This window comes from Mus caroli, unplaced genomic scaffold, assembly GCF_978045245.1.
Source record: "Mus caroli unplaced genomic scaffold, Mus_caroli_1 scaffold_19, whole genome shotgun sequence".
Classification (NCBI taxonomy): domain Eukaryota; kingdom Metazoa; phylum Chordata; class Mammalia; order Rodentia; family Muridae; genus Mus; species Mus caroli.
The window spans coordinates 21,383,156-21,455,244 of NW_028227274.1; the positions used below are offsets into that span (position 1 = coordinate 21,383,156).

General features: G+C 45.2%; 1 protein-coding gene across 1 annotated transcript; it reads right to left on the reverse strand.

Moving 5' to 3' along the window:
- Positions 1–24,974: 24,974 nt before the first annotated feature.
- Positions 24,975–42,069, reverse strand: Ino80c (INO80 complex subunit C). The gene is made up of 5 exons (XM_021150627.3): positions 41,780–42,069; positions 34,332–34,442; positions 33,070–33,181; positions 32,144–32,211; positions 24,975–27,081 (listed from the first exon to the last, which is right to left on the reverse strand). Exons 1-5 carry the CDS (start codon positions 41,930–41,932, stop codon positions 26,950–26,952), a joined length of 576 nt encoding a protein of 191 aa, XP_021006286.1. The 5' UTR covers positions 41,933–42,069; the 3' UTR covers positions 24,975–26,949.
- Between the last annotated feature and the right edge of the window lie 30,020 nt (positions 42,070–72,089).

The following is a 72,089-nucleotide window of genomic DNA, read 5'->3' on the forward strand; positions in this document are numbered from 1 at the left end:
TGGCGACTGGGATTAAAAAGAAAGCCCAGTTTTTGGGTTCTTGAACCTCAAATTAATGCTTTTCATTCAAGTTAGGGGAGTGCTCAGCCAATGTCTTGGCATTACTTCCTTCCCACCCCCACTCTCTCTCTCTCTTCTTGTGATTGTTTGCAGCTTGTGGGCTCCATCTGTTCCTGAGGACGCCAAGCCTTTCACGTTTCTCTGCTTATCTACCTGCAGACTCACTAAAATTCAGATCTTCCAAGTCTACTCCTGACCCCGTGCAATCTGTGTTGCTCTTTGCTGCAAAGCTTTTCAACTCTAGACTTTTCCATGTGGTTTTTCAAAAATCTCATTTCTTTATTGATATTTCTACTACTCGAGTCATTTTCATAATATTTTTCCTTAAATTCTTTAAACGTGGTTTTCTTTCATTTTTTTAAAAAACATATTTCAAATAGCAGCTTTCAAATGTTTGCTGAATCCAACATCTGGACTGGACCACTCAAAAGGCGGTTTCCATGGGCTTTCCCCGGGAAGGTCACAGTTTGCTGCCTCTTGTATAGTTCATGAGTTTTTCATTAAAATGTGAATATCTTCAGAAACATAGAGAATCAAGTCTGAATTCTGTTTTCCTTTTTTCCTCTGAGAATCTTACTTATTATTGCTGTGTTTGTGTGTAGTTTTTCAAGTCATTTTTATGTGTCTGAGTATTTTGCCTGCATGCATGCATGTTTACCCTGTATGTACCCAGTGCCTATGAATGCCAGAAAGGGCATCAGATCCCCTGGGATAGAAGTCACGGGCAGCTGTGAGCCACCACATGGGTGCTGGGAATCTAACCTAGGTCCTGTGGAAGAACAAGAGCCCTTAATAACTGTTCTAGCTGTGAAGCGAGACCACAACCAAGGTAACGCTTACAAAGGAAAACATTTCATTGGAGGCTTGCTTACTGTTTTACAGGCTTAGTCAATTACAAACCAGGGAGCATGGCACCAGAGCCAGAGCTTAGAGCTACAGCTTGATCATTAGGCCAAAAGAGACAGAGAGAACATATGCCTGACATCTGACATGGGTTTTGAAGCACACGCACACACAACACAGTTCCTCCAACATCATACCTCCTACTCCTTCTAAGTCTATCCAAGAGTTCCACTTCCTGGTGACTAAGATCTCAAATATCTGAGCCTATGGGGGTCGTTCCTACTCAAACCACCACACGGGAGTAGGAAACTGGCTTCTGGGGCAGGGGTCACTTAGAAAATTCTGTTGCTGGTGGGTCTTTGCTCAAATTAGGGGACAAATTAAAATTTGAGTCATTTTCAATTCTGACTCAATGCTCCTTTAACAACAAATGTTCCTTTGGGTCATTGCTGTGTATGCTCACAGGCTGCTAGACAGCCAGGCATGTATGAAATGTTGATCAAGCCCCATCATTCTGTAACCTCAATTCCAGGATCTTCCTGGGAAATTTCTGTCCAGCCCAGTATCGCTCATCTCAACCTGGACTGCAACATCAGGCCAGATTTGTGAGATTTTTCCCACTTGTTGTGGGCTCTGGGTTTCCCTACCTCCAATCTAACTAAAGTGAAGGCCATTTCTACCCTGACTGAAAACACACTGATGGGTGAGCTCAGAGGGCACAGCCAAGGCCAGGGAAAGTGCCACAAAGCCCCCAGTGTCACCTGGGCTCACAGGCGGTTCTGCTCGTTCATTTGTTTGTTTGACTGAGTTTCTTACTTTATTTTTTTTCCAGCTTTTAGGAAGTTTCTTTTCCTTCCACCTTTTTTACCTTTTTCCCCTTTGCTCAGGTGTCTGCAGAGCAGCTCAGGACCACTCATCGGTGGCTCCAACCCACTCAGTGGCCTGCGCTGTGGGAGCTGCTGACCAGTCCTCAGTGACCAGCTGGGCAATCCAGTCTTCACTTGGGGACTGCTGGATGGACACAGAGGGCACCTGCACACCCTCAGACCAGGCCGCCACCCCAGGCCTAAGCAGCAATGAACTCAGGAGCTGGTGCGGTCCATTCACCCCCCTTGGTCACAGCCTTCACAGCAGCAGCCTGCTCCTACTTCTCTATCTCCCCTGGGTCTCTGACTAAGTAAAGATCAGACATAACTTCCATGGTGCTCATGGAGGTATTGCCACACATGTGGAATACTTCTCAGGCCAGCATCCACCACATCTGACTCATGCAGTGAGCAGCCCTTGCTGTTGCATGGGATGGCAAGGTCCATGTAGCACAGAGCATGGTTTGTGTTACACAGAACAGTGGTGGGCAGGTTGACACAAGAGGCCTCTGTGAGGGGCTGGTGGTCAGCCCTGGGATCGGTCACCACTAGTGGCTCCTTGAAGGCTGCTTAGATCTGGTTAGTGAAGCAATGAGAATGGCTCCAATGACAGCTGCAAGCTTCCTTATGGGTTAGTACAGTGTTCCTGGAGGAGATGATGATCACATCACATCATGAGTTCTCAATGGCAACAATAGCTCGAGCGGAAAACAAGAGTTTCTCCCAAGTCCTCTTCATAGCATGATGTAGATACCGTCGCTCTTTCTCCTGTAGATGGGCTGCTCTATCTGAGTGTCAAGGTGGGTGCCATCTAAGTGGGTTCCCATGGCAAGGAATCTGAGGACAAAGTCCTCATTCATCTGCAGGACGACCAGGGCTCCAGACATTGTGTAAGTTTCCCTTTAAGTTATGATGGGCATCAAGAACAACTCCATACGGACCCATTCCTAGGCAGTGTGGAAACCCTGACCAAGTTTCTTCCTTTGTTGTCCATTCTTTTTGTGTTGAGAGAGGAGGCTCTGTCAACTACTTCACTTTCATAAAAATTGCTTCAGCTACATGTATTCCCAAAGAAAACCAGTGATTTTAGAGCACTTGGGTATGAAGGAGTAGGAAAAATCAAGGTTAAATTTAGCAAAACAGCAATGGCGTGACTGACATTTTGCCCTCAGAAACCAAAAGCATTCTTCAATAGGCATTATGAGCTTACAATGAAGATCTGAATCTTTGATTTGAAAAACCTACTTGTTCAAACAGCAAGAGTTTCACATTTTCCCAGCAGGAAATTATTTCAAGTATTTAATTTAGCAACAAGCATATACATTAACGAGAGCCCAGATTACAGAATTCCCAATTTAATTTTGACTTTGTTACCAAAGTGGATGATAAATGTTCCCCTGTCATCCTGTGGGAGACAAGGCCTTTTGAGGTGGTGATTTACGTATTTTCCATCCTCACCAAAACAGGAGAGCTGCTGAGCTCAATGTGAAGCTCTCAGCCTGACCACTTCCCTTGGGTCCTTCCCAGCCCATGGCTTCTTGCCTGGGCGTTCATTCTGCAGCTGATACAACATGGGAGGAGGATCAGGAGGACATCCATGCCTGTTCTAGGACCCTCAAGCAAGAGAAAGAGGAAAGCTCTCCTCCTGGAAGTACCACACACTTTGCCTCTCTGTCCTCTTCCACTTGCAATAGTCCTTGCTTGTTTGTCCTACAGATTCTGAAGTTTAGGCCAGAGCCTCTCCATCTCTTGGAAGGGCTCCATGGCTCATCTCTGACTTTCCAAGAGACATTTAGTAGTCTGCTTACCTCTGTCCCCATCTTGATGATTCTCAGTCCTGGTACTTTGTGTTCTCACCTGCCCTTCTTAGCCTGGGAGACACTGTTTCTCCCATGTCACTCCTCCAATCAACACCTACATAGCTCCCTACAGGATACCCAAACTAACCAAGGTTCTGCCGGCTCCTCATTATCTGATCTATCCTTATCCATCTACTTCCCAACTGGAGGAGTGAGGGGAAGAGCAGGAGACAAGGCATTTAGACCTGTTTGACTGTCAAGAATTCACTACTAACTATATGCCATTGTCTGTAGGAACAGAAACAACTGGGTTTTTTAAGTTTAAAAGTAGTTATAATTAAGGCTATTCCACTGGGGCCAACAATAAGCCTCACTACCACTTACCCCAAGTTGTAGACCATCTAGCAAAACTCTCAATACCAATCAAAGCTCCAACCTTCTGAGCTGTTGCTCAGCGTTGTCTAAGAGACTCCTAAAATAATATAGGCTATCATTTGGTTGCCTCTAAGAGTTTGAAGGTAGATTCCAATTGCGAAAACAACATTTATATCAGATTTAAGACCTAGAGGATCTGAGCTGGATCTGACCTGAAACTTTCTTCCTAAAGACTAGCTGTTCTAATACTGGCAGGTACTCTGCAAGCTTTCAGGGAAAGGCAGCAACCAGAGGTCCTACCCTGCAGGCTTAGATTTTGTAAAACCTATTTTAAATAAGGATTTTTAAAATGCTTTAACCTAGCCCACCACCCACCAGAGGTAGTAGAAAAGAAAGGTTAATAGAGCAATGGAGGATGTTGACCTGCTTAGAAATAGGGGGTTTGTTTGTTTGTTTGTTTGTTTGTTTGTTTTGGAGCAAATCTAAGTTGTGTTGTCAGGATATCATCAGTTTACACAAATCTGCGGCAGCAGGCTGATCCACTTGTAAACACCATTTATGAATCAGCAATGGCAGGTCGATCCAGAAGAAACTTTGAGGCTCTGCCAATCAGTCTGAAGAAGCAGCAAGAAGCTCTGAAACACCACAAAGCCAAAACACCACCAGAAGATTTGTTGTTGTTGTTGTTGTTGTTTTTGTTCTTTGGTGCATCTTTCTCCATGAAGCCATGACAAATGATGGTCAGCAAAGAATAGTAAGACGTACAAATACCACACAGTGTCATCAGCAAAGAAAGACCAAGGATGACCATCAAAAAAAATGGTAAGGCATACCAATACCACACAATATCGTCCACTGTCTGTTGGGTTATATTTATACCCTTTTAAAACATTACATGTTCTCTCAAGTGTCTGATCTACCAAAACATCACATGTCATTTTTTCCAGGCTGTCCCAAAACAACACATGTCTGTTCTCAGCAAAACATCCTCTCATGTGTCTGTTTCTGAAAAAATATTTTCTCATAAGACAGTTTCAAAAAAAAATCACATCATACAACTGACTTTCCAAAACAAACTCCAAAATTTTCACTTCACTACCCAGCTGGAATGCCTAAGAACTACAATGGAATGATATGGCATGACATGAGCCACACTGGAACTCAGGTCTTAAGGGTAACCAACAGCTCTCTAGTTAGACTTAAGACTCAGTCAACAGGAGCCAAACCATGCTGGTACTGGAAAGCTAGCTAACTACCTGGGGCTAGTGAAGCCATGGGTCTCAGAGGAGACTCAACTGCCACTTCGCTAAACTAGCACAATCCCTAACTTTGTTCTAAATATCTCCCTACCCTTATATTCACAGATTGTGTAGCTCTCACCCATCATCAAAAAACCTTCTCTTTGCAACAGAAGGAGACCATTACCAAAAACCGCAACCAGTCAAAATACAGAGAACAGTGGTTACGGGGTGCCCAGCCACAACTGATACACCACAGTGCAACTCCTGTTCCTAACACTCACGTAACATGGCAGAAGAGGAGGAGGAAAGATTGTAAGCATCAGATGACCAGACAATTTGCTATGAGATTGCCTCCTAGAAATGACGTGGAAGCTCACGTATGATACTGCAACACTATGGCAGTCTAAACAAGACCCAAAGAAATATCACAGAAAGAGGAAATCTCACTAGCCCCTACTCATAGCCAAAGAACTACAGGCAACTACGGAATGCTGGGAGCAGGAGAAATACTCCTTCTTGGGGATGGACCCCTAACTGGTTATCCAACCAAATGGTCAACCCTGAAAATACACTCATCAGGTAATACTAAACGGACTGAGTGTGTGTGTGTGTGTGTGTATGTGTAAGTATGCTAACAATAACAAAGAAAAGGAGAACATGATTTTGAAAGACAGTGAGACATGGAATGCGTTGGAGGAAGGAAAGGGAAGGGGAAATGACAAAATCATATTTTAAGTTTTAAAATAAATAACTGAATATTTATGCTCATTTTCACAGTAGTAAATATGTCTGGTAGTGAGTGGCATTCTCAAGGTCATAACATTGTAAGTTGAAAAAGTACAAAACAAACAAACAGACAAACAAACAAAAGCCGGGTGTGGTGGCGCACGCCTTTAATCCAGCCCTTGGGAGGCAGAGGCAGGCAGATTTCTGAGTTCAAGGCCAGCCTGGTCTACAGAGTGCGTTCCAGAACAGCCAGGGCTAGCTACACAGGGAAACCCTGTCTCGAAAAACCAAAAAGAAAAAGTACAAAATAAAATCAGTTTTCTGTGAAAAAAGCTACAAAAACAGTTGCAATAAATACATTTCCAAAGTGGGAGTGGGAGTGATTCAGAGTCAGCTGACCCAGGGTGTGGACATAGCGTGAGCTCAGAGAGGCTGCACCGCTGCTCCAGTGTTTGCAGCTTAGTTCCACAGAGCAAGGACGACTCTCCCATTACTGTTTCTTCCCAAGCATGGCCTGCTTGTGGGCTGAACTGTGTCACCCAAAAGCAACTGAAGTCCTAATCTCTAGATTATGCTTCCATCTGGAAAAGGGATTTTTACAGAAGTAATTACTTGATGTGAACTCATTAGGGTGGGTCTTAATCCACTGACTGGCACGGTAGAAAGAGAGAGGCAGGATGATTCAAAGACAAAGACACAGAGAGCAGACGCTACGTGAAAACGGAGCAGAAATGCTTGAAGCTGATGGAAGCCAGGGTACCCTAGGGCTTCCCGGAATCCTAGAGCAGCATGAAATATAGCAGCAAGGACATGCTGGGTCACCCTAGCGCTGGGTGACATCCTTACAGCAGCATCTTGCACATAGCAGCTATAACCAGGATACGAACATTTACACAGTCAAGTGCAAAGCATTCTCCACACAACAGCCCTTCCAATCCCCCCACTTTACAGCCAAGCATGTCCCTTCCCCTGCCTCCATAGCCCGCAGGAGCTTCTCATCTGTTCTCCGTTCCTATAACCTTCTCACATAGAATGTTATGTGCGTGTGACGATATGGTATGTAACCTTTGAGGACTTGGGTTTTTTTTTCCCCCACTAAGAATAAGTCTCAGGTGACTCACTAGGTGACCGCGCATAGTCAGTTCTCTTTCTACTTGAGTGCTATCCCTTGGCATGCATGTGTTCAACCACCTTCCAGTTAAAAGGCATTGCCCTGTTTCAAGTTTGTGGCCATTACACACAAAGATGCTATGAAAATTCACCTGTAGGTTTTATATAAAGACAAACTTTCATTTCTCTAGTATAAATCCTATGGATACGATGGCTAGGTTGTATGCTATTTGCAAATTAACTTAAAGGACCGACCTCTAATCATTTTATTTTTAACTATAACCCCCCTACCCCTCCCTGCCATCTTTTGCCCTGAATACCTTTAAGGTTCACTGATGTAGGCAACAGATCTGAGGCCAGTTCTCCACAACACACACAAAATCCTCAACACCCACAACTTTGATTATGATGAGAGGCCAGACCTGAACATGTGACCTGCAGACAGAGCTGCCCCTCAGGTATGAGAAAATCATACTACTTCCAAAGGTGAAGTAACACCAGAATAAGATAAGCCTCACTACCACAGGGACGCTGAGCACAGCTTTCCTGACGTCTACGCTGTCCAAGCAGAGCTGCGTTCTGAGCGTAGCTCGCCAGCGAAGCTTCCAGGCGCCCACCAGTCCCAGGGGAAGCCTTCATTTTACAAATGAACAGAAAGACTCCAGTTAGAAACATCCACACAGCCCCGGATGTGGGGGAACCAAGACAGGTCTGTATTTCATGTTGGAAAGTGAAAACCAAATAAATAAAATTCCCTGTCACGGCCACAGGCCAGCTCCACTGTGGGGGTGACATCGGAAACGTGCCTGGGTTCTGCAGAAGCTTATGGACCAAAATCAGAGCCCTATGTACTCAGCTGGCCAGAACCTGGCCAGAGACGGCTAGTGCTATTACCTAAATTCATCTCTTACTTTCTTCTTATATTGCTCTCCTTCATCTTGGGCATTCGTCTGGCATCTGTACTTACTAGGTGCCTTCTGGAAGAAACAATTTGATTATGTTGAAAAATAATGCTTTGGCCTGACTTAAAATGGAAACATTTATACCATTCCCACTGATGCCAGATGGTGTCAGTCCAACTACTGCGCTGCTGTTTCAGACACATGTGGAATTGAGAAAACTTCACCAACAAGCCCAGATGAGCCAAGCACACACACACACACACACACACACACACACACACACACACTGCGGCAGGACTCAATTTAGAACTGCCATGGCAACCGCTCTGAGGTACATCTAGCAGGGCGTTTGCAGAAATGTTTAACTGGATGTGGTATCAGCATCTCATCAGTCCTGGACTGAATAAAAAGGAAAAAGTGAGCCGGGTACCACAGGTCATTTCTTTCTGCTTCCAGGCTGTGGGTGCAATGTGACCAGCTGGCTCTCCCTCATCCCACCATGCTTTCCTGGATGGGATGGATGGGTTGTATCCCCTCAAACTGTTAGCCAAAACAAAGTCTTCCTTCCTTCCTTCCTTCCTTCCTTCCTTCCTTCCTTCCTTCCTTCCTTCCTTCCTTCCTTCCTTCCTCCCTCCCTCCCTCCCTCCCTCCCTCCCTCCCTTCCTTCCTTCTTTTCTTTTTCTTCCTTCCTTCCTTTTTTTCTTAATTCAGCTTTGTCACGTGTTTTAGCCTCAGCAATGGGAAAGGCTATTGATATGCATACTCTTTCCCTCTGCCACCTGGCCCTGCCGTAAAGTCCATGAGCATCCATCTGTGTGATGGTGTGATGGCTCTGACTGTTAGAATTCCTGGAAATGGCTCAGAAACTGCTGTGTGTAAGTGTCTGTGTCCCCTCTCATCCCAGGGTTTTGTAACCTGAAGTCCTCTATGATCAGACCTCCATGGCTTTGTTTCCCACATCTATTCCCGATCTGTTTTTCTCCTGACTGCCCTTCCCTTTCTTCATACTCTTCTTCCAACACTAGGCCAGATCCACAAAACTACTTAGTTTTAATCTGTCCTTTGCCTGGAAGCCTCAGTCTCCACAGAGGATATATGCAAGACAGGGAAAATAAGGACAGTAAGCTACCATGTTCAGCAGAATCTTGTAACTCCTCGACCCAAAGGCTCACAACTCAGGGCAACTGGAGAGGTGGCTTAGGCCAGGGTGCAGTCTTCAGCCTCCAAGTGGCTGTGTTGAAGTGGTTAAACCTGTAAGGCAATGGCCTTGTGAAAGGTGGTTGGCCCCTATAGGCTCATATATTTGAATACTTGGTCAGAGGTTGGTGGAACTGTGTGGCATTGTTGGAGGAGGTGTGTCTATGGAGATGGACTTTGAAGTTTCAAAAAGCAGAGCTATTCCCAGTATCTCTTTCTTTCTGCCTTGTACTTGTGGATCAAGATGTAAGCTCCTGTCTCCCAAGTAATCTCTCTCTCTCTCTCTCTCCAACATGATGTGTCATAGCTAGGTTCCTCATCAGAGACTGAGTCAATGGTTTTATCCAATTTTGGATTTCCAGCCTCATAAACTGTGGCCTAAATAAGCTGCTTTCACTATAAAGCACCCAGCTTCAGGAGTTTTATTATATCAAAGGAAAAGTAACTGCACTAACGCTATTGAATCAGGACTCCACCCTTATGGCATTATGAAGACTTCTTATATGTATTCTTTCCAAATGTATTATGATCTTAGGCTTCAACATAAGAGTTTTGGGTGGACATAAGCCTGTAGCAGGTTCCCAGGACGTGGTTTCCATTGCTATCATTGGAAAAGGCAGGACCAGTGATATCTTAGACTCTGGTCTGATCACAGTTTGCTTATGGAACATGTTGAGTGACAGCCACTGACTGCTCTAGGGGGAGGCTAGGACAATGAAGGGAGCAGAGCACCTTGCCTTAGCAAAAGTCCTGCTGAAGATGTGACATCATGTGACACAAAACACTCTGAGCTCATGTGTCTGACTTCAATCCTGAGAATTGGACAGAAAAGAAAAAGGAGGGGTCAGCTTCTGGTGCCTTAAGTCCTCATACTGGTCTGCATGCATCCTTCCCTCTCACAGCCTTACAATGAATGGGGTTAACATGGCGAACACTGCATGAAACCCCAAACATTAGCTCTTCCTCCCCTTCACTGCTTAGTCACATGGTAAGAAATTTTGGCCCAATGTGTTTCTTTTGTCATGTGCTGCCCCACCCAGGGTCCAAAGCAATAGGGCCAATCCATCACAGATTGGCACCTCCAAAGCTACAAGCCAAAATAACCTTTTTCGTTTTGTAAATTTACAATCCCAGGTGTTTGTTATAGTAACAGAAATCTGACCAACACAAACCTTAATTCAAAACCAGACAAAGACATTACAAGAAAAGAAAACCACAAACCAAGATTCCTCATGGATACAGACACAAAAATTCTTAACAAAATAATATCACATTTTTGGAGCATATTTTTTAAGAGACAATACAGCATGGAGCAGTGGATCTGCTCCCAGGAATGCAAGGTTGTTTTATTATTTCAACTCCAATCAGTTAGAATAATCCATCATGGTATCAGAATTAATGAGAAAATAACCGTACAACCATCTCAGTGACATGAGGACAACATTCAACAGAATATAACGCTTCACTGTGATACAGATTCTCAGCACAGTAGGAAGAGTGCATGTCCTCAGCCTGACACAAGGAGTTTTAAAAACGCCTTCCAACCCTGCCAGCTGATACCATACAATACAGAGATTTCTTCTGAAGATGGACAGTGCAGCAAGAGTGTCTGCTCTGAATAGGACTGTCCACAATTCCTGGAAACCAGAGTTCACAGGAACAACAACAACAATAGCAAAACCCAAAACAGCAAAGAAAAACAAAGAAGGTAAACTAAAAGCTAAAAATGGAAAGAGCTCAAATGAAGCTTTGAGTGATCTTCCAGCATGTCTGGATACAAGAGCATTTTATAAACATTAACTGTATTTCTAGGTACCAATAATAAATAACTGAAAAATAAAATTACTACAAATTTCATTTGACTACAAAGGTAGAGTGACTACTCAACAGTTGGTTAATATTCACAATGCCCTCCCACATATGCCTATCACACACATACAGACAAAATACACATATACACACACACATATACACACACATACACATACAGACATACACATACAGACACATACATACACACACACACATACACACATATATACATACACACACATGGATACACATACACACACATATACACATAGACATACACACATACACACAGACATACACATACACACACATACACATAGAGACATACACATACACACACATGCACACATACACACACAGACACACACAGACACACAGAGGCATACACATACACACACACATACACACACATACATGTACACATCAACCATCTACCCCCATACACTTTCAGTTCCTGTGAATCAAATTCCATGATCAGAAGAGGGATAAAGGTAGCTTACAGAAGAGAACAAAGCATTCTTAGGCCATCTATCTGATAAGAGTCTAGGATCCAGAATATTGAAAGATCTATCTAACTCCACAGCAAAAATTGACACCAACTTAATAGCAAATAGCCATAAGATGCACATACACTTCTCCCAATAATCACATGAAAAGAGGCTCAGCACCATTAGTACAACACAAAGAGCAGTGAGGTAACACCTCACACCATGAAGCAGAAACATGAGCGAGAGCTGTTGAGTATAGGAAGGAACTGGAACCTTTGCACATTGCTGGTGGGGTGTGACATTGCTGAGGAGATGGCTCAGGAAAGTGGGTGCCATGAAATCATGAGCCTAGAGTTAGACACCCAGAACCCAGGTGAAACAAAAAACAAGACAAAATAAACAGACTGAAAACCAACTAGGAGTGGTGGTAGAGGTGTGTAACCCCAACCCTGGAAAAGGCAGGGATAGATCCCGCCTTTCCCATTCAGGGTGCTCTGGCCAGCCTACCTTACCTGGTGAGTTCCAGGCTAGTGAGAGACCTTGTGTCAAACACAAGATGGACAGAATCTGAGAAATGACACCACACACACACACACACACACACACACACACACACAGAGAGAGAGAGAGAGAGAGAGAGAGAGAGAGAGAGAGAGAGAGAGAGAGAGAGAGAGAGAGAGAAAGAACACCAAATTCCCCAAAGCTGATGAACTGTGTCCCTGCAGACAGTTCCCTTATTTCCGTCTATTTGGTAACTAATGAGTTAACAGGTCCCCAAATTGAGTGCTGCGGTTTCTGAGTTGTTTTTATTTCACCAGGCTTCTGGGTGTCTAACTCAAGGCTAGGGATTGCCTGGCACACACTTTCCTGAGCCACCTCCTCAGCCCTCACAAGTCGAAGTTAGTTGCTCTGATTTTTCCATGGCCCCTTAACTAAGCACAGCTATGCAGACATAGGCAAAGACGCCTGGCTGGTCTGCTTTTGTGTACTGGCTCATACAGAGGAGCAGGTCACAAGCTAGATAGCAAAGCAAATGAAGGCAGCAAGAGGCCAGCAAAGGGCAGAGCAGGAGCCCAGGACACCGTGTGAAGCTTAGGAGACAAGAGAGCTGGAGAGATGCAAGGTAAAACGACACTGCAGCTGCTGCAGCACTGGGCGTTTGGAGCTGAACCAAGCATGCCGAGCTTCATGGTGTGTCTCCATCTTTCAAAGGTGTGCTTGCCTGCTTGCTTCTTTCTTCCGTGACTTCAGTTATATTGTGTGTGATGTGCCACAAATAGGCAACTCAAGACTGTGGTGCTGAACTTTGGTGTACACACCTGTAATTTGAGACAGAGATGGGGGTTGGGAATCAGGAGTTCAAGGTCATCCCTTGGCTACATAGCAGGTTCATGGACAGCCTAGGCTACATAAGAGTATGTCTCAAAATAATAAACAAAAGGTTCAGAGCTGGAGAGATGGCTCAGTGGGTAATAACACCGGCTCCTCATTCAGAGGACCTGGGGACAATTTCTAGCACCTGCATGCTGGCTCCTAACAGTCATCAGCCCGGTTCCTGGAGATCCCATGTGCTTACTCTTCTAGGACACAAAAGCAAGCAGAACAAAGAGCTTACATGTGATCTGTGATAGAGCACTTGCCTAGCAGAAATTCAAAGTTCCCTGCCAGACCAGCATTTCACAAGCTGTGTAGGGTGGCACAGGCCTGTGATTCCAGCACACAAGAGATGGAAACAGGAAGATCGGAAGTTCAAAGTCTGCAACAGAGCAAATTCATGGCTAGCCTGGAATCATGAGACCTGTTTCAAAACATAAATAATAAAAATTAAATAAACAAAAGTCTTTGAAAGGACTCTAATGTTATACTTGAGGCATTTCTCCTGGAGAGCAGGAAAACTTCTTTAAATATCCCCCTTGGTTAACCTCCTCTCCTTCTCTAACCCTCTCTCTCCCAGTGGAGCACCAGTAGCACACTGAATGAAAATCAGAGTGATTTTCACAATTCAGAGTGAAACTCACACGTCACTGAAGGGAAAGGATGGACCAGATTCTGCAGATAGGGGCTTAAGTTTGTCACCACTGCAAACAACTACTTCCTTTCAGTCTCTCCTGCATAGAATGGACTGGGATGAGCGGGTATTCAGAATCCTCCCCAAAACATCTCTTAATGGCGTTCTGCAATATACCATTTCTTAAGGCAGAAGCCACGTTGACAAGTCCTATCTAGTAACGTATTGTCTTTTGAGTCAAAAACAAGTTAAGCCAGGATTTTCAAGTGCATGTTAATAGTCCTGTGGGTGGTCTAATAGATATCTGAGAGACTGATAAGGAACAGAGAGTAGAGGAGTGCTTGCTCAGTAAGCAGGGACTCCTTCCCATTCCTGAGATCTGGACTGCCATGTTAAGATTCGCTGATGGCTAAACTTTACAGGGTTCAGGATCACGTAGGTGACATCTGCTCGTGTCTTTGAGAGTAGTTCTGGAGAGGTCTAACAGACATCCTAAAAATGAACAGCACATTTTGATGAATTGGACTCCTGGACTGAATAAAAAGGAGAAAAGTGAGCCAAACACTTGAATTCTTCTCTCTCTGCTTCCTGCCTCTGGATGCAAGGTGGCCAGCTGCCTAACGATCCTAACACCGTGCCATGCCACCAACCTGTCCTGCCATGATGGACTGTACCCTCGAACTGTGAACCAAAAGAAATCTTCCCTTCAGTCACTTTTATGGGGTTGTTTGTCATCATAAGAAGAAAAGCAAACAATACAAAGAATAAGGCTTCCCTTCCCAGCACTTCATCTTCCCTGATGGAGATGTTGCAACTCCACAGCCGGTGGAGGTGAGGATGGCTTTAGGCGGTCTTTATTTTTTATGTAAGTTATAAAACAGTTCAGGTTTTCAGACTAGATAAAAAAGTCCTCTACATATTTCCCATAACCCCAATACCTAAGTTCCCCTATTGCTGCCATCTGACCCTTAGTATAGAGTATTTGTTAGAAATAATAAACTGATATCTATACATTATTAACTAAGGTTCATAGTTGGTTCAGATTTCCTTGGTCTATACCTAATTTGCTATTTCCATCCCTTGATCCTGGTACGATCTCATACCACATTCAGTTGCCAGGCTCCTGGGAGTCTTCTTGGCTAGCACATCTTTTTTTTTTTTTTTTCTAGTCCTCTCTATTTCTGATGACCTTGCCAGTTTTAAGGAGTACTCATTAAGCATTTTATGGAATGCCCCTTTAGAAGGATTTGTCTGATGTTCTCGTGATTGTTCTGGAGTTACTGGGTTTGGGAGGAGGACCACAAGAGGTGCGGACATACCATCCTCATGTCTGATCAAGGGCACAGGCTTTCAAGGTGACTTTGTACTGAGGGTGGCATTATGTTGCTTTCTGGATTCAGCAATGGAGAAAAGGAGAGAAACTTAACTAAACAGGATCTACCTGCCTCATCTGTCTCTCAGGAAGCTCCATCGACATTCACCACTGAATGAAGGTGACTGGTTCACAGGAGGGAGGATGTACCTGTCCCCCCCATCCCCCCCACCCCGACTCACCCGGCATTTAGTGAGTAGATAGATGCCCAGGAAGGGTACTGACTGGGTGTCAAGGAAAAAAGCCTCCGAGTTCTGGGGATGGTGGCAGTGGCAGCAGTTCAGGTGGGTCATTCATCATTGTGGGCATTTGCTTAGGAAGTACACGTTATGTTCAGAATGAGGCCTCTTTAGCAGAGCATCCTACTTCAGTTTTTGGTTTTGTTTTTATAACATACTAGACAACTGTTCTATCGCTGAGTCACCCCGACTCAAGCAGAGCATCCTAAATACATTAAGACACAGCCTGACATGTATATGACACACACCAGAGCAGCAGCAGAAACATCCTGCAATTTGAACCAGGGATTGAGGGCTGCAGGCCTGGGAATGACCCAGTGCAGCGTTGGAAAGGATTCAACACAGCGCATGCGCAGAAGTCTGCAAGTCCTGTAACACTGCCGTCCACGGGGCCAACTAGATTTCGCCAGTGGGCGAAGGGATGGAGAGAGCACTTTTCCAGTCTCTTCTTGCGGATCCTCAAGCACTCTGCCTTTCATGCAGGCCAGAGTTCTTGGGGGTTGGGGGTTGCTCCCACATGGAAAGTCCCAAGGCCGTTGCAGGATGTCCTCCACAGAGTCCCATCCTGTCCTTATCACAGCTGCAGGCAGCCTGGGCCACATTCCTGTCTCCTGAGTCACTGGTGTGGCCTGGGCCCTCGCTCTGGAAACCAGGCCACTGCCTGCTCAGTCTTTGCCTTGTCTTTTCTCCTCCATATGTGTCACAAACTTTTTTTAAATTGCTGTAGGAAATGATTATCATTCAGGGAAAGTGTTCTGCTCTTATCTTTTCTGTGTCCTCAAAAATCTAGCCTAGTCCATCCCTATGTCTGATTATAGCATGACAATATACTTCTTTCTTTCTTCATTCCCCTGAATATTCCAACACCATTTTTGATGAAGAGAGTCTACTCTGGTTGGCTCAGTCCAGTTGCCACCATCTTTCTGGATACTTCTGACCTACATGTTTATCCGTGTCTTCTTGAGCACCCCTCTTCCATGGTCTACCACTGTTACATCTTTCCTTGCTCCCTTTTGAGATAAGGTTGAGACTCATTATGGGAGTCAGGCTGGCTTAAATTTGCTGTATGTTCAGGTTAGCCTTAAACTCATAATTCTCCTGCCTCAGTGTCCCAAGGGATTACACACGTGTGTCACCATGCCAAGCTACCTTGACCACCATTTAAATTCTCATTTGGCAGGATGTCTTGCCATTCCTCATGGATGGATAAAGAAATGAAGTGGAGCTGCATAATGATGGTCAATGATAGCTCAGCAGAGAAAGGCACCTGCTGCATATCATATGCATGAAGAACAGAGAACCCAGCACCTTTGTGAAAGGCCAGGTGTGGCTCTGTGCACCTGCAATCCCATCCATCCCTGTAGGGTTACAGACAGGAAGATCAATGGGGTTCGCTAGCCACTAGCCTAGCTCCAGGTTCAATAAGGCATGCTGCTTCAAGGTCTTTTATGATGGAGAACGATAGAGCAGGATCGCTTGATGTCCATCTCTGGCCTTCCTACACCCCCACATGCACCCCCCCCCCCCCACACACACACAGGAGCGCATGTGCGTGCACACAAGTGCCCTCACCAAAGAGAGAGGGGGAGGAGGGAGGGAAAGAAAGAAGATAGGAGATAGATACATAGACACATAGATGTAGGGGGAGATTCCCTAATTGTTTGGACAAATAAAGATGACAGAAGCTCACCATTGGCTGAAGATGTAGATGCAGGTTTTCTGGGTCCCAGGAGGAAGAGGAGGAGAAGAGATTGAGTAAGGGTTTTTCAGACAGGCTATGGTGCAGAGAAGACAGACACCATGCAGGCTTGGGAGGCTATTAGACCCGGTGGTGGCCTCCCATACTGGATAAATTCTAATATAGAATAGCTGATGAGTTTAGGACAATAGATTCTGAGCCCAGCAGTTGTGTCATTTGGCTGATTTTAAAATATTAAGATTGTCTGGTGTTTTCCACTCACAACTATTCAGGTGGGCAAGAAAGAGGGCATAACCTTGGAGCCGTCATTGGCAGTCCAGCCGTGGGGAGGATGCCCAATGTAGAGCAATCGCCTCTCCTGGCATTTATGGGAAAAGCGTTAGCTAGTCTTGGGGGCTGACTAGCTGGTGGGTAGCTGCTGATTCCAGAGCCTAGCTGGACGAAGCAGACATTTTTTAAAACTATATGCAGCACATAGATACATAATAAATAGACAGTGCTATCAAATATCTAAACCAAATGATTTTGAACTTGTATCAACCAAAAAAATTGAGATCAGGTAGACTATAATCTCTTAAATAAAACTATAATCGTATCATGTCAAATTTCAAATTATATAATATGTCAAATTATATGATATAATTATAAATTATATTATGAATATATAGCTAGGACTACATACTGTTTCAATTACTTGATCCTAGAGAAGTAACAAGATGGTAGTGGGTTTAGAAAATGTATGGCAAGAAGACCTAAAATTCTAAAATTGCAAGTATCCTCTTTACGGTCATGGGCAGTTTTACCCTGGTGAGTAGTGCTACTCAGCGCCCCCTTGGGTTATCCTTGCAAGACTCACCCTTTAAGTTACATTTATTCATTGTGTGTGTGTGTGTGTGAGAGAGAGAGAGAGAGAGAGAGAGAGAGAGAGAGAGACAGACAGACAGACAGACAGACAGACAGACAGACAGACAGACAGAGCACAGCTGCAGGAGTCAATTCTCTCCCTCTACCACATAGAACAAGAGACACAGATCATAAGACCTTTATGATCAACAAGTACCTTTAGCCCCTGAACCATCTTTCTGCCCACTCCCATTGAAACTCTCCCTGTCTTCCTAGCTTATTAATACTTATTGGTTACTATTATGCACTCTAGGCTGGACTGGAACTCACTATGTAGCCAAGGCTGACCCTGAACTTCTGATCCTCCTGTCTCTACTTTCTAAGTGCACCACTGGGCCTGATTCTATGTGGTTCTGGGGATTGAGCCTGGGTTTTGTGTGTGCTAAGCAAAGCAAGCATTCTGTTATTCAAGTTATAGCCCACCCCCATGTGGGTTTTTCTTTGATCGCTTCTTTCAATTTTTTTTTTTTTTTTTGAGACAGTGTCTAGACTGGTCTCAAACCAGTATATAGCTGAGGCTAACCTTGAACTCTACATTCCAAGTGCTGAGATTACCGGCATGTATCACTACCACTGGGAGACCTTTCAGAGCTCTACAGGGTCTACAGGGGATCAGGCTCCCAGAGCAATGGGTCTCAGCCTGGTGAGGAAGACAGCTGTGGAGCAGGGATACATGGGAGGATGGCAGGGCCAGCGAAGGGGCATGACAGTTTTCCAAAAGAGGCAACTGCTGAACTGAAGGCTGAAGGATAATTGGCTGCTCCAGGAAACAGGGACAGAGTAGGAGTTGTCATGGTGTGAGAAAAGGCTTACAACACCGGGTACAACTTATTTCAGGAGATACTAGAGCAGAGATGTCAGTGGGACTTAAGTGTTCTCTCATACCCAGAACTGTGAATCGAAGTAGTGAAGCTTCCATCAGGATCTGCTCTTCAGAAGTGGTGAGGATGCTGGGGTGGGGAGCCAGCATCTCCCACAACTCTCCATTCCCAGAGGCCTCCACACAGGCTTGGGCCACCTTGAGTCCCAAAGACTGTTTCCTTCTTGGTTAATAATGAAGCAAGAATGTCGTTCTATAAGTACTGATGAGACAGTATGCGACCTGCTCACAAAAGTTACCAACACACCTTTAATCCCAACACTCGAGAGGTTGGAGCACCAGGTAGATCTTTGTGAATTCGAGGCCAGCCTGGTCTACAAAGTTAGTTCCAGGATAGCCATGGCTACACAAAGAGACCCTGTCTCAACAAGCAGAAAGAAAGAGAGGGAGGGAGGGAGGGAGGGAGGGAGGGAGGGAGGGAGGGAGGGAGGGAGGGAGGGAGAGAGAAGAAGAAGAAGAAGAAGAAGAAGAAGAAGAAGAAGAAGAAGAAGAAGAAGAAGAAGAAGAAGAAGAAGAAGAAGAAGAAGAAGAAAGAAAAAAGTAATGAAAAGAGAAAGAAAGAAAAAGAAAAGGGGAAAAGGCAACCAGGTTGTCACCTAGTACAGAACGGGGCTTGGTTCATCCTTGGAAAAGGGGCTGCATTACCAAGAGATACCGGGAACTTGCAACAGTACCGTATTCTGTACAAGCTCATCTTCTGGCTCTCACAGATCTAGCTTACTCTGATTGTGTGTGTTAGTGCATATAAGTAGAGGATCTAGCTTACTCTGATTGTGTGTGTTAGTGCATATAAGTAGAGGCTTTTTTTATGCCTACCCATGCTCCCAAGTAATGACTCAGACCCTTTATATTTATTATAACCTTCTGGCACTATAGCTGGGCAGATTCTGAACTATTCTAACCCAACAATGCTGGCCTTAGCCTACTGCCCAGCCACCTGACCCACTACCTGCCATCTTGGTCTTGTTCTGGCAACTCCTCCTTCACTTGTGTTCCAGTGGTGACTCCTGACCTGAGACATCCCACCTGAGACGTCCTCCCTCTCTCTGGGCTCCAAAGTCCCACCTTTTCCTCTTCTGCCCAGCTATAGGCTATTTATCCCTTTATTTTAACCAATCAGAAAGTGATAGAGCACAAGGTTTTACAAAATACAGAGTCAGGAGATGCCTCATAATAATGACAATGCCAAAAGTCTGGACTACGACCAGATATCTCTGGGTACAGGAATCGAGATTTGAAATCACAGTGCACAAAAACATCCCCTCCCCCAAAGTGTGTGCTGGGGCACATGTAGTGTGTGTGCATTTGGATGTGTGCACAGACACATGTAGTGTGTGTGTGTGTGTGGAGGGCAGAGTTTGATGTCAGGTGTCTTCCTCTATCACTCTGAACCTGGGGAGCTCCCCAGGTCTGCTAGGCTGGTCAGCCTGAAAGCCCCAGGGATCCCCCTGTCTCCACCTCCCCAGCAGTAAGAGTAAGCGCTACTCTTTGAATGGATGCTAAAGTTCAAACGCAGGCCCTCCAGCACTTTTTACCGACTGAGCCATCTCCCAGCCCTCCCCCCATTACTCTGATTTGAAAGCAAAACAAGACCTAGCCTTTCTGGAATGAAAATAAGCTCACTGCTTACTGTTCCCAGCTCTGTCCTGCCAGGCTCATCAGCCCAAGTTCAGTTCTATTAGATTCAATGACTCCTAAAGGAACAAAGCAACCATTTAAAGAAACATCACAACTGGCAGAGACATCAAATATCTTCCCTCTTGCAATTGGTTGTTTTACTCAGAAATTTCCAAAGCACATAAGCTTGTGAGACTCACTGTGCAATCTTGTAATGCCAGTGAAAAGTGGGCTTAATTAAAGCGTCTGCCCAGTGTTCCCTTCCAAGAAAGTGTGCTGGTCAGGGTTCCTTGGGGAATCAGCAGGGAGGACATGTACTTCTGTAAGGTGTGGCCTTCATTCGTTTTCTCTTGTAGGCCTTCAGTAGGTTTGAAGCCCATCTGTATGTTGGTGGGCAACAAACTTTACTCAAGCCCCCTGGTTAAAACATTAATTTATAAGCCAGGCATGGTGGTGCACTCCTTTAATCCCAGCACTTGGGAGGCAGAGGCAGGCGGATTTCTGAGTTCGAGGCCAGCCTGGTCTACAGAGCGAGTTCCAGGACAGCCAGAGCTATACAGAGAAATCCTGTCTCAAAAAAACAAAACAAAACAAACAAACAACAAAAAAAGAACAAAACATTAATTTATTCTCAAAAGTACCCCTTCAGCAGTATGTGGACACATGTGGCCGAATTCCTGGACACCATCACAGAATCTGATGAGGGATGGCACCTTGCGGGATGATTTGGACTCGTTGGCCCATGCAGAGTCCCTGTCTCCTCCTCAGCCTTTTCAGGGAGCTGCAGGTCAGTCTTCTTCAGAAGAAATGGGCTGAGTTGTCCTGCGCACAGACATGGCGGCCTGGCTCGTAATCCTCACTGCCCCCGGGAGCTGTGCTGTTAGCCTTGAACTTCAAGTTCTCAAGGTGTGAGGAGAGCACATTGCAGGATTGCTGTGAGGAGACACACGGTGAGGAGAACAGATCTTCTCCAAGGAGGGGCCACTGCACTATCAGGAATGGCAGAAACCCTCTGACTGAGGGACAGAGAGGGCAGGCCCACGTCCTCATGGATGAGGTGGACTTACGAAGTGAAGCCGTAGAAAAAAGATGCCACGCCAAGTATGTGAGTCCGAGTTCCGAGAGAAAGTATCATCAGTCTTTTCACCTTGAGCTAAATTGTGTTTCTCTCCTCATCTTTCCAAATACTCAAAGTCTCCTTCTTTGCCACCCTCCACCCCAAACAATCCACTCCCTCCCCAGGAGTCACGTGTGAGCCCCTAGGCATGAACCATTCCATATTTTCTTACTTTTTTTTTTAAAGTATACAATGGCATTCAGGATGATCTGCTGCTGCTGCTCTATCAGAACGCTGGGTAAGTTATAAACACACATTCACTGCAGTCCTGGTTCTGGAGGCTGGAGGTATAAGAGCATCGGCACCTGGAGAGGGGACCGCCATGCTGTCTGGAACCAAGGCGGGAGGGAAGTGGTGAGGAGCAGCAGTCCCCCAGGACCCGAAACACACCCTCCCTCCCTCCCTCATTCCCAGAGGCTTCAGGCAGGCTCAGACAATGCTTCCTGTGAGGATGACCCTATGTCCCTGAGACTGCTTCCTACACAGAAAGGCATAGGAGTGCAACAGGGTTCAGATCCTCTATAAAATATATCAGACAGTCAAGCAAGAAGTGTGGACAACTGTGCATATGAAATCTTTTGTGGCATCATTTTTTTTTCAAGGTCTGGTGTTTTCTTTGACAAGACCAGATGGTCTCCTCTTTATCTCCAGTGACCAGTTTCCTCCCCAGTTATTAGGGGAGACATCAGTCACAGAGGTCCCAACTGGAGAGCTGCAAAAGCCCTTCAGTATTCCACACTGCGCAACCCTAGGCCATGCTGGCCATGTGCACAATGGAAAGAGCCAAGACGCCAAGTCACCAGGCTGGTGGATGTGACTCATCTTCCTGAGCCCAGGGAAGAGAGCTGTGTTTGGTGTACACCATGCACCTGTCAACAGCCAGCATCCTGTAGGCCAGGAAAACACTGGCTCTTCCAGGAAGGGCTTTGTCTGCAGTTGGAACAGAGGCCACTGAGTCATGGAAGAAGCCCAGGTGGATCCAGGAGTCCTGTTTACAGTAGGAAGGAGTCCCTGGCTCCACCCTACCTAGTCACCAGCACAAGCAGACAACTGGCCCTCAGTTTTGTTTGCTTTTAAGGGTTTATGGCCTGCTATCCATGGGGAACAGAACAAGGTAGGATACACAAGGAACACCAAACACAGAAAGAACTAAGGATGCCTGTGAAGACCAGCAAGAGCTTTTGCTGGGATCCTTGATTTTGACTCTGCAGGAGCTTGCCCATCAGAGTCTCTGCTCTTTACCCACCATGCCTCCCTCCCTCCCAGGTTGTTACAGATTCTTCTTCCCCCTCCCCCTTCCTCCTTTTCCTTTTCCCTCTTTCTTTCTTGAGACAGGGACTCATGTAGCCCAGGCTGGCTTCAAACTCACTACACAGTTACATAGTTGAGGCTAACTTTAAACTTCTGAGTTTCCTGTCTCTATCTCCCGAATACTGGGACTATAGACACGTGTCCCCATGAATGGTTTTCTGTAGCACTAGGAACTGAATCCAGGGCTTTGATCCTGCTAGGCAAACACTGCCAACCAAGCTACATACATTTGTTTACCTAGCTACTTAATCTATACCTTCCTTCAACCCATAAAAAAGAACTGGTTTGTTAAAACACACAGACTAAAAGGTGGGGTACATGTCTAAGATAAGCAGAAAGAACAGCTGACAGAAACCAGAGATAAGCACAAGGAGATCTGTCTCGAATGTTCAGTTGCCACCCATCAGCTGCAAAGTTTCCATCCAAGAGGAATGAGAAAGAGTCAAACAGGAGGTTCTGATCGGGGGAGAGGGGAGACCCACCTTTCTAACTCAGACCATGGGAGGTGGGAGATCCCAGCCAGACTTCAAGGGGCTGAATGGAATGTTCAGAGTCTTTCCAGTTTAAACTGAATCCTGTTTGTTGAGTCTATCGGGATGTACATTTTATGGAGGATTAATAATTTAAAGACTGAACTAGAGACTGGCCTAGACTACCTGGTTGGTCACTAGTAGAAGTGGAACGACATGTAGCTTAAGCCCAGCTCTGAGTGCTGAGCCAAAAGGCTCACCTTGTGGGGCAGGAGGAGAGCCTGGGATATGTTTCTGCAACAGACACAATAGGTTGGCTAGTTTTATGTCAACTTGATACAAGCTAGAGTTATCTGAAAGGAGGGATGCTCAATTGAGTTCCATAAGATCCACTGTAAGGTATTTTCTTAATTAGCAATTGAAGGGGGTCACCCAGCCCATTCCAGGTGGTACCATTCTGGGGCTGATGGTCCTGGGTTCTATAAAAAGACAGGCTGAGCAAGCCATGGGGAGCAAGTCACTCACCAGCACCTCTGTGGTTTCTCTATCAGCTCCTGTCTCCAGGTTCCTGTTTCCTTTCTACCCCAAGTTGCTTTGGTCATGGTCACCATAGCAACAGTAACCCTAATGTCTTAGTTAGGGTTTCTAAGGCTATAACAAAACATCATGACCAGAGAGCAAGTTGGAGAAAAAAGGGTTTATTTGTCTTATAATTATTTATTATTATTGAAGGGAGTCAGGACAGGAACTCAAATAGGGCAGGATCCTGAAGGCAGGAGCAGATGCAGAAGCCTTGGAGGGATGCTGCTTACTGGCTTGCTTCTCATAGCTTATACAGCCTGTCTTCTTATAGAACCCAGGACCACTGTCCCAGGAATGACACCACCTGCCATGGGCTGGGCCCTCCCCAGTTGATCACTAATTAAGAAAATGTCTTACAGCTGGATCTTATAGAGGCATTTCCTCAGCTGAGGCTCCTTCCTCTCTGATATCTATAGCTTGTGTCTAGGACACAAAATCAGCCAGTACACCTCATGATATCAGTGTCTTTGTAGGGCCATGTCCTCTCTCCTGCCTCCTCAATAAGGCCTAAGGCCAGCTTACATTCAGTGACAGCAGTTCCCCACACTCCAACAGCTTGCCTGTGCTCAGTGCTTCAAAGATGTAGTTTACCCTGGTGTTTGCATGGTGAATGCTGGAGACTGTGGCTAGAGTTTTGCAGTGTGGAATATTACAAGGACTATTTGCAGCAAGCCAGTCCAGGCCTCGGTGACTCTTATCTCTCATGAAAACAAACGGGAAGAAACTGCTAGCTAGAGATAATGATGTGTTTCTGGTCTTTCTAAAGAAAAAGCCCCTTCCTCCGAGACGACGCCAGACTCTGGGAGTGATGCTCAAAATGTACCAGCTTGTTTCTGTCATCCTCCTTTCTCGGCTGCCTGGGAAGTTCTTCAGAGACAGACAGCTGGACTTGTGCTGACAGATTCCAGACTTTCTCCATGTCAAGAATATGACTGATTGATATCCCCATTCCACAAAAGGCCGAACTGGAAGCTTGGTCCCCAGATGGTGGCTCACTTGAGGGGTGACCAGATCGTGAGTGTGCTGACTTTTGCAGGTGATTCTGTCACAGCAACAGAAAGCTGACCAACCGAGTTTTCTGACTCCAGGACAGCACAGCAAAGGTGACGCCCATTCAGAGCATTGAGAGGAATTTCACTGCCTGTGCTTTCTTCCTAACCTACTGAGAAGCCTCAGACACTGAGGAATTCCTCTACTCACCTGCTAGTAATAAAATACCAGACAGGCATGGTGGTGCATGTCTTGGGAGGCAGAGGCAGGAGGATTTCTGAGTTTGAGGCCAGCCTGGTCTACAGAGTGAGTTCCAGGACAGCCAGGGCTGTCTCAAAAAACAAAAAAAACACCCCAACAAAACATGTCCTTGTTAAGTTTATTACAGAGATATTCAAACACATACAGAGTAGACTGGTGTGAGGAGCGTCTTAGCACACAATAGCTGACTCATGGCCAATACTGTTTCAACGCTATTTCCATTCATTTCCTCCCTCCCATTTCATCCTAAAACAAATCCCAGATATCATATCACTCTGTCCATAAATGTTTCAGCCTTTGTCTCTAAAATATGAACCGTTTCCTTAACAGTATACCAGCACTCTGACTAAAAATATTCATAAATACCTTCACACATCAAAATCTATCAAGTTTATAATTGTCTCATAAATAGTTTAAGGTTTTTTTTTTTTTTTTTTGGTTTTTCGAGACAGGGTTTCTCTGTGTAGCCCTGGCTGTCCTGGCACTCACTTTGTAGACCAGGCTGGCCTCGAACTCAGAAATCCGCCTGCCTCTGCCTCCCGAGTGCTGGGATTAAAGGCGTGCTCCACCACGCCCGGCTAATTTAAGGTTTTTGTTTGAACCAGGATTCAAATAAGGCTCATGCGTTCTCTCAGATGAGAGCATTATTGGAAATGGACTTGACTGTAGGAAGCCATCATTGTGATGCCTCTGTAGGCCACCTAGTCCTATTTGATGATGAGTCAAGTCCTGTGATCTTGTCCCAAGAGGCATGGCTTCAGAAAAATGCTATCTGGTGGGAAATATTTTGGCCCTCTGTACAGTGCCATCAACAGTTACAAAGCACATTTGAAGTCTAGGTGGATACATGCTTTAACTTGGGAGACATGGTGTACTGATCTGAATGTAAAAAATGTTGGAGCAGTTGGTGCCTGGGGTGGGTGGCAGTTTTGGAAGGTTGTTGTGTGGTAGAGCCTCTCTGAAGGAAGTGGGTCACTGGAGCAGGCCTTGAGGTGTTACAGTCCAGCCTTACTTCTTGTCTGTTCTGTGTCATGGCCGTGGATGGAGTGTGGCCAGCTGCATCACGCACCTGCTGACTCCCCACAGCAGTGGGCATGTATTCCTTCTTATTGGGCATTTGGCCACTGCAAGGAAAGTAACTACAGTGACAAGGAGCCCTTCCTCACCCCAGCTCTGCAAGTTGCATCTCTAACATTCCGGTCACTTTAAGGTACACCTCGAGGCTCCACTCTTACAGGGAAGACATGCAGCAGGTATCAGAATAACTCACTTCAGAGCAGCCTTGATATCAGTGTGGTCTTAAGAAAAAAATACAATTTTTAAAAAATTATATTATTTCTATATGTATGAGAGTTTGCCTGCGTGTATGTATGTACTCCCCTGGTGAAGTCAGAAGAGGGTATTGGATGCCCTGGAACTGGCATTAGAGATAGCTGTGCTGGGAACCAAGCCTGAGTCCCCTGCAAAAGCAATGAGTGGTCTTAAAGGCTTAGCCTCCAAAATCTGTTTTCTTCTGCCTAGCTAAATACTTTTCCTTTTAAGAGCTTAATTTCTCTTTTGGCTCCTGGAAGCCAATATCACGATTCACCACGCGGCAGACACAAATAAATCACCTGCAGGCAGGCCACGATGGGTAAAGGCATTCAACAGTGCGGTGGAGAACCCACAGAGGCTTCCGATCCCAAGGAAGGTCAGCACACTTGTTAGGCTCCAGAACAAGCCAGGCCGTGGGCCTTCATTGCTCAGTCTTTGAAAATGGTGGGTGAGCGTTCACAACTTGCAAACAAGATTCAGGGACTTGCTTGAGTTAATTTAAGTGCATAATTTTACTGCATTTTCTTATCAAACAATTTTTACTTGAGGCAACAACTGAAGTATGATTTAATTCAACTAGGAAGGTTGTACTTGGAGGGGAAGAAAGCAAACTGAAAAATCCTCCTAGTAAAGCCAGACACTCTTTCCAAAGCCCAGAGCTGACATTTTCAGATTGACAGCAGAAATGTTTGTTTCCAGGAAACAAAGTCACAAGTGCAGTCAGTCTGCTTTAGAGGTCATTTCCACTCCGTCTCCACTTCTGAGGCTCAGGGGACAATGCTTGTGGCCTTCCTCAGGGCCAGGTAGCCTGTGACCACATCCGAAGGCAGCCTGCGAATGTAGGAGAATTCCTCAACCGTGCTGAACCGCAGCTTGCTCTGAGGGTCTGTGTAGTTGGCCTGGGTGAGAAACAGGAAGAGGGAAGGACAGAAAGTTGCTGGTGGGGATATTTTAAGTACAAACTTTAATCTTTTTCTACGTGAAGTAAAATACATCTTCATTATGTTTCACTGTCACCAGGAACGCTAAGCAAAGACTCATTTATCTCTCCAGGCACCAAGGGACAGTCTGGAGGAAGAGGGGACAGCCCCATCAGACCCTGGGACAATGCTTATTAGTGACCACATGTCCCTGCCTTCTAACTCTACCTCTGCAGATACTCCTGGCTGGTCAGAGTGCTGAGAATAAGTGACGGCTGAACGCTCAGCCCAAGGTGGACAATGTCGCACCCTTTCCAAGGCTCAAGGACAGGAGCAGAGAGATATAAGAGAAAGGGGGGTTGGCTAGGGGGGATAGGAGATAGGAGACAAGGGAGTGGGGAGGGTAGGAAGGAATCCTGTCAGATACTTCTCCTGTGAATTATGTTTCATTTGATGATAGCAATACAAGGAAAGGCATGACTTGAAAACCAGTAAAAAAAAAAAAAAAAAGGCTGTTTTGGTGAGCAGCGGCTATACAGTGGTCAGGTTAGCTACCTGGCAGGGGCAAGTCACCCTCAGGTTCTCAGCAGGATGCAGGCACATGAATTTGGCTTGGATTATCTGGCTCCATATATAAACCCATGAACCAGCCTCAGTGTGGCTCCATATGAAGAAGCCTCATTCCTACCACCAAACTGCACTGAGCTGGCCACCCAACTTCACACCTCACTACCAAGAAAACGGCTGTAAAAACAATTTAGAATACAGAGATCTTGTGGCACAGACAAAATGGTCACCAACAAGAGCTAGACCAGAGTGGACCCAAGAGTCAACAGGCAGCACTCTGAATAGAGAGGAGTGCTCTGTATAGAAAGGAGCATGTCAAATACTATCCCTGCGCCAGATAAGCAAAGACCATCCCACCCTCCTCTGGATTCTGTCCCTTGAGACTGGAGGAAAACACAGGCTGCCTGGCAGAGGGACACTGTCCCAACTTTAGGATGACAGGCACGTTTCACAGTTCCCCATATCCTCTGGAGCCACAAGATTCATCACTGCTTTGTAAAGAGGGTTCCATGCAGATGTGACACCCACCCCCACGCCTTCCTCTTATGCCCAAGGAAGATGAACTATACTGTTATCTAAAAAATAGAATGAGAACATTACATAGAGGACGAAAGAACCCTTTACCAACATCTTCTACCTCAAAGTCTTTTCTTTACCCTGAGAAAGCCACTGTTAGGTGGGGACCCTTCCAGACTTTTAAAATTTATACCCTTACTAAACAAACCAAGCAGAGAAATTACCCAGTGAGTGTGTGTACATGTGTCTTTATGTACCACCACTGTACACACTACACCGTCTGGCATCTCCCACTCAGGAATGGACCCTGGAACGCCATTCATGTTGTTACACATGGATCTGGGAGCTCATGGCATAGCAGCAGGCCTTCAGGGGACCCCAACACTCCACTAACAGTCGCTCAGAAACATTTCTAAGTTCCTTGCACATCCTTTTTCTCCAGGGAGCTGTAGAAAAGGCAAACTGCCAGGTCATAAGGGTTTGGCTTTATTTTGATTTTCTTAAGAAAGTGTCAAACTGTCATTTAAGGGAGGTGTGCCAATGTTCTTTCTACCTGCAAGCCAGTGTAAGAACACACAATTCCTTTATGTCCAGGATGAAATGTACAAGCTAGCACCCTCAGTCCTCTCATCTGATGGCCATTCCAGCTCCCAGTGAGGCTGAACCCCTGCCTGCTCATCTGCATTTCCTCTGGCACTGCCTAGCTCTTCCTTGCTTCTTTTAAGAACTGTCTGTCGGTGGTTGGTAGTAAGGTTCATCATATGTTCTGAAGACCTTAAATCTTTTTTTTTTTTTTTTTTTTTGGTTTTTTGAGACAGGGTTTCTCTGTATAGCCCTGGCTGTCCTGGAACTCACTTCGTAGACCAGGCTGGCCTTGAACTCAGAAATCTGCCTACCTCTGCCTCCCAAGTGCTGGGATTAAAGGCGTGAGTCACCACACCTGGCTGAAGACCTTAAATCTTACATGCAGCTTGAAGTAATATTTTTCAAAACGATGATCTGCCTCTTCAAAGGTGAAAGCCACTGTGCTAACTGCTGGCCATGGCTGAGGAGAAAGTGGATACACCAGGGGGCTAGCTTCCACATCTGCTCAGAAACCATGAGATCCAGCTGCTCAAAATGACAAAGGCAAGATTCCCATTTCAGGACAAAACAGTAGCTGGGGCCCCAGCACTTTCCTGCCTCAGGTAACCACTGAAGTGAGTGAGGCAGGCAGTGCAGGAGAATAGAGGCAGCAGAGGACCAGTGACCTCAGTGAACGCAGCACTCACAGATGCAGTTCAGGAAGTCATTCTATTAAAAAGCCGTGGGGTCAGATTGCCAGATGGACATAAGCCACAACCCACGGAGGAAAAGCCAGAAGTAGAATAAACAAACAATTCTTTAAATTTTTATTTCACTATAAACTAACTAAAGCAAGAACTAAAAATAGTCTATTTTGTGTTACCATACAAGTAAACATGACAACCTAGCACACAAGAATGCGCAGAAAAGAGCTGAATTAGTACAAGAGCTTCACATTCAAGGCAAGCAGCGCAGTGCTGACTATAAACTCAGACTCTGGTAAGATGGGCATTAGGACCGTGAGGACAGCCATTCAGCTCTTTAATAAATCCAGTGGGCCAGGTACCCTTAGGAGGAAATGTGACACAGCTCAACCACAGAGCATCCTATAAAGAATCAGACCGGCAGCCAGCTGTGGTGGCTTGTGCCTTTAATCCCAGCACTTCTGAGGCTGAGGCAGGGGAATCATATGAGCTCAGGAGTTCCAAGACCAGCTAGAGAAGCACAAGACAACTACCCATCTCAAAACAACACAAGGAAAACCTGAGACAAAGTTGTCAAAAGCAAGGAAATGTTGAGAATCTGCCACAGTCAAGGCTGGTCTAAAGAGCTATGACAACTAATTATGACATGGTGTCCTAGACAGGATAGGACACTGGGCTTGGCCAAAAGCTAAGGACATTTATTCCTCCACCCCACCAACTCTCTCCTATTTGCAACCTGCCCTTCTCTCCCACCCCACCCCCACCTATGTTGATGGTACTAGGGATCAAACCACACTGTGCATTGAGACAAAGCTTTATCACTGGGCTCTGTGTGGTCCCAAACTAAGCAAAGTGAAATAAACTGGAAACAACGCCATCCTTACTGGTTCTCTAATCAGAACAAATGCACCATAGTCGTTTACAGAATGAGCTAAATCTGGAGTCTGTGAGAACTCCCCCAGAATAGCCTCTCAGTTTCACTGTAAGCTAAAACCGCTCCAAAGTGTTTAAAGTGTCCAGTTAGACTGACAGAAGACCAAAGCAAGGGACAAAGGCACACAGAGGGAACAGAGAAAACAGCTACAGGGAGGTAGATTAAACTCACACTAATGGCCACTGGAAATGTGAACCTGGTAAAGCTAGCATCTGGAGTCAGACTGTCAGATGGGTACAAAGCAAGACCCTCTCTACAAGAAACTCATTCTAAATACAAAAATCAGACTAAGAGAAACAAACAAACACCCACTGCATGGCAGATATGACATGCAAACTTGCACAAAAAGAAAGCTGGAACAGTCTTCTAGTTTATTCTGTGGTGCTATTCAAAAAATACTTTGGGTGCTTTATAAAGAAATGAGACTTATGGGGCTGGGGATGGCTCAGTGGTTAGGAGCACCTGCTGGATACCCAGCTCCAGGATGTCCTCAGAGGGTACGAGGCACACACACACAGTGCACATACACACATGTAGGCTAAACACTTCCACATATCAAGTGTGTATACATGTGTGTACACTTTTTTTTTTAAAGAAGAAAAGAGGCTTAGTAACTCTCAATGTTGGCATCCTGGTGAAGGCCCCACCTGGCTGCATTTCAACATGGTGTGAAGAGAACAGGCCAAGCACAGGGAAGGCATGTATATACAGAAAGAAGAGGAAAAAAAGAGGCTTTTCTCATGGCAGCCCTCTCCCACAGAAACAGGTCCATTCCTATGGGATCTGACCCATATGTGACCCATTTTTAAGAAACATCATTAATTCACCAGGCCTACCTCTCTAGGCTCAACACCACCATACAGAGGCCAAGTTCACAGCGAGTTAGCACTTAAGAGAACAAACACCTTGACCCAAGCATGTATTTCTATGAATTCAGACAGAAGCACACCCAGAACAATGAAATGGGCCAGGAGCTGAGAGAGGAGATTAAGTGAATCTCCTAGAGTTAACAGCTACAATTCATTTGGCAAGTTTGTGACAGACAGGAGAGTCAGTTATCCTCATTAAACTGCAAAGCATAAGTGATACCCAGGGTGAACTGTAGATGCAGTATGCTTTGTTGTTTCTGTAGTTAGCAGAAAAGGCCACATTTCAAACCTCCTAGAGATGGAGAAGGATGAGAAGGTGAGCTGGAGTTTCTCTACAGTTCTGCACCAGAGTGGAAGCAGGCTCTCCAGGCCTGAGAATCAGCTTCTGCCGAGATCCCACACCTCCAGCTCTGCTCCAGAGGTGTGAAGAGGCCGCTGGGGGCAGGGGACAGCACAGGACCAGATCCATACAGTACTACGTGGACAGATGCTGGCTACACACACTGCTTCATTTGGGGAAAGGCTTATAAGTGTGTGCTTGTTCTCATTTAAAGATCCATTCTATGGTGTTGGGCACGCTAGGCAGGTGCTCTACCACTGAGCTATAGCTCAGAATATTTGTTTTTAAACTACCACCAATTGTATATGAGTATTTTAAAACCTCAAGAGTAAAACAGAAAGGTGGTTCATTCATGTTGTCGCGTACAGTTAACTATCACAGGGAAAAAAGTAAAAATTCTGTGTCTTGCTTACTGGATCAATGGCCCCTCCAGGTTACCCACATAGACACTCAGGTCACAGCATGAACTCCAGGCAGAGCCGTCTGTCTAGAGAGACATAACTGAAATCTATTTAATGCTAATATAGACAGATGTAATTATACTCACAAGAAGGCCTGAAATATCAGAATACTTCTTAGCTGGCTTGAAGGATGGAGGAGCATCAATACTAAAGTCTAAAAGAAAGAAAAGAAAAAGATCACCAAGTAACCTTCTAAATATCCCAACTCCCCCTCCTTTACTCTAAGCTAACACATGACAGCAGTCCTGAAATATTCCTTTGTGATTACACACTTAAAGAGAGACGGCTCAAAAGCCAGCCCAGCATGTCTAAGTGTGGGCCTCAGCTGGGGTCCTGCCTTGCTACCAGAGACACGTTCCTCCAGTGGAACGGCCAGGTTCATCTACCCGCAGGCTACTTCACAGGCTCCAGCTGAGTGGGACAGGCAATGAAGAAAGGCCACACAGCCACCAGCTGGATCCACACACCCAGACTCAAGCAGTCCACACCCAGATGACTAACTTTGTCACCCTCTGAGTCACCCCCATGAGGTGGAGAGGTCTTGGAACCTAAAGTTTCCAATGCAGTTGAGCAGACCAATGGATTCTGCCCAGGCCAGGACATCCTACAGTGGGAGGAGAGAGTGAGAGAGTGGCTGGTACCTGCACACTGGAGACTCTCCAGTTCTCACATTAGGTGGGCTATGTTGTTTGTGAAAACAAACTTAAAGAGTAGACTTTAAAATGGGAAGCTTAATAGAAGCATCAACATTATCTCAGCGGGACCTACTTCTCCAGACTGAAATTTTAAATAATGACACTAAAACCCACACACCCGTGACAAACAAACAGCCTCAACACCGACTCAGTGGAAAGGGAATGCATGCAGAGTATCCCTGGATGGGTGCCACTGTGCGGTTCTCAGGCTAAGAATATTTCCCTGAAGTAACACAAACACGAGCAAATAACGTAGGCTTGTTGTAAGGAAGTTCCTGTCTGCATTACAAACACATGGAAGGCTCTAGACAGCTCACAGTTAGGATCGTTCAGTTGCCATGGTAACGCCCTTTCAGCAGCGAGGATCTGTTTGAGGTTCTTCCAGGTTCTGTTCTTCTTGCCAGCTACAGCGCCGCCATGGCCAGAGTGCTTGAATTAAAGGAGGATTTGAAGAGAAGTCAGTGGAAGACGCGCCTGGAGAACCGTGACGCCCTGCCCCTGCCCTTTAGGGTTGTCAGGCACCTCTCGGTCCATCAGTAACTATCTGTACCTCACCTACACTTAAATCTTTGTTTGAAAGAACATAGTTTTTAGCCATGCATGGTGGATGTCCCTACAATCCCAGCACTCAGGAGGTGGAAGCAGAAGAGTCGGGAGTTTGAGGCCAGCCTGGGCTATAGGTGACCTTTATCAAAAACCAAAAAAACAAAAGATGAAAATAAACAAGCAAACAAAAAGGACCTAGTTTGGGGGCTCTACAAACCCACAAGTTTGCTGGTGATGGGACAGAAGTAAATGCTATTTTTCAGCATGCACACAGGAAAAATTCTTTATGTGGTCCAATCATCTAGTTGAATTCACTTATGATCTCATTCCTTTAAAATAAGTTTACCACACAGTTGGATTTAATCTCGAGGCTACATCTCTAAACCCCCTTGGAGGGTGTGTCACTGAGCCTCATAATCACCAGTGGTCCTGGAAAGCTCAAATAAGCTTCAATCATGGTGTGGCAAGCCTTCTGGAAATTTCTTTCTGTGCTATAAAGATTAAAAGCATGAAGTGGAAAAGACTACTAACATATTTGCAGACCCTGGCTACAGTGCATTGCCAAAACTCATTAATAAAAACAATAAACCTTTAAAGTTATAATTTGTAACTGGCTACTTACTATAACCTTCATGAATCAAAGGGATATAAAGGATTATGAGGACTGCTCCTATTTTAGTTGTATATTTCAAGCGTCTTTTAAAATTATTTAAAGCCAGTAAAAAAGCACAGGGAGACAATCATGGAAAAGATGCCTCCTCAAAGTTCTGTCCTCTGGGGGATTCTGGAAGAGCCTGCTACACTGAGAGACCACAAAGGGCCTTTCCTGTCCAGTCCCAGATCCCTCTTCCGCCAACTGCCACTCTCTCCCCCCAACCCCCACTCCCAACCCCCCCGCTACCGTCTCCAACAGCCCACAGGAGAAGGTGGCAAATGGAGTGAGGAAGAGGATACTCCAGAGCCACCTCAGGTCCAGCTAGATCAGAAGCTAAGGTACAGCACCCTGTATTGATATACCACCTCATATGCTTACCACAAAGTTGGGATCCTTAAATGGCAACGGCTTGGCAGCTTTTTCCACAGGCCCCGAGTTTAACTCCGAGGACGCCATTTTACTCTCATTCATGGCTTCAATGCTGACACCCTTAAAACAGGGGGAAAAAATCTTTGAAGCCAAATGGGCTCCCCACTTCTGCTCTCCAGCAGACAGACATGCACAGGGCTCCAGCAGGCAGAGCCCCTGCCCTGGAGGCCAGGGGAAACTCTGTGAGAACAGAGGCCACTGCACACACAAGCAGGCCTCCCAGTTGCCATATGCCCTGGTCTCTGTGTCAAACTCAGGCATCTGTCCTATTCCAGCTGTCTCATTTACAACTGCTACAAAGGAGGTGCAACTATGCCCCCCTTACAGAAAACGGAGGGTCAGGGCCCACAGCAACACAACACACAACTTTTCAATGGAAATTATTCCATGACACCACATGATATAAAGTCCTTATATCGTGATGATCTTGTCAACTATGTCTTGAAATACAAAGGCTAGCCTTAAGAGTCTGGACATCAAGGGTCTAATTTGGACAGAAAACCCAGGCAGAGCTGGTCTGAGGACTGCAGGACATGGGATTCTGAGAAGAGGGAGCTGAAGGGACATGGGTCAGCAGGGTGCCGCTGGAATGCACTGTCCTGTCAAGAAGCTGATGTGCTTTAAAACAACCCTTTAGGTTAACAGCCCAGGGAGAAAATAAGCAGAAGAAAGAAAGAAAGGTTGTCTCATTATAAATCAATTCCAAAACAAACGTTTTAGGAACAGAGGCACTGCCTTCACAGAGCCAAAGGCATGTCAGATGTGGATTGCATGTGTTTCTCCATAGTGACACTGGTACAAGGAAACCCCCTTCCAAGACAGTGCACTCCTGCCATTCCAGAACACTCTGCTGTCCCTCTCTGGCCAAGCCCTTCCAGCTCCAAGGGCAACAACTCTTCTGATTCTTTTACATCACTTTCATCTCTTCCAGAACTTCTTACAAGTGAAATCTGATGGAGTGGCTCGTACGTGGCCTCTTTAGGTCAGAATGAAGCTTTGAAGGCCTCACATGGCTTAGTAGTTAGTTCGTCAACTTCCCTATTTCTCAGCAGACTAGAATTCACTACATGGATATGTTAAAACCTATTTATCCATTTTTCTGCTGAATGTTTGTTTATTTTCAGTTATAAATAGAGCTGCTATTCACACACACAGACAAATGGAAATAAATAAAGCCGTTGGCTAGTTTTTATTGTCAATTTGATACATGTCACCTGGGAATGAAACAATGACATTGAAGAACTGGATGACTGACAAGAAACTAGTCTCCTTTAATCTCGGTGCTTGGAAGACAGAGGCAGACAAATCACTGTGAGTTTGAACAAGTGAGCTATCTAGGGAGGTCCTGACTCAAACACAACAACCCCCAGAGAAAGAAAGCAAACGACAATTGTCATGCTTTCATTTCTGTTGGGATTGTACCTAGGAGTGAAGTGACCGTGTTCCTGAGAAAGAGTATAGTTAACTTTATAAGGGTGTGTGTGTGGTGTGTATGTGTGTGTGCTGTGTGTGTATGGTGTGTGTGTGAGTATGTGTGGCATATGTGTGGGGGTGGGGTATGCGTGTGCCTTCTCCATGGGATCTGTGACAGGAACAGAAAGGGAGGACGGGGCTGTTCACTGTCACAGTGGTTCTCAGAAGGTCTCTCTCCAAGCTCCTTCCCAGACTCGTCTCCAGGGTCTGCCTGGGCCTGGACACCTCTTCTTCATTCACACCACTCTCCAGTGTAGATGGAGAGCCGTCATCCTCAGTCACTCCAGTCTTCCCAGGATTATGCAAAATCTTAAGCCTTGAGAAACTCGAACTGAAATCTAGCTTGCATTTCTTTTTTATGTATTTCTGGATGTGTGTCAGCTGCACATGTATTGCTGAATTACCACCTCCACTCACAGTGCCGCCTCACTGGCCCTGAAATCTCTGTTTTATGAGGCTGTGATCCAGGGCAAAAGAAGAAAAGAAGCTGCTAATTAGAAGCAACTAGAGCTCTCAGGAGACCAGCCAGGACTGGGAGGAAAGAGGTCACCTGGGACAAACAAGATGAACTGCCAGGGAAGCAAAGAGATGCTAAAAGGAAAAGAAACCATGCCTCTGACTGTGTGTGGCAAGAACGCTGCAGACAGCGTGTGGCCAACTCTGCGCTCCATCCTCCAGGGACAACGCAGTCACTGAGCTGTGGGCAGGAGGACAGTCCTCGGAGGACCCTGTGAAAAGCACCAAGCCACTGTGGACCTGGCAGTCATACCGTCTAGTAGGGAGAGGCCACCCCACCAAAGCAAGTGCTTCTGCTGACAGTAATGAGGGCCAGGGTGGCCAGAAGCCTGCTGCTCCTGCAACAGCTTATGGAAGAGTGGAGAAGGGAATGTTGGCCCGAGGGTGGGGCACTCGTATCACAGAAAAGCTACACTTCTCCAACGGTAGAGGCTTCAATGCCACCTCTAGCCAGACAAACCCCAAAGAGGTCATACCGGTTTCAGCTTGCCTTTCCTCCTCAACCCCACTCCCATGTTACTCCACCCTTGTTCCTTTCATTCACAGTCTCTGTGAGAATCTGGTGTCAGTGATGAGTCAGGATGACAGGAAGACCTTTAGTCAGAGAGAAAGTCAAGTCTGTGACGCTCTGCTGCAATAAATAGGATATAAGATGATCTACTGTTTCCATATGTGAAAGGACCAGTAACACTGAGAGACTTCAGAAGATGGAATATCCAGCCGCGAGACATGAAAGGCCCCATGGAGAAATGAGGAAGCACTGCCTAGCGCTAAGGGCTATGCCCTCTTCACATTACTAAAGGAGATGGTGTAAGTCCCAGGGTAGAGAAACAGGCCTTACTGTAACACACTGGAGTCAGCACCCCACCCATTTCTGCTAAACTGTAGAATCCAAACAAATGGCTTCTGCCAACAGCAGCCTCATGACTGGGACTCAGACTTCAGGACAACCTTGTCTTCCTTCTGTGGTGTTTTTAAAAGAAAGAGGACATTGTTTTGTTTGTTTGTTTGTTTGTTTTTAGCACTTAAGACTCAAAGTAATTTCTAATAGCAATCTGGACTAAGAAGCCCAGCCTGGGTTACATAGTGAATTTACAGTCAGGCTGGGCTATATAGACTGTCTCTAAAAGGGGGTGAAGTAGAGAAAGAAAGAAATTAACTTAGTCTAGGTGTGGTAGTACATACATGTAATACCAGGAATTTGGAGGCTGAGGCAGAAAGACTGCCATAAAACCAGTCTGGACTATACTGTGATTTGCAGGCCAGCAATATCTACATAGCAAGAAACTCCTGTCTCAAACAAAACAAAACAAAATATAGCCCACAAATGTAGAAGAATGCAAATCGATCCATTCTTTTTTTTTTTTTTTTTTGGTTTTTCGAGGCAGGGTTTCTCTGTGTAGCCCGGGCTGTCCTGGAACTCACTTTGTAGACCAGGCTGACCTTGAACCCAGAAATCCGCCTTGCCTCAGCCTCCCGAGTGCTTGGATTAAAGGCGTGTCCCCAACACGCCTGGCACAAATCATTCCATTCTTATCTCCTTGTACAAAGCTCAAGTCCAAGTGAATCAAGGACCTCCACAAAAAACCAGAGACACTGAAACGCATAGAGGAGAAAGTGGGGAAGAGCCTCGAAGATATGGGCACAGGGGAAAAATTCCTGAAGAGAACACCAATGGTTTATGTTGTAAGATCAAGAATCAACAAATGGGACCTCATAAAATTGAAAAGCTTCTGTAAGGCAAAGGACACTGTCAATAAGACAAAAAGGCCACCAACAGATTGGGAAAAGGTCTTTACCAATCCTAAATCAGATAGGGGACTGATATCCAATATATACAAAGAACTCAAAAAGTTAGACTCCAGAGAACCAAATAACACTATTAAAAAATGTGATACAGAGCTTAACAAAGAATTCTCAACTGAGGAATACCGAACGGCTGAGAAGCACCTAAAAATGTTCAACATCCTTAATGATCAAGGAAATGCAAATCAAAACAACCCTGAGATTCCACCTCACACCAGTCAGAATTGCTAAGATCAAAAACTCAGGTAACAGCAAATGCTGGCAAGGATGTGGAGAAAGAGGAACACACTCCTCCATTGCTGGTGGGATTGCAAGCTTGTACAACCACTCTGGAAATCAGTTTGATGGTTCCTCAGAAAATTGGACATAGTACTGCTGAGGACCCAGCAATACCACTCCTGGGATATACCCAGAAGATGCTCCAACATGTAATAAGGACACATACTCCACTATGTTCATAGCAGCCTTATTTATAATAGCCAGAAGCTGTAAAGAACCCAGATGTCCCTCAACAGAGGAATGGATACAGAAAATGTGGTACATTTACACAATAGCGTACAACTCAGCTATTAAAAGCAATGAATTCATGAAATTCTTAGGCAAATGGATGGATATGGAGGATATCATCCTGAGTGAGGTAACCCAATCACAAAAGAACACACATGATATGCACTCACTGATAAGTGGATATTAGCCCAGAAGCTCGGAATACCCAAGATACAATTTACAAACCACATGAAACTCAAGAAGGAAGACCAAAGTGTTGATACTTTGATCCTTCTTAGAAGGGTGAACAACATACCCATGGAAGGAATTATAGAGACAAAGTGTGGAGCAGAGACTGAAGGAACTGCCACCCACAAATTGCCCCACCTGGGGATCCATCTCATATACAATCTCCAAACCCAGACACTATTGCGGATGCCAGCATGTACTTGTTGACAGGAGCCTGATATAGCTGTCTCCTGAGAGGCTCTGCCAGTGGCTGACAAATACAGAAGTGGATGCTCACAGCCATCCATTGGACAGAGCATAGGGTCCCCAATGAAGGAGCTAGAGAAAGTATCCAAGGAGCTGTAGGGGTTTGCAGCCCTATAGGAGGAACAACAATATGAACTAACCAATATCCACAGAGCTCCCAGAGACTAAACCACTAACCAAAGAGTACACATGGTACGACTCATGGCTCCACTGCATATATAGCAGAGGGTGATCTAGTTGATCATCAATGGGAGGAGAGACCCTTGGTCCTGTGAAGGCTCTGTGCCCCAGTATAGGGGAATGCCAGGACCAGAAGCGGGAGTGGGTGGGTTGATGAGCAGGGGAGGGGGTTTTCGGAGGGGAAACCAGGAAAGGGGATAACATTTGAAATGTAAATAAAGAAAATATCTAATTTTTTAAAAAATTGTCTTTAATCTCAGCACTGGGAGGCAAAGACAGGTGGATCTCTGAGAGTTCGAGGCTAGCCTGGTCTACATACCACTCGTTCCAGGTCCAGCAGGGACTACACTGTTGAGAGTTTATATCAAAAAACAAAAGCAAAAACAAACAAAAATACCTAAAAAGAACAAAATTCATCATAATGCAGTGACTATCTTGCTTGGACTGGTCACAAGTGAACATTAAATCACATTAGGGACAGACTACAGGAGAATACACAGGATGTACCTCATAAAGACGCCAATCAAGAGTATACCGGGCCAGGCGTGGTGGCGCACGCCTTTAATCCCAGCACTCGGGAGGCAGAGGCAGGCGGATTTCTGAGTTCGAGGCCAGCCTGGTCTACAGAGTGAGTTCCAGGACAGCCAAGGCTACACAGAGAAACCCTGTCTCGAAAAAGAAAAAAAAAAAAAGAGTATACCAGGAGGCTGATAGTGCACACCCGTAATCTCAACATCCAGGAGCCGCAAACAGAAGGATCAGAAATGTGGGGCCAACTTGTGATGCAGACTATGTTCTAAACCAGTCTGAGAAACATCAAGAGATCCTGTTTCAAAACAAACAACCCAGGTACACACCTTTAATCCCAGCACTTGGGAAGCAGAGGCAATCTCTTGAGTTTGAAGCCAGCCTGGTCTACAGAGTGAGTTCCAGGACAGCCAGGACTACAAAGAGACCCTATTTCAAACTGATAGGTTATTTCTCCACCGCCGCCGGTGAAATGAGCCAATTTAAACCAGATTAGATTATGTTAAAGTCTGCTCTTCAGCGGGCAAGTTCACTGGCCTGAAGGATTGAGGCCAGGGGATTCTCCATGGAGAAAGGGGTTGGGGTAGAGGGGAGGAGAGAGGAAGAGAAGAAGAAAGGGTGTGACCACAATGTCTGGATTATATAGGGAAGAGCCTCTGGGGGTAGGGGGAGCCCCTTGTGCTGGGAAGTTCAGAATTGAGGATAGGGTATGCCAGGTAGGATGCTGGGAGAACCTGGAAGCCAGGGTTGCTTTTGTATTTAAAATATGCACCTCAGTCCCTTGTCCCCAGGTCTGAAACCAGGCAAAAACCACCCCCAAAAGGTGTGTACATACAGAAGAAATTGGGCATGGTAGTTCATTCTATTAATCCAGTACTAGGAAGACCAAGCCAAGATTATGAGTTCAAGACCAGCCTGCTTTACATTTTTCTTGTGGCAGAGGAACAAGAAGCACTGTTTTACAAGAGGCAATTACATTAGTATTTGACTGGAGACAAGAATATGTTCTGCATGATTCCGTTTAAACATTTTAAAGCAAAGCTAATTGAGATAAGAGATACTGGAAGAGTAGTTACGTCTGGCAGGGAGGATTGAGCATAATGACAGAACTGCAAGGCTGTGGCATGGGAACAAGATAAGATAAACAGGAAGTTTCTGGAACTCTCTTATCTGGAGACTATCCACGGTTTGGAAGTTCCAATTGCCAAGTGTCCCTGGGCAAAAGCACCATACAAGCTGAGGAGCTTCCTCAGAAAGTGCCAAGAACCTAACCAAGCCGATGCTGGGCTCCGCCAGCACTCTTGTCATTGACCTCGACCTCTTTGTGTGCTTATCGAGACAGGGCTCTCTTTGTCGCCTTGGTGTTCTGCAGCTCGCTCTGTAGAGCAGGCTGGCCTCGAACTTGCAGAGTTACCTTCTAAGTACTGGGATTAAGGACATACAGCAATCTCTTAACCTCCAGATTTAACACATGTAAGAAGAATGAAGGCAACCACTGGTATCAACCATCTTTATATTCCTCCATGTTGTACACTGGGAAGATCCCTCAGACCCCACCGGGTGTCTACGAGATGCGCTATGGATGACCCGCAAACTTCTCATGCAGAAAGATACAGAAAACAAGTCCTGTCGGAACTGGGAGGTCCTGCTAAACCGATTATAACCTCCTACATTACTATATGACGCGGGTGACTTTTTAACCAAAACCATAGGTTCAACCTATGACTCAAATATACTAATTTCCAGCAATATTTAGGATGTTGCTCGGAGAGCACGGAAACCTCCCCTGCCCCCCCCCCCCCCAATACAGGCACTGCGCACGCGCCTCATCCTCTGCCCCTCCCCGCGCAAGCGTTCTCGGCGCCTCTCGGGCCTGAGCATGCGCTCTTGTTCCCGGACGGTGCGGACAGTACCTGAGCAAAGCCGGAGGCGGATAGCTTTTTCTTCTTACTAGCACCATATCCCCCTCCGCTGCTGTTGTGAGAAGGGCTAGCTGGCCTCTTCTTGCTGTTCCTAGCTACGGCGGGGGTAGAAGTGGCAGCCACGATGGGAATTTGAGCCGCCATTCTGCCCGCAGTCGGCCAGCGGATCCCTGCCCCCACCCCTTCCAAGGCGAGTCCGAGAACTTCCGGCTCGATGTTACTTCCGTGTTGATGCTCGGAAACTCCGCGAACCTCTAGGAGCTTAACAGAGTCCTCCGCTCTTAGGAGGCGGGGCTCGGAAGTGTTCCTTCCGGGTCGGAAGGCACCCGCCTGGTGACTGCTGCTGGCTTTGTGAACCTTGACCTGGGGCACGCGCCTGGAGGGTCCCAGTGAGCATCCGGTCTTTTAGTAACTTCATTCTTTTTCTTGTTTTTTAGACAGGGTCTCTGGATGACCTGCAGCTCGCTATGTAGACGAGGCTGACCTCAAACTCATGTTGCCCGAGTTATCTTTGAATTCTAAACCCTCTGTCCTCCACCTTCCAAATGCCAGGATTACAGACAGGTGCCACAACCCATCTCAATGTTTGTAAGAATAAAGAAGGTTAAATATCAGTCCACGAACAGATTGCTGAGCTATTTGCTAGGGTTTGCTTCGTACCTGGGTTGAAGTTTACATATCAGTACTGCACAATACACTAGGAAGGTAGGGTGCATTTCAGTCTTATAGGAGTCCAAGATCGCTTGTTGCTATGTAACTAATTTTCCTCTTCCACTCTCCTCACCAAGTGCATGCCAGCAGATGAAATTTTACTTATAGTTGTCAGGGAGATCATATCGAAACCAAGTCATGAATTCAACGCCCTATACCTTGGGGGGTTGTTTTGTTTTTTGTTTGCATCTCTTCAGAGACTTGACACAATTATCTAACTTAATGGTTTCTTTTCTTTTTTGTTTTGTTTTTCGAGACAGTGTTTCTCTGTGTAGCCCTGGCTGTGCTGGAACTCACTCTGTAGACCAGGCTGGCCTTGAACTCAGAAATCCACTTGCCTCTGCCTCCCGAGTGCTGGGATTAAAGGCATGCACCACCACTAACTAGGTGATGTATGTCTTGGCTAGGATATAATATCTCTGTAAGGTGACAGTTGTGTCTTTCGACTGGGGATAAATATATGTGTCCCCTGTCACAGTCATTTGCAAGTCATTGATGCATTATAATTATGTTTGGGTACAGTAAACAAAACAAAAAAGGAGCGAATCCTCACAATTTAGTAGTTAAAGCAGCTATGTGAATCTGGATATTTGTAACAGGCTGGAGACTGAAGATGCAGAGACAAAAGAACAATGAAGGAAAAAGGGACTGAGCAGTATTGTTACTGACACCCTTCTGGCATCGAAACGTTTCACATGCCAGATCTCCTTCCCTATCCTCACCTAGTCCATTTTCCTTATTTCTTGTCTCAAGGACTCATGCCTCCCAAGCACCAATCACTCTAGCAAACCTCGTGCTCCAGCCACCCCTTCTACTTATCTTCATCTATTCTGTTCCTACCCCAGGGACTCAGTCTCCCGAGTGATTTCTGTGACAGTCTCCAAATGGAGGTCTGAGCTGCCTTAGAATCCATCCTTGGCTCCAAGGCCCTCATTCACACTGGCTGCTAGGATGGGACTTTAGATCTGACTGGAGCACTTTCTTACATGCAGGCCTCTTTATCCTCTAGATGAAAACCATATAAGTTTAGTGTAGCACATTAAGACCTTAATAACTCAGGCTTATCCCTCTTTTGTTCAGTTCTCAACAACAACCAACAACAGATCTTTGTGCCCCAGTCAGAGATAAATTCTATTTCCTAGGGTATCCAAGTCTCCGGACTCATTCTTTTCTTTCCATTGTTGCCTAGCTCCTGGCCTGGTGACATTTCATTTTGCCTCAGTTCAAATTCTAGCTCTAATAAGCAGCTGCTGTACCTCCTTCCCTTTGCCCTGCCCTCTGAATTTTGTGCATGTGCCTCTGAGGACGTTGGCCTGCTTCTTGTAATGTTTACTGAGTTCAAATATGAAGGCGTTGGGCTAGTGGATGGACCACCATTTGGTTTCTAGCCACCAAATTCAAATGCAATCTCCATTGCTTTCTTCCTGAAATTCTCCCCCTGGTTTCTAAAATGTCTCCATCCCTCTATTTCCTCCTAAACTCTGGTTATCTCTTTGACCGCTGTCTTCTTTTATTAAATGCTTTGTGTTGCTACTGTATATTTTTCAAAATTGTGTCATATAGTCAACTCCCCATGGAGATACAGTTTTAATGTGTCCCAGGAGTCCTCATGAGTAGTCATGATTAAGCCAGGAGCTTCTTGTTCCATTCTTGTACATTGAGAAGACCCTCATGTCTGAGGCCCTCTGTCCTTCCAAGTCTATACATTTCCCAGCCATTCCCATAACTCCTCAGTCCCGAGTTGCCGTCTCCCTTATGAGATGTCTCCTTGCTTTCCATTTCGATGCCTGTGTAAGTCATTACTTTCAATTGCAGGTGGCAGACTCTGCATTTTCAGAGCATGCTTTCCATCTGGAAAGTCCCTAGAATGAGGCTGACTGTTCATAACATTGTTTTAATGGCCTTCAGAAACCTGCCACCTCTGCAGACTGACCTCCTCTTCGGGTCTCTGCACTCTCTCTGTCCCCACTTTTGACAGTCCCCAAAACCAGCTGCATGTCATCCTCCCTCAAGGCCTAGACACACATTGTGTGTCCTGTATGGCCATTACTTTTTTTTTTCCAGTTCCTCCTCCCTATAGTTCTAGTAACTTCTATTTTACCCTTTCATTCTTGGTTGACATTGGCTCATTTTTAGTTGTCCCCATCCTTCTAATCCAGTTCCGTGTTACCACGAGTCTAAGTCACCCAGTCCCTGTTGGTTGCCTTTTATACTAATTCAGGAGGATGGAAATTAGCAGTAAGAAGACAATTAGTTCCTGCTCTTGGGGAGACCTCAGTCCAGTAGGAAGAAGATATTTTGTCTTCCCAGCTGCGTATAGCTGCCAGTGTGCAATTATCAGAGTCATCAAGGATTGAGCAGCACAGCGTCAACAGCTGGTAGCAATAAAGGAACAGAATGGTGAAGCACACTCACATAAGTTACAAAGCCTCTAAGCTGGCCAGAAACCTGCTCTACATTGACCATGGAAGCGCTGGTTACTGCCCACTGACAGCACATGGAGAGGCCCCTTATACTTCACTGCACGCATAATGCACATGTTACCTATGAGCGTTGGAACAGAGCAGTGAACAGCTCTGCCCCACATTTAGATAGTGACTTTCCCCCTAAACTCCCAGCCATCCCTGGAAACCTGGGAGGTGTATTTCACCTATGCTGCAAGATGTGCCCTTTTGTGAGCTGCCTCTGCAGTTTCTTTACTGGTCCCTGAAACTCCTGGGACACCAGTACCTGAAACACCAGTACCACAGTTCTTTCACTAAAGGCTATTAAAGCCTTCCTGGGATGCTAGTAACACTAGACTGAATGCTCCAGTTGAGCAGAATTTTGATCCCAGTTAAGATTTAAAGATTACAAGTAAATAACATACTCATTAAGTTATTGCATATTTTGAGACATAGAGTGCCGGGTTTGTTGTCTCTCAGAAAAGCTCAGGAAATACAGTGGATATTTAGGATCAGACTGTTTTTGCTGGCTGGAAAACAAGTTGTGCATTTCCTCTTGATAATGTGCATGAAATATGCAAATCATAATGTAATACCTGACTAGTAAAGGATTCCTCAACCATGGGAATAAACCTTGAAACTGCTGAAGTCAAGATGCTGAGAAAGTTCCCATGAACCCTTGCTCCTCGGTCTATTGTGATATGTGAGCATGTGTGGAGCTCCAACCCATGCATCCAACCACAGCCTCCTGTTGACCACCCCTCAGGAATTTGGGACGATGCAACTGAACCTAGGAACAAGGTCCTCAGTGGCTCCCAAAAGGGTACAAGCCCATTTGAGCAAAGACTCTGAGGTCCTCATTACTCAGAGAAGGTTCTAGAAGTATAAGCCAATAACCTGGGCAGACCCTCTTCCCTGTTCCTATCTTCTTGCTTAGTGTAGACAGGCAAGATCAAAAGAGGGCCATCATGCCCAGTCAAGGCTGTCAGCTGGAGAATAGGTCTCAGACTAGAAAAGGCCCCAGATGGACTTGAGTGAGGGGTATGGAACTCCAGTTTTCCCTACTGCTGAGCTAGAAAGCGAAAGGTGGATCCAAGAGAAGACATGCTGATATTTGAGGTACTCGAAGCTGATGTGATCTCCATCTCTTAGACCCAATTTTTACAAAACGTAGGGAGAGGAGGAAACCATAGCGTGTGCAAGTGGCAAAGACTCCAGAAAGCCCAGAGCAAGGCTCACAGAAGCCACTCTAAGGGATCGTGAGGGATGGCCTCCTGACAGTGTGACCGGGCTCAGCTCACTTCCAGTACACCCTTTATAGCCACTTCAGAGTGAATGGCCAGATATCCTTTTCCACAGACACAGCTTGCACATCCATGCTCATGAAAATCTGATCCCCAAAGATTGTTGCTTTACAAAGTGTGAATAAAGGAAAATGGGCTTTATAGACTATTTTGCTTACTGAAACAACTTCTTAAGTGTTAAGTAAATGCCAATTCAGCATTACACATACAGCCCTAAAAGGGCTGACAAAGAAGTCCCAAATAGTGGGTTTCTTGTCTTTCACTGTGAGAGGTGGGATCCTGCTAGCAGAATGGCATTCCCCTGGCCCTTAGTACCCATCCCTTTGATTCTCCCTCTGGGCACTGGTACTCCCCCCTCTCTTACCAGAGGCCCTACCCATCACTTAGCACGAGCTGTTATTTTTACACATACTCTTTGTGCATACCATAGAGAAAGAAACCGATGATTACTGTAATTCTCCCATCTCTGAGGTTCTCTTCTTCTTTTTTTTTCTCTCCCCAAACCTCAAACTTGATAATACTCAACTGTAACTTAAATTATCAGCCTGCTTCATTTCCCACTGTATCATTTTCCTAACTGATGCTATGCTGTTCATTTTTGTTTATGCCTAACACTTGGATTCTGTCATGGTACCAGCGCATTGAGATAGTACCAGAGAAGGCCAGTGTAAAAGCTTTCAGAACAGTTGCTTGTGGAATTAGCAGTGATAAAGACTTGTTTTGCAAACTTGGGGGGGGGAACCTCTCAAAGGCTGAGAAACCAAGGCCTCTTCCAAGACGTCTCTTACTCAAGAGAAGCCACTCTTACTCACAGAAGCCACTCTAAGGGATCGTGAGGGATGGCCTCCTGACAGTGTGACTGGGCTCAGCTCACTTCCAGCTGACCACACCAACTGCCCACACTAGCCCAGTCTACAGGGCTCTTGAATGTATGTTCCAGTTCCTGAATGTATGTGACTAATGTTGCTGACTTCCTCCCTCACCCTACACTCACTTTGACAATCCCCAACCTCATCAGACACTCCTGCTCCTTCTCTTCAGGAGCTGAGCCAACTAGTCCAGCTTCTACAATGCTCCAGCCTAGGGGAACAGGGGGTAGGGCAAGGGGAGGGTGTGGCTAAGGACAGAGAGTCCTTCTGCTTAAAGGAACAATGTGAACCAGGTTGGCAGCAGTCTTCTTCCTGGATACAGCCCTAGACAGAATCCAGATTCGGTGGAACAAAGACAGCCCTGTTCTCCGCCTTGCCCAAAGGAGCCTGCTGCTGTTTGAAAGAACCAGAGACTGACTGTACTGTTTGTTTGTTTGTTTGTTTGTTTTTAATCTTTCATCCTATAAAGACTCAAATTACATTGGATAACCCAAGTCCTGACTCCATCTTTCTTTTGTAAATCTCACTAGAACACTTGGTGAGCAGCTGCTCGCTGAGTCCAGCTGACCACACCAACTGCCCACACTAGCCCAGTCTACAGGGCTCTTGAATGTATGTTCCAGTTCCTGAATGTATGTGACTAATGTTGCTGACTTCCTCCCTCACCCTACACTCACTTTGACAATCCCCAACCCTACCGTGGAACTCCTTTGCAAATGTATATTTGCGTCCTCTGGCTGCCCACTGTACATCTCTGAACCCTGAGGAGGAATGCACATGGTTGGCCTGAGCTGCATGGCTTTCAGACTCTGTTCTGACATGAGCAGATGTACAGAGCCTTCGTGCTGCACAGCTCTGCGCAGATGCAGCTTGGGGGCTTCCCTTCTGGTTTTCCATTTCTGCCTTCAAAGACTGGATTTAGACAGTTCCCACAGCACACACATATTAACGAAATGTATACCTTTAAAATACTGTGGGCTAAAGTGATAAGTGATCATCAGTGCTGGAAGTGTGTCTAATGTCCATGAGTATAGCCCTTCTGAGGACCAGTGCCTGTCCAGAGACTGAAGGCACGTGAGTGCCTTTGGGGAAAACTTAGTTTGCCTAACCAAGAACTCTGCTTTGGTACGCTTTGAACCTTCCTGTTGCCTAGGGTTGGAGTGGGGAGGAGCAAGGGCTTCAATTTGTTTATCTCTATAAGGAGCTGTTTTTGTTTGTTTTGTTTTTGTTTTTGTTTTGGGACAGAAAGGAGGAAAGGATGGAGGGAGGAAGAGAAGGAGAGAAGGAGGGAAGGAGGGAGGGAGAGAAGGAGGAAGGGAGGGAGGGAAGGAGTACATGTGTCTCCAAGCACATGGAGGCCAGAGGTGGATAGATGTCAATGTCTTCCTCAGTCATTCTTCACTTTATTTTTTTTTTAATATTTTTATTACATATTTTCCTCAATTACATTTCCAATACTATCCCAAAAGTCCCCCATAGCGCCCCCCACTTCCCTACCCACCCATTCCCATTCTTTTGGCCCTGGCATTCCCCTATATTGGGGCATATAAAGTTTGCAAGTCCAATGGGCCTCTCTTTCCATTGATGGCGGACTAGGCCATCTTTCAATACATATGCAGCTAGAGACAAGAGCTCCAGGGTTCTGGTTAGTACATCATGTTGTTCCAACAATAGGGTTGCAGATCCCTTTAGCTCCTTGGGTACTTTCTCTAGCTTCTCCATTGGGAGCCCTGTGATACATCCAATAGCTGACTGTGAACATCCACTCCTGTGTTTGCTAGGCCCCAGCATCGTCTCACAAGAGACAGCTATATTTGGGTCCTTTCAGCAAGATCTTGCTAGTGTATGCAATGGTGTCAGCGTTTAGAAGCTGATTATGAGACGGATCCCTGGATACAGCAGTCTCTAAATGGTCCATCCTTTCATCACAGCTACGAACTTTGTCTCTGTAACTCCTTCCCTGGGTGTTTTGTTCCCAATTCTAAGAAGGGGCACAGTGTCCACACTCTGGTCTTCATTCTTCTTGAGTTTCATGCGTTTAGCAAATTGTATCTTTTATCTTGGGTATCCTAAGTTTTGGGCTAATATCCACTTATCAGTGAATACATATTGTGTGAGTTCTTTTGTGATTGTGTTACTTCACTCAAGATGATGCCCTCCAGGTCCATCCATTTGGCTAGGAATTTCATAAATTCATTCTTTTTAATAGCTGAGTAGTACTCCATTGTGTAAATGTACCATAATTTCTGTATCCATTCCTCTGTTGAGGGACATCTGGGTTCTTTCCAGCTTCTGGCTATTATAAATAGGGCTGCTATGAACATAGTGGAGCATGTGTCCTTTTTACCGGTTGGGACATCTTCTGGATATATGCCCAGGAGAGGTATTGCTGGATCCTCCGGTAGTACTATGTCCAATTTTCTGAGGAACCGCCAGACTGATTTCCAGAGTGGTTGTACAAGCTTGCAATCCCACCAACAATGGAGGAATGTTCCTCTTTCTCCACATCCTCGCCAGCATCTGCTGTCACCTGAATTTTTGATCTTAGCCATTCTGACTGGTGTGAGGTGGAATCTCAGGGTTGTTTTGATTTGCATTTCCCTGATGATTAAGGATGTTGAACATTTTTTCAGGTGCTTCTCTGCCATTCGGTATTCCTCAGGTGAGAATTCTTTGTTCAGTTCTGAGCCCCATTTTTTAATGGGGTTATTTGACTTTCTGGAGTCCACCTTCTTGAGTTCTTTATATATATTGGATATTAGTCCCTTATCTGATTTAGGATAGGTGAAGATCCTTTCCCAATCTGTTGGTGGTTTTTTTGTCTTATTGATGGTGTCTTTAGCCTTGCAGAAGCTTTGTAGTTTCATGAGGTCCCACTTGTCAATTCTCGATCTTACAGCACAAGCCATTACTGTTCTATTCAGGAATTTTTCCCCTGTGCCCATATCTTCAAGGCTTTTCCCCACTTTCTCCTCTATAAGTTTCAGTGTCTCTGGTTTTATGTGAAGTTCCTTGATCCACTTAGACTTGACCTTAGTACAAGGAGATAGGAATGGATCGATTCGCATTCTTCTACATGTTAACAACCAGTTGTGCCAGCACCATTTGTTGAAAATGCTGTCTTTCTTCCACTGGATGTTTTTAGCTCCCTTGTCGAAGATCAAGTGACCATAGGTGTGTGGGTTCATTTCTGGGTCTTCAATTCTATTCCATTGGTCTATTTGTCTGTCACTATACCAGTACCATGCAGTTTTTATCACAATTGCTCTGTAGTAGAGCTTTAGGTCCGGCATGGTGATTCCACCAGAGGTTCTTTTATCCTTGAGAAGAGTTTTTGCTATCCTAGGTTTTTTGTTATTCCAGATGAATTTGCAGATTGCACTTTCTAATTCGTTGAAGAATTGATTTGGAATTTTGATGGGGATTGCATTGAATCTGTAGATTGCTTTTGGCAAGATAGCCATTTTTACAATGTTGATCCTGCCAATCCATGAGCATGGGAGATCTTTCCATCTTCTGAGATCTTCTATAATTTCTTTCTTCAGAGACTTGAAGTTTTTATTATACAGATCTTTCACTTCCTTAGTTAGAGTCACGCCAAGATATTTTATATTATTTGTGACTATTGAGAAGGGTGTTGTTTCCCTAATTTCTTTCTCAGCCTGTTTATTCTTTGTGTAGAGAAAGGCCATTGATTTGTTTGAGTTAATTTTATATCCAGCTACTTCACCGAAGCTGTTTATCAGGCTTAGGAGTTCTCTGGTGGAATTTTTAGGGTCACTTATATATACTATCATATCATCTGCAAAAAGTGATATTTTGACTTCATCTTTTCCAATTTGTATCCCTTTGATCTCCTTTTGTTGTCGAATTGCTCTGGCTAGGACTTCAAGTACAATGTTGAATAGGTATGGAGAAAGTGGACAGCCTTGTCTAGTCCCTGATTTTAGAGGGATTGCTTCAAGCTTCTCACCATTTACTTTGATGTTGGCTACTGGTTTGCTGTAGATTGCTTTTATCATGTTTAGGTATGGGCCTTGAATTCCTGATCTTTCCAAGACTTTTATCATGAATGGGTGTTGGATCTTGTCAAATGCTTTTTCCGCATCTAAGGAGATGACCATGTGGTTTTTGTCTTTGAGTTTGTTTATATACTGGATTACGTTGATGGATTTCCGTATATTGAACCATCCCTGCATCCCTGGGATGAAACCTACTTGGTCAGGATGGATGATTGTTTTGATGTGTTCTTGGATTCGGTTAGCAAGAACTTTATTGAGGATTTTTGCATCAATATTCATAAGGGATATTGGTCTGAAGTTTTCTATCTTTGTTGGGTCTTTTTGTGGTTTAGGTATCAGAGTAATTGTGGCTTCATAGAATGAGTTGGGTAGAGTACCTTCTGTTTCTATTTTGTGGAATAGTTTGTGAAGAACTGGGATTAGATCTTCTTTGAAGGTCTGATAGAACTCTGCACTAAACCCATCTGGTCCTGGGCTTTTTTTAGTTGGGAGACTATTAATGACTGCTTCTATTTCTTTGGGGGATATAGGGCTGTTTAGATCATTAACCTGATCTTGATTCAACTTTGGTACCTGGTATCTGTCTAGGAACTTCTCCATTTCATCCAGGTTCTCCAGTTTTGTTGAGTATAGCCTTTGGTAGAAGGATCTGATGGTGTTTTGGATGTCTTCAGGATCTGTTGTTATGTCTCCTTTTTCATTTCTGATTTTGTTAATTAGGATGCTTTCCCTGTGCCCTCTAGTGAGTCTGGCTAAGGGTTTATCTATCTTGTTGATTTTCTCAAAGAACCAGCTCCTTGATTGGTTGATTCTTTGAATAGTTTTTCTTGTTTCCACTTGGTTGATTTCACCCCTGAGTTTGATTATTTCCTGCCGTCTACTCCTCTTGGGTGAATTTGCTTCCTTTTGTTCTAGTGCTTTTAGGTGTGTTGTCAAGCTGCTAATGTGTGCTCTCTCTAGTTTCCTTTTGGAGGCACTCAGAGCTATGAGTTTTCCTCTTAAAAATGCTTTCATTGCGTCCCATAAGTTTGGGTATGTTGTGGCTTCATTTTCATTGAACTCTAAAAAGTCCTTAATTTCTTTCTTTATTCCTTCCTTGACCAAGGTATCATTGAGAAGAGTGTTGTTCAGTTTCCACGTGAAGGTTGGCTTTCTATTATTTATTTTGTTATTGAAGATCAGCCTTAGTCCATGGTGATCTGATAGGATGCATGGGACAATTTCAATATTTTTATATCTGTTGAGGCCTGTTTTGTGACCAATTATGTGGTCAATTTTGGAGAAGGTACCATGAGGTGCTGAGAAGAAGGTATATCCTTTTGTTTTAGGATAGAATGTTCTGTAGATATCTGCCAGATCCATTTGATTCATAATTTCTCTTAGTTTCACTGTGTCCCTGTTTAGTTTCTGTTTCCATGATCTGTCCATTGGTGAAAGTGGTGTGTTGAAGTCTCCCACTATTATTGTATGAGGTGCAATGTGTGCTTTGAGCTTTACTAAAGTTTCTTTAATGAATGTGGCTGCCTTTGTATTTGGAGCATAGATATTCAGGATTGATAGTTCCTCTTGGAGGATTTTACCTTTGATGAGTATGAAGTGTCCCTCCCTGTCTTTTTTAATGACTTTGGGTTGGAGACTTTATTATTTTTATTTTTATTTTTATTTTTTTTTTTTGGCTTTTTCGAGACAGGGTTTCTCTGTGTAGTCTTGGCTGTCCTGGAACTCACTCTGTAGACCAGGCTGGCCTCGAACTCAGAAATCCGCCTGCCTCTGCCTCCCGAGTGCTGGGATTAAAGGCGTGTGCCACCACGCCCGGCTCACTTTATTATTTTTAATGGGGGGCTGCTGAGGTGCAGGTGTGTAAATCAGAGGACAACCTAAGACTGTCAGACTTGGCGGCAAGCACTTCTGTCCACTGACCCTCTTGTCTAGCTTTTTGACTCTAACTGAACATGGAACCCCTGATTCAGGTAGATTGGCAGGCCAGCAAACTTCGGGGGTCCACCTGTCTCTGCCTCCCGTGGCACTGGGGTTGCAAATGCACACCGCCTTGCTTGACTTTTATGTGGGTCTTCATGCTTGTGAAGAAAGCACTCTCCTGACTGAGCCCCTCAAATTGCATTTATATAAGCAGGTGAGCTGTTTACAAAATAAATACTGTAAATCCAGCTTAAGAAATCGAAGTGCACTCTTCTGCTCTCTTTGGCCTCGGTGGCAGAAGAAGGATGAGGGAAAGAATATCAGCCTTTCCAACACAGATGTGTCAAAATAAGACGTACACACCATGGCACCGCTGTGGCTCTAAGGCAGTGGTTTTCAACTGTCCTAATGCTGTGACGTTTATACAGTTCCTCATGTTGTGGTAACCCGCCCACCATTGCTACTTCATAAATGTAATTTTGCTACTATTCTGAACCATAGTGTACATATATGTGTTTTCTGATACTCTTTGGTCACCCCTGTGGAAGGGTAGGTCAACCTCCAAGGGGTCGAGACCAACAGGTTGAGAAACTCTGCTCCAAGACCTACCATCTTCAGAAACTAAGGCAAATGTGGCTGCTCTGGCAAAGTCAAGAGAAAGTACAATAAAAAATGTGAAGGCTGAGAAATCAAACACTACCAGGACTGGGCAAATGAGACACCTAAAACTGCCCACCACATACTGAGAGTCAGATTCCCTGAATGAGTGGCTCCCTAACCCCAAGGGGAAGGCGGCAGACCCAGCTCATCGTGAGGCTTCCAACCATCTGTCAAAGTAAACCTCTAGGCTTCAAAACTATTTTAAAAAGATTATTAGTACCTTAAAGGCATTGTCCCTGTTCCCAGTCACCAAAGATTAGCCTGCCCAAAGGTCACTGCCACAGTTTCTAGCCCAGGAATGGTTCAAAGCTCGATAGTGATGCATTCGGCCACACCTGCATGTCCTTTTGTGTGTCTCTTCTTTGGTTCCGGCCCTTTCATGGCATGGAGCTGTCCTTCATGGTCACTGCTACACAGTTGTGATGGGAGCCTGTAGGGTGTCTATCCTTCTGCAGCACTGTTAGGGTCTTTCCAGGGTGTTTGAATCAAAGTGCTTTGAGTAGGAATGGGTAGGAGCAGGACTGGGAATGTTTAGTAGCAAAGCACTAGCCTAGGATGTGCATTAATCCCAGCACCAACACACACACACACACACAAAGAGAGAGAGAGAGAAAAACAGAGATAGAGACAGAGAGACAGAGACAGAGAGACACAGAGAAAGACAGAGACAAAATCACGTGTTTTAATACCATATGTACATGTGTTTGTATGTGTGTAGATATACACTTTCTGATGTATCAAAGTATAGTACATCTCTGTATGTTTATCTCACGTATGCATGTATGCTATAGTCTATATGTATATCTCTGGGTATGTATATATTCATCCCTCTGTGCTTTAATAGAATTGGTATAGACAGTTATTCCCTTGCAACAGGAGGGTCCATATGCTACAGTGTGAAGCATACAGTCATTCCAGAGCCCTCATGTCTAAACCACTTGCCTCTGTGTAAGTATTGGCTCATTTTGTGCTTTTCATAGAAAAAATAAAGCTTCGTGTAGTGTGGATTAGTCCCAGGGGCAGCTTTAGGTGGACACTGAATTGCACGGGTGCCATCCAGGTACTGCCTCCAGTGAAGGGGCTGAAGTGGGACAGGGATAGTGGCCAGCTGAGCTGCTTAGGAAAGGTGGGTGGGAAGTGAGAGGAAATAGAGAGGAAGTCTTGGTATCAGGATGGCATTATTTTCTCCAGGGAGTTAAGCAGAGCTGGCAACACCACAGAGTTTAAATGGAGCCATAAACAGAGGTGTATTATTATAGTCTCAATGGGAGAGGCATCGCATTGTCTTAATCAGTGTCCCATTGCTGTGAAAAGACACCATGATTATGGCAACTCATACAGAAAAGCATTATATTGGAGCTGGCCTATCATTTCAGAGGTTCTTTCCATTGTGGAGAGCATGATGGCATGCAGGTAGACACAGTGCTGGAGAAATGGCTGAGAATTCTACATCCGGATTCTCTGAGTTTGGAATGGGCTTTGTGAAACCTCAAAGCCTAATGGCAACCCTCCTCAAACAAGGCCACACTTCCTAATCTTTTCAAACACTGTCACTCTCTCCTGACCAAGTATTTATATCCATGAGCTTATGGGGGCCATTTTTATTCCAACCAACACACTCACTGACTCAGTGACAAATACCTGCTCCTTCATGCTCAGACAGCTAGCGCTGTGCCTCTGTCAGCCAATCCATGTAGCTTCCCCCAAGTAAAGTTTGATCTGGTGGTGGTGGTGGCACACACAAATAATATCCTGGTTAGATGTGTGTATGTGTGTGTGTGTGTGTGTGTGTGTGTGTGTATGTGTATGTGTATGTGTGTGTGTGTCGACTTGACCCTAGTCACAGTCATCTGGGATTGCCTGTAGGTAATCCTGAGGTATGGAAGTCTTTGGCAGTTGGATTTACAACAGGATTAAAGCTTTCTTTTAAGGTGCTGACAATGTTCTACTTTAAAAAATATATATATTTTAAAAACTAAAACATCTATTTTATGAGTTTGCATTGAATTTTTTCAAGATTAGCTCAGTGCTGCAGCCCTCAGCCCCTTTGGGGTTTCAATGTCATTCATTCATGGAATCCTTGGCTGAATTTGTGATAGACAGCATTTAGGATTAATGACTAAAAGGTAGCCAAGCAAGCCACGAGGAGCAAGCTAGTAAGCAGCATCGCTCCATGGCCTCTGCTTCAGTCCCTGCTTCTGCAGTCTTGCCAGACTTGAGTTCCTGCCCTGACTTCCCTCAGAAATGGACTGTTATCTGGAATTAGAAGATGAAATAAACCCTTCCCTCCCCAAGTTGCTTTTGGTCGCAGTCTTTATCACAGCAATAGAAAACTAAGACAGATAGGAAATGCTGAAGGGGCAAAGGCAGGAGAATCACAAGTTCAAAGCCAGGCTGAACTACAGCTAGGGCTGAGGAGGTGGCTCTGAGGATAAGATAGACCACTTGCTGCACAAGCACGCAGACCCAGCTCTGATCCCCAGTACCCCTGTGAAAACCCTAACCTCAGTGCTGTAGGAGGTGGAGACAGGATGATCCCTGGGGCTTGGTGGCAGCCAGCTTAGCCGCAGTGTGAGCCCCTGTCTCAAAGGAGTAAGGGAGAAAGATCTAGATCAGGACACCCACGTCCTCCTCCGGTCTCTGCACGGCTGTGCACATATAACACACAAAGCTTAAGCTAGCACATTGGGCAGGTGGGGCCTTGCCACAGGGAGATTCAGAAAATGTAAACCTGGCATTCCCCAGCCTCTGTAGAAGGAAAGGGTTCAGGGATCATACTGTTAGACTGAGGTTGCACGAAAGCCAGAGTGGTGGCCGCTTGTCATTTTTCCTTGGTTTTCTAAACAAATCACAACTGAACTGAGTTAAAACTGTGTTATTCATCTGACTTATTTTATCCCCATTGTTTCCTATGGTTAAAGCGCCCAGGATTCATTCCTTAGATCCAGCCTATTTCCAAATGACACAATTGTCATGTGTATAAAGGTGGATTTTCGAAAGCCAGGGTGGTCAGAGGAAGCTGTTCTAATCCCTCATCATCATAAGCAGCCATCCTAACAGGGCATGCTTTGTTCCCAGACAGAGAACCTAATACTCTGTGATTCCTCCGTCAGGGGGCTACAGCTTCTCCGTCTCTCCCTCAAGTAAACAACCCAATCCAGAGCTCATTCCAACAGTAGAGGAAATCTAGTTTTCCCATCTTTCTCCCCAGAAGCACAGCTGCACACTAACTAGGACACACCACAAATGCAGCCAGTGTCCACCTCCTTAGCTCCTGGCCCCCTCCCCTGTGATCCTCCTATGGCTGGCCAGACCATCTGGCTAGTGCATGGCTGGGTTTTCCTCATGGGTGCCAGCTGTGGGCAGACAGTTTAACAGTCTCCTCCCCCTTCTCCCCTCTCCCCTCACGGTGCTTTCTCCAGAAAGTGTGCCTCATTCTCTCAAAGGCCATTCACCTGTCTCCTCTACCCCTGCTACAGAGCATGCAGTCAGTGCAACTGAAAACAGAGGGCTGTGTACAAAGAACTGACTGACCTGGGTAGGAGCTCTGGTGCCTCTGCCACTTCCTGGAGAGCTACTGCGGCCACTGCCTTAACCTTGGGACCTCTTTAAATACAGATCTTTCTCAGAAAAGTCCTCAAGCCCTGGACTATTCTTGTGAATCAGATCCCTGTGGCCTGCACCAGGAGTCTTAGGGGACAGGAAGAACATTAACAGGTCAGCAGAGATACTGCCTGAATTCCTTCTCCTGTTGCTGTGACCAAAAATCTAACCAAACAACTTAGGGTTTATTTTGGTTCACAGTTCCAAGGTACATTTACTGTTCATCAAGGCAAGGATGGTATGGCCACAGGTGTGTGAGGCAGCTGGTCACATTGCACCTGTAGTTGGGTAGCAGGTGTGTGAGGCAGCTGGTCACATTGCACCTGCAGTCAGGTAGCAGGTGTATGAGGCAGCTGGTCACATTGCACCTGCAGTCAGGTAGCAGGTGTATGAGGCAGCTGGTCACATTGCACCTGCAGTCAGGTAGCAGGTGTGTGAGGCAGCTGGTCACATTGCACCTGCAGTCAGGTAGCAGGTGTGTGAGGCAGCTGGTCACATTGCACCTGCAGTCAGGTAGCAGGTGTATGAGGCAGCTGGTCACATTGCACCTGCAGTCAGGTAGCAAAGAGCAGAATGCTAGTGTTCAGCTTACTTTTTCCTTCTTGTTCAGTCCAGGATCCCCTGCTCATGGAATAGTGCTGCTCACATCTAGGGTGGAGCAATTAACCTAATCTAGAAACCCCCTCACAAACACGTGCAGAGGTGTGTCTCCATGGTGATTCTAGACCCTGTCAAGTTGACACAATTAACTATCACAGGAGGGAGACTTGCTAACATCCCGCCCTTCTCCCTGTAACCCACTCTATCTGCACCTTCACCACCTTTACCCTATCAAAGAGGGACAGTCCAAGCTGGTTTCCCACACGGCAGGTTCTGTGACTAAGTCTGACTGCCACCTAGCAGGTGCTGGAACACCTCTGGGGAGCACCAGCACTCTTCAGATGTCTGGTCCAGTGTGAACTTGACCAAGAGTTTTTTTGTTGTTTAAAAGTGAAGGTTGGGAGCCGGGCGTGGTGGCGTACGCCTTTAATCCCAGCACTCGGGAGGCAGAGGCAGGCGGATTTCTGAGTTCGAGGCCAGCCTGGTCTACAAAGTGAGTTCCAGGACAGCCAGGGCTATACAGAGAAACCCTGTCTCGAAAAACCAAAAAAAAAAAAAAAAAAAAAAAAAGCGAAGGTTGGATTTCATCAAGCATTTGCTCATTCTGCATCTAGTAAAGACATCACACCGCTTGACTTTCGCACACAATTATTGGGACACATTGGTGGCTGGAGAGATGGCTCGGTGGTAGAAAACACATACAGTTCTTACAGAGGACCTGAGCTCAGTTCCATATCAGGAGGCTACAACAGTCTGTGACTGCAGCTACTCTGGCCCTCTTCTGGCTCTACGGGCACCTGAACTCACAAGCACATACCCACACACAGACACACACATGCAGACACATAAGTTTTGTTTGTTTGTTTGTCTTATTTTTTGAGATAGAGTCTTTCTCTGTAGCTCACTTTATAGACCAGGCTGGCCTTAAACTCATAGAGCTCTGCCTGCCTCTCCCTCCTGCGATCCAGGATTAAAGGCATGTGCACCCCCAAACCCAGCTCACATAAATACATTTTTAAAAAAGTAAATTTTTTTCCTCCTAAAGTTAAACTAACCTTGAACTCCTATGTTACATTTTTTTCTTACACTTTCAATATTGGGTTTGATTTGCTGCAAGTTTATTAAGGTATTTTTGTTTTGTTTTGTTTCTTTCTTTTTTGTTTTGTATCTATGTCCATGAGAAATGTTGATCTGCCATGTCTTTTCTCATCATGGCTTTAGTGGCTTTGAACTAGGGTAACACTAACCTCACACACAGAATTCCCAAGTTAGTCCTTCCTCTCCAGCTTTCTGGGAAGTTTTGCATATGATTTATTCTAAGTGTGTTTGTCTGTGTTCACTAGTGAAGCTAATTGTGACTATCAGGGGACTGTTATTTAAAATAGTCAATAGGAGTAACCCAGCAAATGACAGTGATCCCAGTTGCCATTGCTAATACAAACATCATAACAAACAGACGACAGTGTCATTAACTTTAATGGTCCCCATCCCCTCCTAGGAAGAGTGAGGCTGGCATCTGAATGATATTCTAGTTGTAACTTGTGGGGTGGTTCATAAAGAGCTCCCGTCACAGTTGACCTAAATATTTCAGGAACCAACAGCCTCTGACGCGAGTTCTATTTAAATTGCTTTAGGATTTTTTTTTCTTTTGCAGCTGATGCCCCCACCATGGCTAAGTCCATCCCTTTCTCTGTACAAATACCCTGTACCCTCCAGACACCACTCTCCCTCTGGGGCATGCTTCAGATTCTCTGCCTCCTCCCAGACCCAGCTGGTGCCTCCTCAACTTCCCTGAGAGCCTGCCAACACCACACAGATCCTTCTCTGAATTCCTGACACCCCGACAGCCAAAACTACAGAGCCCTTTGTCACATCTCTTCTTGTGCTTTTATTGCTGGCGTCTGTATATTTTTCTAACTAGGTTGTAAACTGTTCACCTTATACTTAGAGCACCTGATGGGAGTTCGATTATTTTTTTTATAGCTGATCATTATAGCCGTGTGTATGAGAGTTCTAATTTCACAAGTTTGATCAAAATTGCTCAACTAGAGAGCAAATACTAGGATGAAGGTTTTCCATATACAATGTTCTCATACATTTTTTAAAATTTCGTTTCATTTTGTTTTTGTTATATTGAGACAAGTTCTCTCTGTGTAGCCCTGGATGTCCTAGAACTCACTTGTAGACCAGGTTGGTCTTAAGCTCAGATCTGCTCACCTCTGCCTCTGAATGCTGAGATTAAAAGTGTGTGCCACCACTGCCTGGCTTATTACATATGTTGCATATCAAATCTGGGCTATGATGATATAACTTCACTGTTCTACCAGTAAGATAAAACTTCTGTTCTCTTTGATGTAAGCAGCTTAAGGGAGGCAGGATGAGAGTGTTGTACATCCAGGGAAGGAAGGCAGTTGACAGAAGCAGGTGCTATGGTGCAGCAGTAGCTCAGGGCTGCTTGCTTACGTCTCACACATCAGCAAGTCTGAGGGAGCAGAAAGTGGGGCCAAGCTATAAGCATCAAGGCCCACCCACCTCTGACCCTCTTCTTCTGGCTAGCCCCTATCCCTTCAAGGTTCAACAATCTTCCAAAACAGCTGTGGACCAAGCGTTCAAATGCAGAAGCCTGAATGGAACCTTCCACATTCAACTCCCTACTATCTCCTAATATCTGAAATATTTTTATACTCTTTCATAAGATAGAGAGAACATGTTTCATCTTTCTGTGTCACTATCATACTTACTCTGTACATATATTTGATTCCCACTACTCAACCCTGTCTACCCCACCTATGGCTCTATGCCTGAGGCCTCACATTGTTTCCTTGGACTGAAAAATCTACCAGGGTCCATCACACACACACACACTCACACACACACACACACCACCACCACCACCACCACCTGCAAGTACTGACTAGACAGAATTAATCATGCTTAAATATCAATCTATTGTTGAAAATACATACTCTTGCTTAGCACAGTGGTACATGCCTTTAATGCCAGCACTTGGGAGGCAGAGGCAGGTGGGTCTCTATGAGTTCCAGGACAGCCAGGGCTACAGAGAGAGACCTTGTGAGTGAGTGAGAGAGAGAGAGAGAGAGAGAGAGAGAGAGAGAGAGAGAGAGAGAGAATGTATATGCACACACTTTTTACTACCAAAACTCATTAACTCAGAACCTTATCTCCTTATTTTTCACTTCTATATTTTTTAAATCCTTATTCATCCTGGGTGTCTTTGCATCTCGGCATAGCCCTGTGCCTAACTCAACCTGAGCCTGCAGTTATTTCCATTTTACAAAATTCCAAAGGCCAGCTGTTAGCTCAAGTCTGTGTCACAAATGCCAAGTGCCTTAGAACCCTGCTCCTGAGTATAAGAGGGACTCAGCTCTCATCCCTTCAGGTCACATGAGAATTGGCTCAAACTATGGTCATGTGGCTTTTATGTGATTATATTTTTGCTCCTATTAATAGATTAAAATATTTAGAGATAAAATAAACTTCTGGCCTTAAAAGGGCGATTGTTCATTTTTTAGCCCTTTGACTTAGCATTCACTCCTCCTGTTTTATGTATCTGAGAGCTCATGAACTCACTTTTCTGATGTGCTTACTTAAAAGGAGAAAGCACTCATCCCTGGACAAATGATCTCCCAGATCTATCTGCTCTTCTCTCTCTCTCTCTCTCTCTCTCTCTCTCTCTCTCTCTCACACACACACACACACACACACACACACACACACACACACACACACACACCATTGATTAGATAAACAAATCAAAACCTCTTCTGGTAGACAGGACTGGGTATTTATTCTCTCAGCTTCCCCTGGAGAAGCTCCCTTTGAGTAAGCTACCTTGCTCAGCCAAAGATTTGGAGGGTCTGATTCCTTCCAGGTGGCTGTTCCTTCCTGGTTCCTATACTAGCCCTGTGGGGGTTGTACCACTCCTGTGGTATCTTGACTCCAGGAGCCCACCTTTCTAAACTGATATACCATTAAATTCTGCACAAATTTTTCCAACTTGATCATGCCGTTGGTTTCCTGCCAAAAGACTCTGAAGTACAGGAATTTGTATTCAGAAGAAATGGCAGTTTGAAATGTCACTTCAAGCAAGGGCATAGACAACTTGACATAATCTCTCAACAAAGGATCACAGCTAAGTCAGAGGGATCAGGCTGCAGGCCCTTTGATTTCACCTGGCAACTGCATCTCAAATAGATCACTTATTTAATGCCAAGTTTCAATAATGACTCATATTGAAAGTCCTGTTCCTAAACTCTCATAGCAAAACTGGTTAAACTGAGACCACTTTGATGGCTCAGTGGGGAAAGGTGCCTGTTACCAAGCCCACCAGTCTGACTCCAATCTCTGGGACCCACAAGATGGAAGGAGAGAACTGACTCCTGTAAGTTGTCCTCGAACCCCAGACGTGTATCATTACACACATGCACCATCCCCAATAAATAAATAAAGTGTAATAAAAGTGTTATAGATTGGTTAAAGTCTAAATGTCAGAAAATTACTATGAAAGGAGTAGATATTTGTGAAACATGCTTTAAATTACACTTGAATTTTAGAATCATGGACATTTTAAACTCTTTCATTATCTCCATGAAGGGCTGGGCAGTCACGCTGGTATAAACAATCTGAGGTTATTATAGCTGAAGCCAGCTGGGAAGTTTGGAAAAGCTGACCTTCGTTCTGTGGACTGAGCCTGGCAAATGAGAATTTCTGAAAAGAAGCTACAAAGGCTGATTAAAACTTTAATGATTGTGTAGACTTTGAGATGTCACAGGTCTGAGAGCATAATTACAATTGCTCTTGGGCTATTTTTAGCCCCACAAAGAGCCATTCCTGCCTATCTCCATATTAGAACTAATGTCCCAATAAAAATAAAAACCTCTGGAATGTATTAACTCACAAAACCCTATGTCCCACCAATGGGAGGGCTTGGCTATGAAAGCCATCAGATACCTACAGTTGAGGCCTATACTTGTCATCCCCCTATTTTGCAATAACCTATCTCTCTGAATTTTTTCCACCAATGTTTTTTTTTTTTTTTTTTTTTTTTTTTGGTTTTTCGAGATAGGGTTTCTCTGTGTAGCCCTGGCTGTCCTGGCACTCACTTTGTAGACCAGGCTGGCCTCGAACTCAGAAATCCGCCTGCCTCTGCCTCCTGAGTGCTGGGATTAAAGGCGTGCGCCACCACGCCCGGCCACCAATGTATTTTTTAAATGTCTTGATTTATAACTTCCTTTGTTCCATTAGCATGAAAGCACTCACTATAACACTGTTTTCACAGCTTTGTCCTACTGCAAGGACACTTGCTCAACCATGTTCATTATTGCTCTATTCCTAATAGACAGAAACTGGAAACAACCTAGAAGACAGGAGAATAGATAGAGTAAATGTGATGCGTTTACACAATTGAGTATATATAGCTGTTGAAAACAATGACGTCATGAAATTTGCAGGCAAATGGATGCAACTAGAACAGTAGTTCCCAACCTGTGGGTCACATGACACTGTTGCAGGGGTCACCTAAGACCATCAGAAATTTTATTATGATTCATAATGGTAGCAAAATTACAGTTATGAAATAGCATTGGGGGCTTGAGAGATGGCTCAGCAGTTAAGAACATGACTGCTCTTCCAGGGTTCAATTCCCAGCAACCACATGGTGGCTCATAACCATCTGTAATAGAATCCAACACCCTCTTCTGGTGTGTCTGAAGACAGCAACAGTGTACTCGTATATACAAAATAAATAAATCTTAAAAAAGAAAGAAAGAAATAGCGTTGGAAATAATTTTATGGTTGGCGTCAGCACAACATGAGGAACTGTATGTATTAAAGAGTCATAGCATTAGGAAGGTTGAGAGCCACTGAATTACCAAAAAGCATCTCAAATGATGTAACCTAGACCCAGAAAGATAAATGTGGGATGCATTTACTTATATGGAGATTAGCCACTAAATGAATGGTAACTACACTACAATCTGTAGACCCTCTAACCTTGAAGAGGTCAGCTCAGGAACTTTAGAAAATTCCACCAGACTCCTCCCCTCCTGGAAGAGAAAGGTCATAGGCACCCCTCCCTTCCAGAAGGGAGGGGTTAATTACATCCCTCTGACCACAGGGAGGAGGGATTGACCACAGGCCACCTGTGGGTAGAGGAGGTCCAGAGCTCATAGACACATTCCACTCCATTCTGCCAATCACATTGTGCCTAATGGCTGCTGCCTTGAGAACTGTCTAAAGGCTTGCTGGAAGAGCTGCACATGGTCACTCTCTCTCTCCATGTGCAGGGCGACCCCATCACGGTGGAACAATAAATTCCTCTTGCTTTTGCATGGATTCCCAGCTCTGTGTGGTCATTCACTCAGGGAGTCCCCAGTAAGCTATGGCTCACCAGAGTCTTACAACCTCAGTTCTTGGGAGGCTGAAACAAGAAGATTGTGGTGAGTCCCTGGGATAGCCTGGACCACAGGCCAAGACCCCGTTTCTAAAAGCATAGCTTGACTAGTAAGCCCAGAGCCCTAACTAATACCTAACATAAAAGTGGGTGTGGCGGCCGGGCGTGGTGGCGCACGCCTTTAATCCCAGCACTCAGGAGGCAGAGGCAGGTGGATTTCTGAGTTCGAGGCCAGCCTGGTCTACAAAGTGAGTTCCAGGACAGCCAGGGCTATACAGAGAAACCCTGTCTCGAAAAACCAAAAAAAAAAAAAAAAAAAAAAAGTGGGTGTGGCAGTGCATTTAGGTAATCCCAACACTAAGAGGTGGAGACAGGAGGATCAAAAGTTCCAATGTCTTCAGCTACAAATTAGCTAAATTAAATGTAAGTATCTGGCACTGAGAGCTCCTCACTGGTGAAGGGCTTGGGCTCTCCTTGCTGGAATGCTGCCAGGGTTACACAGGCCGGGATGAGGAGACTGGAGGAGGGCAGTGTGGGGTCTACCAGCTCTGTCTTCTGTCTTCTAACCTAAACAACCTCTTCTTGTCCTGGGTTCCTTGGCAATCTCTGTACTGCCTATGCCTTAGAAAAGTAACTCTGGGCCAAAGCTGCTTGCGGCCTAAGTTCACAAACAAGCTCCAGACCACACATAGACATGAACAGTGTTCACATAGACATGAACAGTGTTGTATTTTATAAAAAGATAGAGAAAGAAGGAATATGTTTGGTGGAGGCGTGGTATGATGTGAGGGAATGGGGGTGCCTCTGTGTGCCTATGCTGAGGTGTGCCTTCCTCCTGAGGGACCAGCCACACAATGGTATAGTATAGAATAGAGTCTGTTCAGGGCATAGGGAGGGGGGAGGGGAGTTGAGAGAATGACAGAGAGAGAGAGAGAGAGAGAGAGAGAGAGAGAGAGAGAGAGAGAGAGAGAAGGGGAATGGGGTGAGAGAGGGTAAGGGGCAAGAGGAGAAGAGAAGGGAGCAAGAGCAAGTGAGCCAGGAGGGGGCAAGCAGCCCCTTTTACAGTAAGTCAGGCATACCTGGCTGTTGCCAGGTAACTGTGGGGCGGAGCCTAAACTAAATACCACCAAACAGGACAGAAAGCCCAGAGAAATTCAAGTTGATTACAATGCCAGGCTCAAGAAGACATCTGTGTGTAAAACAAGGTCTGCCTGTGGCTTCTAGTTGCCAGACGTTGTCTCTGAGTCTGTTCTTTCTAAAGGCTGCCAATGGCTCAGTGTAGATCTCTCTAGTTTCAGAGTACACCACCACTTCCTTCTTTTTCTTCTTCCCTTTTGTTTGCTTGGTTTGGTTTTGGAGGCAGAGCCTTACTCTATAGTCAAGGCTGGTCTAGAACTCTTGATAGCCCAGGCTGGCTTTGAACACAGTGTAGTCATCCTGCCGCAGCATCCCACTTGGGCCACCATACCCAGCTTTTCACTTTCACATCCTAAAGAGCATCCCACAGAACAAACCAAGAGAAGGCTCTCGGGCCCTTCTACCTCAGCTCCACATTCAGGTAACAGAGGACAGCTGAAATTCAAGAGGAACGTTCCCTAAAGGAGCAGAGTGACTTCTTGCTTCTGGAACACACTATGGAGTAAGGGAGGGGGAGCCAGAGAAAAGAGGAAGCTGACATTTTCAACTAAATGCCTTTGAGGCTTACAAGTCTGAGAGTAAAGGTTATCCTGAGCTGTCACAGGGTCAAGGATAGAAATTTAACTAAATGGCTCTGAATGTAGAGAACTGGAAAAAAAGAAAGCTATTTCCTGTTTGCACCCCAGCTGGGCCAGTCACTTTCTTTAGCCCCCAGAGACAGTCTAGCCAAGGAAATTCCTCCTTTGCTTACAGCCCCAGCTCTCTAGGTCTAAGCTAAGAGCACAGATTTCTGAAAGACAATTCCCAAGGGAAATGAAGACAGCTAACTGCAGGCCGGGAAAGAAGGAAGGCAAAAACACACAGAAATTATTGTCACAGTACATTAGTGCACATCTGTGACTAACAAACAGATATCACACCAGAAAAGAGGACTTAATTTAAAGTTCCCTGAAACCTTCCCATTGGAAAGGTTGGGGTCTTCAATTTACAGAGGACCCCAGTGGTCAAACCAGCAAGACCTTATCTATTTGGGGGCTCTCTGACTGCCAAGTAGATCACAATAACTAGTTCTTGCAATGTCATCGAAATGCCATTGAGCCAAACATGATTTCATGGAATTAGGAGAAATTGAAACTAAGGACTCTGCACACAGCCACTCCATATCCAAATGTCCCTGGGCATCATTGCTTGTGGTCCAGAGACCAGTTTCATCTGGGGAAATATTCTGAGCATCCTTCCTATGTAGCTCATTGGAACATTGACAGTGAGCTTTAGAGTAATTTTAAATGGGCACAGGCTCAGCTTACAGAAAAGTTGTATTTCAAAAGTAATGTTGCATGTTAGCTTGGCACTCAGAAGTCAGTTTTACATAGAACCTAAGCACAAGCTCATCCATAATACATGTGGAATCGCAGCGATGGAAAATAATGCTGTTGTAATGGGAAAGATGCCAATTGTGTTGGTCGGGGGAAGGGTGGGCAGACAGAGGGCTGAGAAGATGGTTGTCTTAGTTAGGGTTTTACTGCTGTCAACAGACACCATGACCAAGGCAATTCATTAGGACAACATTTAATTGGGGCTGGCTTAGAGGTTCAGAGGTTCAGTCCATTATCATCAAGGCTGGAACACGGCAGCATCCAGGAAGGCATGGTGCAGGAGAAGCTGAGAGTTCTATATCTTCATCTGAAGGCTGCTAGGAGAAGACTGGCTCCCCTGTGGTTAGGAGGAGGGTCCCATTGATCACCCCTGTAGTGACACAGGTGTAGCCAACAGGGCCACACCTCCTAATAATGCAACTCCCTATGGGCCAAGCTTATTGAAACCATCACAATGGTTCCGTAAGACACTTTCCCACCAAGTCTAATGGTGAGTTCAATTCCCAGAACCTACATGCTACTAGAAACAACTCCTGCAAGTAGTTTTATGGTCTCCACATTTGCATTGTAACACACACACACACACACACACACACACACACACACACATGAGTGTATGTCTTCAAGGCTAGGAGATGGCTCAGTGGCTAAAATACTTGCTATGTAAGCATGAGTTCAGACCCCCAGAGCTCACGTACTACTGCATGTCTGTAATCCCACTACTCCTACAATGAAGGTAAAAGAAGAGAAACCCTGGGAGCTCACAGAACTGAGGAGCCCAGCAACAGCAGCAATAAACAACGGAGGCCCTGTCGTAAACAAGAAGGATGACTGACACCCAAGAGTCCATCAATACCCACATACATGTTATAACAATACCCCCCTCCCCGGCATGCATATACACATAAACACACATATACTAACATAAACCATATACTTTGACATTGTTTTCATGCTTAAACTTCACTGGGTTTCACATTTTGAAGCCTGATACTAGGCAGGACAGGCTGTGGAAAGTTGTGATAGGATTCCTGGCAAGGCAGGATCACCCACATGTTTCTCCTCTAAGACCTCCTCGGACCACCTCCTGCTTCTCTTCCCACCATCTCTCCCACCACCTCTGTGCACTGACTACTATTCTGGCTCCACCTCTCCTTCCCTACATTTTTCCATCTTCCCATCTCCACACCATTGCTTCATGGGATGATAGCGACACAGGAGGAATGAGAGAAAGTTTAGGGGAAGGAAAGGTTGACATTTCTACTTTTAAATTTACTATAACACTTTAATTGCAAAGGAAGAAAATTGCAGGTTTCCAAATTCTAGGTTCCTACTCGGCCTGCTCTGTAATGGTAATGTGTGCTTAGGTGCTACCATGCTGGGTACTGGACTCACGGGCCCATTCAGATCCATTCTAGAATCAGTGTCCTGATCTATGTCTATCACAGCTTTCACCATTGAATGCCAGGACCAGTTAACACAATTTGTAGGTTTTAGTACAGATGACAATGCTGGATTCATCCAAAAATATTAATAATTTCAAGACAATAACGTCATTGCCTCAGGAGACATAAGCTTTTCTCTTGTTTACTGACTCTTTATTAAAATATTTCTATTCCTGCTATGAGAATCCAAGAACTGTGCTGAGCCCTTTACACACACTTGCTAATTCACTGCTACAACACTAGTAGTCACATTGTAGTGTGCTTAGATTCAATGTGTGTATAAAAGAAAGGGGAGCCAACATCCCGCCCATCTCTGTGGCTGCCTGGAGTTGCATTGCTCATGTCCCAGGCAGCAGCTTATGCAGCCTCTGTGTACTTCAGCTGAAGGCTACAGAGCCTCTCTCTCCAGACTGCACCCAGTTTTCAGAGCAGTATTCTACTCTTCTCAATTCTCCCTTCCCCACAACATGAGCCCTTTCCATGAGCAAAGCCACACAGCCACTGACCGCTACACATGTCAGTGCATTTCCCCATCTCTCAAGTCCCTCGGGTGGGATGTCCCCTCCCACCATCAGTTCCTGTTCTCTTCTCAGTTCCATCATCCTTGCTCCACTCAAAGCTGACTTCCTATGTGTGCTTCTTCTGGCACAAATCTGGTGTTGGTTTATGCTCACTCTCGTTGCCCTAAGGACACCTATGGAGGATAGTTTACTATGGGACCCCATCCGTTTCTCCCATGCCAATATGCATGATTCCGTGACCTCCACCTGCCCGGGATCAATCTCCAGGGCCACTGGATGGTTTAGTGTATAAAGGAGCAGAAAGCCTGGTGGCAGGAGTTTGATCCCTAGAACCATGGTAGAAATAGAGAATCGACTCTACAAGAGTGTTCTCTGACTTCCAACCCAAACACCGGGGCACACATGTACTTAGACAGACTAACAGTAAATTTTTTTTAAAGGAAGAGTCATTTTCTATCTTAACTGTTTGAATCTGAGCTTGCTATTATGACTTGACCAGTAGAATATTAGAAAACTCTGGGGCCACCGCAGAAGGAGCCTGAGTTAGCTAGGGAAGGAGAGAGGTTGCAAGTAGTGAGTGATCTCAGCTGACTAATCTGCGATGAGATGTCTTGTGCAAGCTGACCAAACACCAGATCTAAGAGGCAAACCATCATGAATCACCCAGGTAGACTGATCCTGCCAGTCAGAATTGTGAACTAATGAAAAATGCGTATTTTTAGAATGTCAATGTGTCTAGAGATTGTTTGTATGAAGCAAAAGCCAACACATGCAACTTCCTAAACTAGGTACCGAGTTATGATCCACCTTACTAGATTCTCAGATTTGCAAATGAGATCAGATCCTCAATAAATGCTTGTTATTTCATTTTGCTTTGTTCTGATTTGTTTTGGTTTGTGTTTGACATGGGGGTCTGTAGGCATTGATTTTTTTTTAATCTGCTTAAATGCTTTAATCTCCCTAATAGCCCACCAACCAAAGGTAGGGGAGATGGTTAATAGAACAAGGGGGACATAAACCTGTTGAAAAGTACTTCTTTAGGGTGATTCCAATCTTCATTGACAGATTACCAGCAGTCCATTTTGATAGTGTCAGGGTACCAGCAGTCCATTTTGATAGTGTCAGGGTACCAGCAGTCCATTTTGATAGTGTCAGGGTACCAGCAGTCCATTTTGATAGTGTCAGGATACCAGCAGGCCATTCCCATAGTGTCAGGAAACCAGCAGTCCATTCCCATAGTGTCAGGATACCAGCAGTCCATTCCCATAGTGTCAGGATACCAGCAGTCCATTCCAATAGTGTCAGGATACCAGCAGCCCATTCCGATAGTGTCAGGATACCAGCAGCCCATTTTGATAGTGTCAGGATACCAGCAGTCCATTCCGATAGTGTCAGGATACCAACAGTCCATTCCGATAGTGTCAGGATACCAGCAGCCCATTTTGATAGTGTCAGGATACCAGCAGTCCATTCCGATAGTGTCAGGATACCAGCAGTTCATTCCGACAGTGTCAGGATACCAGCAGTTCATTCCAATAGTGTCAGGATACCAGCAGCCCATTCCGATAGTGTCAGGATACCAGCAGTCCATTTTGATAGTGTCAGGATACCAGCAGTCCATTTTGATAGTGTCAGGATACCAGCAGTCCATTCCCATAGTGTCAGGATACCAACAGTCCATTCCCATAGTATCAGGATACCAGCAATCCATTCTGAGAGTGTCAGGATACCAACAGTCCATTCCGTTAGTGTCAGGATACCAGCAGTCCATTCCCATAGTGTCAGGATACCAGCAGTCCATTCTGATAGTGTCAGGATACCAGCAGTCCATTCCGATAGTGTCAGGATACCAGCAGTCCATTCCCATAGTGTCAGGATACCAACAGTCCATTCCCATAGTATCAGGATACCAGCAGTCCATTCTGAGAGTATCAGGATACCAACAATCCATTCCAATAGTGTCAGGATACCAGCAGTCCATTCCCATAGTGTCAGGATACCAGCAGTCCATTCTGATAGTGTCAGGATACCAGCAGTCCATTCCCATAGTGTCAGGATACCAGAAGTCCATTTTGATAGTGTCAGGATACCAGCAGTCCATTCCAATAGTGTCAGGATACCAGTAGTCCATTTTGATAGTGTCAGGATACCAACAGTCCATTCTGATAGTGTCAGGATACCAGCAGTCCATTTTGATAGTGTCAGGATACCAGTAGTCCATTCCCATAGTGTCAGGATACCAGTAGTCCATTCCCATAGTGTCAGGATACCAGCAGTCCATTCCCATAGTGTCAGGATACCAGCAGTCCATTCCCATAGTATCAGGATACCAGCAATCCATTCTGAGAGTATCAGGATACCAACAGTCCATTCCGTTAGTGTCAGGATACCAACAGTCCATTCCAATAGTGTCAGGATACCAGCAGTCCATTCCCATAGTGTCAGGATACCAGCAGTCCATTCTGATAGTGTCAGGATACCAGCAGTCCATTCCCATAGTGTCAGGATACCAGAAGTCCATTTTGATAGTGTCAGGATACCAGCAGTCCATTCCAATAGTGTCAGGATACCAGTAGTCCATTTTGATAGTGTCAGGATACCAACAGTCCATTCTGATAGTGTCAGGATACCAGCAGTCCATTCCGATAGTGTCAGGATACCAGCAGTCCATTCCAATAGTGTCAGGATACCAGCAGTCCATTCCCATAGTGTCAGGATACCAGCAGTCCATTTTGATAGTGTCAGGATACCAGTAGTCCATTCCCATAGTGTCAGGATACCAACAGTCCATTTTGATAGTGTCAGGATACCAGCCGTCCATTTTGATAGTGTCAGGATACCAACAGTCCATTCCGTTAGTGTCAGGATACCAGTAGTCCATTTTGATAGTGTCAGGATACCAGCAGTCCATTCTGATAGTGTCAGGATACCAGCAGTCCATTTTGGTAGTGTCAGGATACCAGCAGTCCATCTTGATAGTGTCAGGATACCAGCAGTCCATTTTGATAGTGTCAGGATACCAGCAGTCCATTTTGATAGTGTCAGGGTACCAGCAGTCCATTCTGATAGTGTCAGGGTACCAGCAGTCCATTCTGATAGTGTCAGGATACCAGCAGTCTAGCTCAATGGTGTCAGGATACCAGCAGTCCAGTTCATTGGTGTCAGCAAACACAAATCAGCAACAGAGGCTTAATCCAGAAGAAACCATGAGGCTCTGCTGAGTTCATAGAAAGAAGTCGCTGGAATATCCCAAGAAGTTCTTTGGTGTGTTTCCTTC

What these genes read in the sequence shown, in the direction of transcription:
- Ino80c (XM_021150627.3), bottom strand. Translation starts at nt 41,932, where the DNA reads ATGGCGGCTCAAATTCCCATCGTGGCTGCCACTTCTACCCCCGCCGTA. An exon ending in CCGCCTCCGGCTTTGCTCAG is followed by an intron (nt 34,443 to 41,779) that starts GTACTGTCCGCA and finishes CCCTGTTTTAAG; the next exon opens with GGTGTCAGCATTGAAGCCAT. An exon ending in GCAACTGAACGATCCTAACT is followed by an intron (nt 32,212 to 33,069) that starts GTGAGCTGTCTA and finishes TCTTTCTTTTAG; the next exon opens with ACTTTAGTATTGATGCTCCT.